Source organism: Vigna radiata, unplaced genomic scaffold (assembly GCF_000741045.1).
Source record: "Vigna radiata var. radiata cultivar VC1973A unplaced genomic scaffold, Vradiata_ver6 scaffold_122, whole genome shotgun sequence".
Classification (NCBI taxonomy): domain Eukaryota; kingdom Viridiplantae; phylum Streptophyta; class Magnoliopsida; order Fabales; family Fabaceae; genus Vigna; species Vigna radiata.
Window position 1 is genome coordinate 1,030,748 of NW_014543108.1, and position 72,089 is coordinate 1,102,836.

A 72,089-nucleotide genomic window follows, 5' to 3' on the forward strand; every position below is an offset into this window, starting at 1 on the left:
GGACCTCGACGATCTTGAAGACGGCGACGACGACGACGAAGAAGCACCACGTGAACCCTTTAAACCGCCTGATTACGATGATGAACAATGGCATATTAGGTGTGTTATTGGCCAAGATTGCACCCTCGATTACGAGGTATATTTACCAAGATTTAAATATATTGAAGAGTCTGTTACTGTAATGCAGTCTTTTATGTTCTAAAGTTTTAATGTATTATGGTAAAGGTTCACATTTTGCTTTGGGTTTTATTGAACAAATTTAGTTGTGTACTATAAATGCAGATCTCTTCTGATGATGGGAGTTCATGTTCTGGGAAAACGTCTGACCAACCATGGGATGAATTTCAAAAGAAAAGTTGCCCCCACATCAAGATTTGGCATGGAAAGAGACTTTCACCTAAGATGGATAATTGAACTGTATTATAGTGAATTTAAAATTTGTTAACTAGTGTACTGCATTATGAGTGAACTAAAAAATAGTTCGGTTCAGTTATTCTGAACTATTTTTTAGTTCAGTGCAGTTTTATTGAAGTAGTTTATAGTTAACTATAAACTTTTATAGTGCAGTATACTATAAGGCAGTTTGTCCACCCCTACTTAGAGGAGGTTGGCTTGTCAAAGTTTGGCTCGTAGGTGTTCGATAAGGAGGAGCTCGACCTTAAGAGGCTCGATTAAAAAGAAGTCAGCCTAGAGGCATTGGCTTGGAAGAGATTTCTCTCTATGACCTCGACTTGCAAGAGGCCAGTTTGCCGAAGCTCAATCTCGAAAAGATCATCTTGGAAAGCTCGATTAAAGGATGTCAACTTGGAGGAGGTCGACATGTTAGATCTCGACGTGTTGGACCATGATACATGGTTGACACCTATTCCAAAAAAGGATATTTTAATTGTTTACATTGTAGACAATTAGTCATTCCCACTACATCCATTTGACTGGTCCAAACACGTCACCTTTGAGTTAAGCTCGACGTGGAGGGAGAGATCGGACTAGAGGAAGGAGCTCAGCCTGAAGGGAGAAGCTCAGCCTCAAGAGCTCGACCTATAGAAGCTCGGTCTGAAAGAGCTCGACCTATAGATCTCGCCATGGAGAGCTCGACCTGGAGAGCTCGATCTAAAGAGCTTGGACTCGAGAGCTCAGCCTGGTAGAGTTCAGCCTAAGAGAGTAAGTTTGACCTGGTGGAATTCGACCTAGGTGAACTCGTCTTGGAAGAGCTCGGCGCAAAGAGCTCATCTTAGGGGGCTCGAAAAAGGAACTCAACTTAGGAAAGCTCAGGTTGGAGGGGCTCGACCTCAAGGAGCTCAAGCTAGGGGAGCTTGGCCTTGAGGAACTCAACCTAAGAGAGCTTGGTCTAGAAGATGTTGATCTAGAAGAGTCCTACCAGAATAGTTCAGCCTAGAGAGTTCAATCTGGACAACTCGTCCTTAATGAGCTCAACCAAAAGAATCTTGACCAAAAAGAACTCGACTTAGAGGAACTCAGATTAAAAAACTCCCTACAAAGATCCACTTTGAAAACTCACCTTAAAAATCTCGCTTATAATAACTCGACTTATAATAACTCAACTTATAAGAACTCAACCTACAATAATTTAGCCTATTGACAAAGAAAAACTTAACTTATAAAGTTTAGTACGAAAAAACTTAATAAAAAAAGTTCAACCTTAAAAAACTCACGATCAAACAAACGTACAATATAATTCTTGATAATAATAATAATTATAACAATACAACTTAATTTTTATAAGGTTTAATACCTATTTTGGTCCCTCTTTTGGGAGGTTTTGTTCAAAGTGGTCCCTCCTTTCCCAAAAAGTTCACTAAAGTCCTAAATTTCATAAAAACTGTTCAATGTGGTCATTTTTGGTTACGGCGTTAAGTTTCTTAACGGCACATGTGCCAGGTGGCTATTAAGTGACTACGTCAGTCCCCTCTGCCAATCCGGTGCTGCCACCTCAGTCTCCTCTGCCACGTCATCACCCTCTTCTCCAGCAGAAACCCTAATTCCCACCAAACCCTAGCCGCCACACCAGATCTGCGCGGTGGTGGAAGACGAATTTGGTTTGATTCTTCGATGGCGTTGCACATGGTGATTTTCTGGATTCTGTGCTTTCTCATTTGCAGATTGTGAATGCGTTCTCTGGTTGGCAGCCATGAGAAGGTCGCGCGAGGATGGTGATGAGCGTTGTGCGCGAGGAGGACGAAGGTGAACGGAGGTTCGAAACTGGACGAACTCGCGTTTTTGCTTCGCGGGTGAAGGTTGCAGATGAGTCGCCCTTGTGTTTTGTTCTTGGGTTTCTATGTGCAGGTTTCGAAATCCCTGGAAGTGCGTCGCGATTCTGAAAGACGCTCAACTTCAGACCATGGAGGTGTTGCGAGATTGAGCGCTTGTTGCGCAATGGTGGCCGGCGGCATGGTAGGGCGACGATTTGCGCGTGGTGGCTGGCGTCCAGGTACAAGGTGGCGGTTGACGGAAAGATTGGTGCGTGGAGATGAGTGTGCATCGCGATCTGGTTCTGGATTTGGCAGCGACGACGACTTTGGGTTTTGGTGGCCACCGGCGGATCTGGTGTGGCGGCTAGGGTTTGGTGGGAATTAGGGGTTCTGTTGAAGAAGACGGTGATGACGTGGCACATGTGCCGTTAAGAAACTTAACGCCGTAACCAAAAAGGACCACATTGAACAGTTTTTGCAAAATTTAGGACTTTAGTGAACTTTTTGGGAAAGGAGGAACCACTTTGAACAAAACCTTCTAAAAGAGGGACCAAAATAAGTATTAAACCTTTTTATAATATTTCGTTATATAATAATTTCGTTACTTTATTATTTTTAGATGAAAACAATTATTTACAAATAAAAAAAAAAAAAAAAAAAACCCGTGCACTCCACTAGTTGTTATTACATAGAAAACTACGCCGATATAGAAAAATGGTGTGGGATAGTACAAACATTTATGGTGATGAGTTCTATGTTTGGTTTTCTTTTTTGTTTAAACATACTTATGACTTTGTAGAAAATATTAAGTTAAAACAAATTACCTTGATGTCATATAATGTATACAATTAATTTTTTTATAATTATGAGTAAATGATATAACAAAAGTATTTCTCAATTATTATTGTGAGTAAATGTAAGATTTTCTTATATAAACGAATGTTAAGGGGTTATCTTATATAAATGTATGAGACGATCATTATTCATTGAAACAATCTCATTAGATTGATGAAATAGAAAGTTGCTAAAATTGTTTATTTTAGATGATAAACATATGAAAATTATTAAAGAAAATATAGTGCAATTTGTAGCGTATAATTAGCATGTGGAAGCAACCAATTAAGTGTAATGTTTCAATGGATGAAAAAGAAAAACAAAGGGGTAAGTTGTTTCTTTAATGGCAAGTTAAACCCTTGACCTTCATCGAGAAATAATAAACACATATAACTTCTACTTAACCATATGGATAATGATTTCTGGATAGCCATCTTAAGCCACATCATTTTTATAAAACAAACATATAACTCTTATTTTTAAATAATAACTAACTTTTACGTTAATTAATAAATTCAATTTATATCATTTAAACCTATTAATTATATTTAAATATTTTTTATCTGAAATTTCTTTTGATTATAAATTGTTATATCAAGTATATGAAGAGGTCATTAAATACAGAATATATATCAATAATTGATAAGATGGTACCATTAAATAGAAAGAAAGTGGTTAAATTTTGTTTATCTTTAATTTCACTAATTTTCTTTGTAGCTTAAAACTGAACCACTAATTTAAGTTCACTAAAATCACAGCTAAATAAAAAAAAAAAAAAACATTTCAAAAATAGACTTGTTAAATGAAGTAAACCTAATTGAAGTTTCCCTATATATTTTGAACCAATATTAAAAAAACATTAGTTTTTATATATTAGACAATATCTAATAAATTATTTTAGACTTCGATTGGAGATTTATATATCTATCATATCTAATACTCTTACTTTTTATCTTTCAATATTTTTTGTAAGAATAAAACCGGAACAAAATGTTTTGTCATTAAATTTCAAGTCATGTGAAATTTAATAGTGTGCATGCAGCTTTATATTTATAATAATGCTTCCAAAGCATGTTATGGAGGCACATTTGGTGTGTATGATTGAATTGAAGGAGAAGAAGGGGCTTTAAATGGCATGTAAATGTAACATGTTTATTTAACATAAACACATGAATTAAAGAAGAAAAAATAAGGCATAATTAAAGAATAACGAATTTAGACAGAGATTATTACTCGGCAAATTATCCTATTTGCTTAGACCATATTGTTCATCACTAAGTTCGTTCAGCCTTATATGGTATGCACCTGCAACTTGCATTAAAAATTGCACATGCTGTGCTTGGTTTCTGGCAGATGAATAAGAACTATATATATAACCAAATCTAGTTAAATGAACATGTATACACAACATTCCTTGGTGGGTATATTCTTCTTCATTATTGCAAATAATCAACATGTTTGGTTTCTTTTTCTTTTCTTTTTAGTTCTTGCTATACAAAAGAATTATATATATATATATATATATATATATATATATATATATATATATATATATATATATATATATATATATATATAACAGCAGTTGTAGTCTTTCACTGATAAAATATAAATCAACACATTAAAAGCTGATACATACTACATTAAAAGTCTAATTTTTTATAGTATAGTCTGCATTTAAACATCAACATAAGTGGTAGTTCGTGATTTTCGTGTGTTGTTTCAGTGTTTGAGACAAGATGTGTTTTGAATATTTATTTTTGTCTTTAAAAAAACCTGCAACAGTTGGTGCTCTGAATGTTTGAAAAGCAAAGGTGCATTTACTATTCTCTCTGAAGAATGAGGAAGAAAAGTCATTGGGCATGTTGAAATTCTACTTCTGGCATGAAATATATATCATAGGTTGCAGCAAACGGACATAACTGCAACTGTGACATCTCATAAATAACTACGTGCTTTTATTAATCACTTCATCACAAATAACTTCTCCAAATTGAAAACCTTGCCTCTTGTATTACGTAAGCATTGGAAAACCATCAAAACAAAACAAAACACAAAACAACATTTTTTTATATTAGAAATAGAATTTTTTATAATTATAATATCAGAATACCGACCTGTTTATAAACATTATTTTTAAAATCAATATTTAAAAATTAAAGTATTATTGTTCAGAAAGGAATAAATTAAATATTTAAACTATTTAAATATTATTAAATAATGTTCCCGTTTTTAAAATATTAAATTATTAATTTACGTAATTAAAAATAGTAATTAATTATATTAAAAAACTTATGAAAAAAATAATAAAAAACAATAATAAAAGAAGTGGCGAATTAAAACTTATGAATTAGATTCAATTCGAAAAATTAATATTTTTTTTTCAAATTCAATAAACTATTCGAAAACTTATGTATTTGAATCGATTTTGGCATCTTTAATAAGCTATTAAGTGATTAAGAATTCTTTTTCAAAAAAAAATGTATTACACAATGAATAAAAATATTTTAATATTTTCTTTCAAATGTTAACTCAGTTTTTTTTTACAATATTTTCACGCAGCACACACACACACACACACATATATATATATATATATATATATATATATATATATATATATAAGTTTAAAATATATTAGTACATTAACAAATAAATGATAAATCAATGAAAAACTAACACATGTGATATATCACAATATCATCCAAAAAAATCTATGTGAAATTTTTTTTTTCTATACTATGTATCAAAATTGTTAATTATTTTTGCGTTTAAGAGTTCGGAAAAGAAGATTTTATAGGAAGAATGAGATAAAATAACAATTAATAGCGTGTAGATTTTTTTCTTTTGTATGGATGTAACGTGTAGAGTTGTTGAATTGAATAGGAATTAGAAAAAAGAAATAGATTTCAATGTATGATGACATTGGAAAAATTTGGATAGGTTATTAGTACCAAAAATATGTACAAATTTTTAACTATGAGCCGCATTAACTAATACGAAAAGTTTACGTTAAAGAAAAAAATAAATAAATGGGAAGAGTCTTAAAAATCATTCAACCCTTTGATATAAGACATTTTTTTAGTGACATAATCAAATACAGTGATATTAAAGTATTGAAGCCAACGTTTGATCCATTTCGACCCACAAAAACACAATAAATCGGGTCGGTTTATTGTTTAAAAACGGATTAAAAATCTAAATTTATTATGTTAAAAAGTGGATTAACGGATTAACAAGCTAACCTATCAATATATATATATATATATATATATATATATATATATATATATATATATATATATATATATATATTTAATTTTAAAATTCAAATTCAGTCCGTCAAATTTGGGTGGAATGATAAACTGTTAATCATTATACTTATTTATATAGGTTGAATTTATATGAGTATATCATTAGAAAAAACATTAGAATTGGACATAGTATTTTCTCAAAGATTAATTTTAGATTTATGAGTATAGAAGGTGGAATTCACTTAGGATAAAATGATAATTATATAGTAAATTATGCAGGCTTTGTTTCATGCATTCAAACAATATATGAATAAGAGTTGAAATAGGAACAAACCATTAAAATAAAAAATGAAATGAACTAATAAAAATATGGATATTGATGTAAAATATAAGAAAAAAATGAGAATAAGTAATTCAAATAAAGAAATCAAAACAGATATAAAATTATGTAAGGGAAGTAGAGACTACTTAAGAACAAATTTAAAATAAGTTTACAAGAGAAATACCTGAATTCATGATATTTTAATGTGAAGTTCATATGCATATATGGACTCAACATTTATGGGTCCTCAAATTGCAGGTTTTAACTATTTGTTAATTGAATGTGTTAGCACAAAGGATATTATATTGTGTTGATTTTATTATTCTTGAGTTACGAGGATACTCATGTTAAATTTATGAACATTTATTATTAGATTTATAGTACAATTCTTTGTATTTAATAGTTGATAATTTTAATTCTAAAAATTAATTGTTAGATGGAATTCATATCACTTGATAAAAGAGTTATACATCAAAACACAATTACTTATATTTAAAAGTATAGTAATTTAAACAATAACAATTCAATTGTGACTTGAACTATTTAACTTACATTATAATATAATTATACAAATATCAATTGTAACTTTTTTTATTAATTTCTCTTAAGGACATTGTTTGTTAATTTTACTCATAGTGTAACGCCCCGGCAACTTACAGGGACCAGTGTGCTTTGTCCTCACTCGCACATTTTCCGGGAAAACTTTCCGGAAGGTCACCCATCCCAGAATTACTCCAGGCTAAGCACGCTTAACCATCCAGTGTGCTTTGTCCTCACTCGCACATTTTCCGGGAAAACTTCCCGGAAGGTCACCCATCCCAGAATTNCTCCAGGCTAAGCACGCTTAACCATGGAGTTCTTAAGGGTTAGGCTACCGAAAAGTAAATGCATTTTGGTGATATGGATAGCCAAATCAATTCCTTTAAGCTATCCTTCAACTGTATAGTCCCATACCTATACAGTCTCCAAATCCCTCTCATTCCGGTGTATGTTCGATTCGTCCATGTGCCCCTTCCACTCGAAGCCTGCCAGGAGCCGCTCCTTGTCTGTGCCCCTACACCATGCCTTTTGCACCGGCGATCACTCCCCACCCTCGTCAGTGCCCGGGTGTCACACATAGTATCATAATTCCAACATTAACACAAAATAAAGATAAATAAGTATGTCTTTGACATTTCTTAATTATATTTTCTAATTATTTTTCCTCAATTATTATTTTATCTAAATTGTTGTCCAGTACAATTTAGTTAAAAAAACTATTTTTCTAATTTAATTCAATTATTATACAGTATAATGGGTTCGATTTTTATAAATATATACTGATAAGATTGTGATTTCTTATCATATGGATATAAGCAAAATCAGAAATTCTTATAAGCAACTAATATAACTTTTATCATTGTTTGAAGAAAAGAAATTATTGACATAGATAAATAACGATATCTTTCAAAGTTTGAATAATATAATTATTTATGTGTATTATAATGTTTATTTACAAGCGTTTTAAATTTTAAATTATATTACTATCTCATTATTTAATTGTACAGATTAGAAATTATTCTAAAACAAATAATATATTAAAAAAATATCATATTTTATTTATCAGATCTCGCTAAATAATGTAAACACGCTTTTAGTATCAATTATATAAAGTATAAATTAAATATATAATATATGGACATAATTAAAATTAAATGTCAAATATTAACTATGTGATGTTAAATAAAACTTTTAACTGTGTCTTTTTTAAATATAGATTCAGTAAGATAAAAATTTCTTCTAATTATAACTTGATCAAGTTTGACGACTACTCTAATTAAATGTCGCGTCAATATAGTTATATTAATATCCCTAACCAATTATATCAAGTCATAGATAGTAGCTATTACAAGAATAGTTTATTTAATAAACGTCTAAAATAATTAATATTTCAAATTTGAATATTTATTTTCTGATATATTACTCGAATAATGGTTAGAGAAACATTAAAATTTCTGATAATACATGCAAGATTTACTCGAACAATGGTTAGAGAAACATTAAAATTTCTGATAATATTTTTTTATGTCTGATTATGGAATATATTTTAAGAACAATATTATTTGGTTAGCAACCATAAATGAATTTGATGGATCTCAATATATATTTGATGTTTTTTGTTATGGTTTTTCTTAACTTCTAAACTAAAAAAATTCACTAATTTGTTGTCTTGAAATCTTGAAGATAGGATGCATATATAAAATTTTCAGAAATTATGGTTTTAAATGATTATCTTAGTTTGATTTATAAAGATTAAATGAAAGATTTTGGAAATAGGTATTGGAGTTCTCAAAAGACTCAAGTAGTGTCTTTTTTACATATAGATTTGAAAAAAAAGAAGTCGGAAAGAACTTCATGTTGATCAAACTTATAATATAAATAATTATTTCTTTAAAACTTAATACATCAATATAAATTGAATAAATTTTTAATTCAAAATAATGTATAATATAATTTGTTATAAATAAATTATGCAAAAACGGAAATATATATATATTTATTTATATATATATTTTTTAAAAAAACTTAACCAATATATTAAATAATCTAAAATTAGATAGTTTTTTTTTTTATATTTGATATATGAGCTAGCATTGAATATGAAAAGTGGGAAAGTTTAACGTAGAATAATGAATTAAAAATTGACATTTTTTGAGAGTAAAGATGAAAAGGAGCATAAAGATTGAAGATGCATGCACATCGAGAATGGTATGAAACATGAAGATATGGGTGAGTGAAGAGGTGAAAGGTGGAATAATAAGGGTATGAGAAGCAGTGGCGGTTGTGAAATTCAAAGCCAAAATTAAGAATGAGTCACTGTCATGGTGGCACTGAAATATAGGAACATATATATATAAAAAGTTGGATAGAATTGGAAGACCCAAAACCCCACATGAGCTTTCACACTCAAAATTCATGACACCTTCTTCAACCTTATGTCTTCACTTTGTTTGTTTGGACGAGAGAGAGAGAGAAAGATTAGGTATGTATAGGAGAAGGAAGGACCACTAAGGTAGTGTGGGTTAGGTGTGGCTATTTGTTTGCATTTATGAATGGCAATTTCATGTTCCAGCACATCTACAACTGTTGTGGTCTGGCTTTCTGTTCAAGGAACCCTTTGCCCAACCACACTACTCATGTTTTTCACTCCTTAATTCTATACATATATACTACCCACCAATACCCTATTGTCAAAATCTTTTTTTCTTTTCTTTTTTCAAATTTTAACTTTTACTCTTTTTAAATACAATATTGTATATTTTTTAATATTATTTGATAGATTTGTTGACTACAATAATAACGATAACGATTAAGAGAGTTATAAAAGATTTTTTCTGTCATTAATAATATATATTTTTTAAACTGGGTTATTAAATTAATGTGCGTGCTTATTATTTTTTTTATTGTTGTTGTTTTAACTTTTGGTTTATCGTATTTTAAACATGTTGAAGCTCAAAATTTTCCCTACGGAATTTCTGGTTGTACTTTTAGACACGGATTAGATACAGATTTAAGTTGTACTAATTTTGATTGTTAACAATATTTATTTTTAAGATAGTTTTGATTGTTTGATGTATAGTTGAATGTAAGAGCTTGGTTCTTTGGTTATTTGTTGTTTTAGATTAGTTTATTAGTTCTAAAAACATTTCATATTATATGTTTTAGTGGTTTATTTGACCTCTTTATTCTAATAACTAAAGATTTGAGTTATTAAGAATAAAATTAAAGAAAATAAGATTTTAATTGTGTTTGACATTGGTGTCTTCCTTACATGTGGTGATGAGTGTATGAGATTGATAGAGTATTCTTCTTAAGTTAGAAGTTGTATTATGCTTTTCAAATATTATGTTTGCTGTCAATTTTGGTTTTGATTGTGATTTTATGGATTTTGAATGATTATACACTTTTACATGCATAACATTGTCCAAATTATTCACATTGCATAAAACATAGTTTTAGTATATATGAGTTTTAGTTTGGTTGTATATATTTTATACATGTATGAACTCTATTATTTTAGTTTAAAATAGAAAAGGCCATTGCATGTTATCAATACCTTTAGCATTCACTTACGAGCATATGATATATATATATATATATATATATATATATATATATATATATATATATATATATATATATACTTTGAATTCAAGTTCCAAAATTCCTATTAGAAAATGAGTGCTTGTATTTAATGAGAGTTTGTGTAACTTGATTTCAAAGTACACATAACATATACTCAAGATCGAATGTTAATGACATTACATAGATATCTTTATGGATATGGAGATTTATGCCTTCTTTTGATAATTGGTAATATACTTAAGATTAAAATATTTAAACCATAAGTTACTCTTTTCATACTCTATTGGAAGAAGATGAGATTGAGTTAATTAGAACTCAACACGAGACAAACTATTGCATTTTTTTACAGGAACATACTATGAACTTGAAATGTCATTCTTATTGGATTTAGGATGTTAAGATATCCAATTCTTCCATGATTGATAAGTGCTCATTTTAACTATAATTCACATGCAATTTAGCACTTATCTTGATTGATTATATTGCAAACAATAAGATTTTATTACTTCCTTTTATCTATTATTCAACAAAAGCATTTAGATATCAAAATGATGGCAAATTAATACATTTTTCCAATGAATTTCTATAGATTTAGAAGAAACAGAGCACAACAACTTGAGTCTCAGAATCATAGACTAAGCACACAAAGGCAGTTTTAAGAATATTCAAATTTTGCATTCATAATAGCTCAAGTAGAGAAAATGGTACCTAAGCCATACAAAGAAAACTCCACCATGAAACAATCTAAACACTACAAAAAAAATGTTATTTAGTGGAGGTTTTTTTTTCCGATTTGTTGAGGCTTTTAACTTCCGCAAAGTAATTACGTGGGTTTTTTCAAACCGCCACAGTTTGAGTAGCCACAACCTATTAGTAGGAGTTTTTTGCGACCCCTGATATCACATTCAATTTGTGGAGGTTTTTCTATGGAGGGTAAAAAGTTCCTCCATTACTAACTATTATTTTGTGGGAGTTTTAACCTCATTTATTTTCAACTATTTGATCACAAAAAATATCTGTATTTTTTACACTATTCTTTGGGATTATTATATGCTATTATAACAATTATACTATAGAAGTTGTAACCTTCCTCATTTATATTATTGAGTTTGAGGTTTATTACTTTATTTTGCTAGCATTATTTGATTTATGTCACCATTTGAGGTTTTTATATTTTTGGGTTAAAAATATTTATTTGTAACAATATTAAAACATATTAATTAACAAAAGACATCACAAATTCATATAATTTCATTGTCAAAATCATCATAGTAACATAAAAGCAGTTTAAAATAACGCTAATCCTAAAACCTAACCATAAACCATAACGCTAACACTAAACCCTAATCCTAACTGATGGCTCCTACTCTAAGCTAGTATACACTAAGCAAGGAGTACAAGTTTTCTGGGTGGGAAAGTTTATGGATGATATGAGCGCATATGGTGAAGGGTGGTGGGTGTTTTGGGTACTCTTAGGCGAGATTAAGTCAACTCAAGTTGTAGGGTGACTAGAGCAAACTAAGAGTGTTCTAGTCTACGTAAATTAAGAGACAAATATGACACAAATTTGACAACATAACTTTATTAATCTCAAAAACTATTTTTACATGGATGGAACACCTCTATTTATAACCAAGGAAACCATAGAGGTGTCTCTAAAAGGAAAAGTAAAAACTTTAATTCTTCTAATTTGTGGAGAAATGTAAAAACCAATAAGAACCTAGCACGTGAGAAAGGAAAAGATACCAAAGAAAAAAAATACGTGATAATATCTTTTTAATTAATACATTATTTATTTTTCATTTTACAAAATTTTTATTCTTATTTCTGTTTGTTTTAAATACATCTTTATTATTTTACTTCAACTAAATAAATTTTACAAATGTTGTTAGATAATAAAAAAATAAATTTAAATAGTTTTAAATATTTATCACTTGAAAAATATATTTTTATATCAACAAAATAAGATATTTAAAGATGTATATTATTTTATATTATATAATTAAATTAATAAACAGATTTAATTATAAATTCACTCAAATCATTAACTTAAACTAATGGTTAAACTTTAACTGTTTATTACGAAATAACATGACAGTTTTAAGAAAATTTTATATCAATTTTATTTACGGTTTTTTTATATTATTATAAAATAAATGTTTAATATTACTAAAGTTGTAAAATATATACTATTTTTATTGTTACATTCTTAAATTTCTAACTTTTTTATAATTTCAGTTGCATTAAAACAATTAAAAAATTAGATCAAAATTGGATTATTGGATAATATATTGTGCTATGCTTTGGACAAGCAAATGACAAAAAAAATAGATATAGAATTCAGTTTCTTAAAAATAGAATTGTTAGCGACAATAGTAAACCATATCATTTTAGTAAGTATCTCCGACAAAATTTTACCACACCATACCATGCAATTAATTATTCTATGTTCTTGTATAATAAAAACTAAAAGTTAAAAAATATTAAATAGTTAGAATTAGTTAAATTGAATTATATATTTCAGTGGTTGTTATGGATAAATTTTTTGACCATATTATTTAAGTATTTTGAAGACTAATGGTAATAAGGATGAAGGCACACGTTTATATTTATTTTTACACATTATAAAAATAAAATAATTATAAAAATATTTTTTATTTTAAAAAAATAAAAATAAAGAAAATAATATTAAATAAATATAAAAAATTTATTTACGTCAAATTATCATTTATGTTTTGAATCTGAATTTTCATTTAATGCATTAGTTAAAACATTTATTTCATATAACTGTTTTGGAGATATAATATCTCATTATAATATACTCATCTTTAGGTCGTTTTGTGCAACTAATGTTAGTTATTTTAGAATTCTGTTTATTCTTGTTAATATTCTTTTTTTTTTATCTTAGTATTTTAGTAAATTGGTAAACATTCGATTTATTAATAATTAAGGTCTCTTTTAAATACTTGTATAATTATTTTAATTAGGATTTTTCTTACAACAATGTATTACTTCTGACTGATTCTGAATTTTAGACTGACTTTATTAGACAAAGAGATACCAATTCAGATTCTTTAATATGCCCTAAAATATTAAAATTAGTGTATATATTGATATATTTTAAAAATATAATATAATAAATAATATCATAAAATGAAGAAATGAAATTCCTGAGATTGCAAGAATCACGGTGTCATGATCAACAAAAAGCAAAGCCGACATTGCTGGAACGATTATGTAGGTTTTGATAAGTCAAATGTTCTTCATTTTAATAAATAATAAAAGTCAATTTTTCAGTGTTTCACATTGCATCAATGGCCAACTTGAAACTCATTTTAATGATATTCAAAACATTAATGCTGTGTTTGGCATATTATAATGGATAATATAAATAAAATTACATTATATCTTATTATTGTACTTGTATTTTTTATTTTTAAGTATCTTTTTGGTCACATATTTTATATGGATGATAATTTTAAATTTTACTGGTATTATATTAAAATGACAGGTATTGTTAAAGATTTAGCTGGAATTTATATTTTATTTAATTAATTAGTTAATCAATCAATTTATTTATTTAATCATTTCTAATACTTCACTATTAACATAAAAATAATAAAGTGTTTCAATCTACAATTTAAAATAGTTAATTATCAAATAAAATTTGAATTCTTTTAATTTTAAAAGAAATACATTCAATAATCATAACTATAATTAATTTTAATTGTATTTTGGATATATTTTGATATAATTAATATTTTCAATAAAGTAAAATTCTTTTTCAAATATACTTTAATTTATATACAGTTTTAATACAATATATTTTTTTTTCATAAAGAAAAAAGTAAATTTGATTAGTATGTTATTTTATTTATTAGTATATTGTAATTTCCGTTGAAGTAAATGTTTTACTAAAATAAAAAACTTGTAATAACTACTTTTGACATTAACATGAATTTACACCAATCATTTGTAATATATATCAAGAAAATCATTCACCTTCAAATACTAGTAAGAATCAAATCTTACTAAAATCCACAATGGTGCTAAAACTCATCATTTAAATCTCTCAAGCTAAGTTAAATTATTAAAGATATCAATTTGATTCACAAAGTTTGTATGCGCAAAAGTTAGTAATAAAGAACAAAATAAACTATTCATTTGTATTTTAAATTGAAATTTAGATCAAAACTAACTTACTTAGCTTAAAACTACTCATTTATATGGAATTTAAAATATATATATATAACTTAAATTTTCTTTATAAGTAAAGAACTAAAGTTGAAGAAGATAATGAAGTTAAAGCATTCAAGAAAACTTTTGAAATTCTAACAATTTAAAATCATAAAATGAAGCTTAAAACCCAAAATTTCCTAATCACTATAAAAGAAAGAAGGAAAAAGAGGAAATGAGAAAAACATAACTAGAGCATAATGATGTTTTACATATCCTTGAAATTAGAAGAAATTTATGAAATTAAGGGGCAAAGGTTTTATGTGATGTTTTATTACATTTCTCAAATGGATAATCCGACTCGACTCGGTCTGGTTCACCAAAGGTTAGTCTGAGTCAATCCAATCTGACTCACTTATTAGCGAGTTGAAAAAAATTCGAATTTGGTGCAACCTACAACATGTTGGTGAGTTAAACGAGTTGTCTCATTGATTCACTTAATTATAAGTTTTTTTTAAATAAAAAAATTATAATTTTTTTTAATTCAAACCTAAATGAATTTCACTCTAAAATAATGTTAAACTCCAAAGACAATTCAAAGTAAATAAAAAAATATCATACCAAAAACACACAAAAGACGGACAAATAAGTTTTTAATATTAATAATTTTTGTATGATTTGACCATTTATAATATTAGAGTCTTGAATAGATAAATCTATAATATTTTTCTCTCTTGAAATGTCTTTTTTTTATCCCCATCTACAATATAATAAAAAAATGCGAACTAATAATATTGAAATATAAAATAATAAATAATTAAATTAGATTAGGTGGGTTGGTGAGCCAACTCGGCTCACCACAGGTTCAATCCAAGTGAGTCGGGTTCAACCCGGGTGAAGCAGGTTCTAAGTAAGCCGAGTTGAAAACTAACCTGCATAAAAAATTACATTTTCTTCAAACCTAACCTGACTCAAACTCGTGATAAACTAGGTTGGCTCGTGGGTTACCGCCCATTTTAAAACATTTTATAAAGAAGAGGAAGAAGAGTTGGAGAATAATAATTGAAAAGCTTTTCAAAATTAGGTTTAATATGATCTTATTTGGAAATTGAGATTACTAATGGCACCCCTCAATTTAATAAGTTCATCATGTTTTGTTTTGATTCTGGTCTAATATCAGTTAACAACCGAAAGGGCCAACTTGCTTTCGCTATATTCAGGACCCCAAATTACTATTAGTACCCATCTATTTAAATATAGTTTGAAAAGGGAGATAAGTTCTTAGCAAAATCAAAATTTGAATTCAGTTATCCTTACAACAAAAGAAAAGAGTAAAGCTTCAATTTTAGACAGATATATGTCGATGATTTATTATGTTTATTATAATACAAACTGATTAAAATATATCATCATAGATAAATTTTTGCATTCACCTAAAAGTATTTAATACATCATTGAAGTATATCAAAATAAAAATAAAAATTGATTTGATTAGCAATTTATCAGTGTCAAAATCTTATATGAATTAATGCAGATACACACAAAGAAGTTATATTCTCAAAATACTAAAACATGTTTGGATTTCGTGTGTGTTGAATGACATTGAAAAGGTAAGGGTCCACGTCGTCGTATAATCTTAATTATTGTTAAACAAATAAATATGTATATATATATATATATATATATATATATATATATATATATATATATATATTGGTTTATAAAAGCTGCTCCAAACAAACTTTACCTAACATGTTGAGGTTACGGGTATCTAATCTCATCGAGTTTATCACTTTATCTAATTTTGATTAAATCATATTAAATATGGGATTAACGTAAATAATTGATCACCTAACCGTTAAAGTATTGCATTAAATTGAATTCATTTGATCATTAAAAGCAATTAACTCAATTTATTTTAAATGAATTTGCAGGGATTATTAGTGTGTTTATCCATTACAATCTCCCCAAGCAATTAAAGAGTTACTTCTCAAATTCATTCATTCAATGTGGCACCGATTTCTATTAATATTTTTCAAAAACTAAATCCCTTTTAAAAATGTAATTTGATTTATACATAAAAAAAAACTATTGTTTATCTGTATTTCTAAAATCTGATTTATTTCATCCATTGAATAAATTGATTTTAGTTTTGAAAAACAATGTTTTAACTTGTAAACTTCTTCTGAAATTAATCTTTCAGATTCATCTGTCTAGGTCTCTATCTTTTGTTTTACCATAATGAACTTATTCCTTGTTTGGTACAAGCTATTCATGACAGAGAAACACTGTTTCAATGTATGATCTTTTCACCAATGTGATTTTTCAGGATAGAAAGAAACCAAAACACTGTGTCAAGAACACCCTCACAAAACTAAAACCAAGGAAAATTTGTTAAATTCAATGCATTAAAACACATGAATGATAAAAATACTCCCAAAATGATTAAATGTTAAATTCAATGCATGAAAAAGTTGACAATAAAGAAGAAGTAAAAGGGAACAGAACAGAGGGTGAAATGTAGCTGAATTATAATCAATGATAATCTGTTTTCAATAAAAAAGAAGTTTTGAATTACATCTCACATCCTTAAAGTTTAGAGAAAATGTAATGAACACTGTATTGCATTCTCCATGCAAAAACTGCACAAGGGTCTTTCCATCTCTTTGAAATCTTACCTGAGTATGTTCTTTGTATGAGAATATTGAGAGTCGGAAAACAGCATCTCTTTGATGCATACCTTCACCCCCCACATGATGGAAAAAGGTAAGTTACCTAAATTACAGAGCTGTGTGAATGGGAAGTGACTTAGAGCTTCCATAAAGTCTTGGTTGCAACTAGAATCTTCTCTCTGCCGTGTGATTCGGGTTCTTTATCATAAATGGTAGGCTTCCACCGCACTGCTCCGGCGATGCGAGCTACTTTGTCGATCACTTCAGGGGCATCCCTTACCACCACAGTTCCCTCAGGCCGCAAAATTCGATCAATTTCTACCATCAAATCAACAAGACTACATCTGCAATCCAAGTGTGAGCTCATTCTTTACTATGCACTACATTTGGCATCTTTACTAGAAATATAGACTTGTTTCAGTTAAGAAGCTTTCAGAAATTCTCAAAAGTACTTTTAGCTTTGTATCCAAAAAGACTTTTGATAACAGGTAATTTAATTTTAATCAATTATTCCAGAGCAGACCAAAGATTTAGAACATTGAATGTCTTTATGCAGGCTACACAAACTCAAACATAACAAAACCTAGTTGCAGAAGTAGATCATTCATTTTCAACATTCTGAAGTTTGAAACATTTAAATGCATTCAATACAATGATATAAATATTCATATTCTTGGGGAAAAAATAATCATACTAAAATTATGTGTCAAAGAAGCTGTGAAGACATAGAAGCAGAGAGAATGAAAACACTGTAAGTCTTATGTAAATCAAGTGGATATAATTGTTTCTCTTGAATATCAAAATACAAACACCAGTTCAGAGGCAAATCAAGCAGTGAAGATATATGCTTCAATACACATCTAACATGTTCATGTGTATAACTCATAACTTAGTTCCCGTAGGAATGTTTCTTTCTAATCACGCTTGCCTTGTTTGTTCTCTTTGTCAACAAATATCTATACGCAATGACCATTAGTTTTCATTTAGGAATTCGATATATTCACCAAGTTCTTGTACAGTCCCTTTGTACAAAAAATTGATATCCCAAATCAATTCGGAAGTGGTGTGACTTCATACAAGAAGTTAAAAATGAAAATACCTGCTTTTACCAGAAGCTGGATCTTTTATAAGGGATTCAATGCTGGCTACGTGGATTAGATCATAGCTACGAGGGTAGGTTGAAAATGGTTCACACCTGGGAACATAACCATAAAACTTAGATCCAATAAAATTCATCCATTATAAATTGAAAAATCATTCAAATATATTAAATAAAAAACTAGACTATCAGAAGCAGGATCTTGATTAAAATTAAGTTAGAGAGCTTATGTGCTTAAGTTTTCATTTTATAATGATATGTAGAAGCCTTTCACTCCTTTTCCATAGAAGATTCGCTACAATCACAAAATATTACCACTGAAGTTTTATTTGAAGAAGCCGTATGATTAATTGAGAAGTTCAACACAAAATTAGCTTGAGACACTTTGAATTTCTTATACAGCCATATCTGCACACAGACAGATCCATAATACAGTAGAGGTCCGTAATTTTCAAGCGTAGTAGGGCGACAAGCATTGCAAACAAGTCGAAATTGGAGAACAAGAAGGAAGCAACTTGCAAACAAAATAAAACCACTGAATACCATGCGGATAATCATTGCAAACCACAAAAATTTTTCACAACATATCCTATTTTCAAATCATATTATCAGTTAAAAAAGAAAGGTTTATTTTCAAAGACAAGTGCCAAAAAGATCAGAGCTCACCAATCATGATAGACTCCAATAAGACCTCTGTCAAAGATAACATCAAGAGTGGGTGGTTTTTCAGCAGGAACTACATTCATCACCCACACAGGATCAGATTTTAAGGCAGCAGCAAAACCCCCAAATAATGCATTCATGTCCATGACATTGCGTACAAATTGAGTGCCCAACTTGATTTTCAGATAATTCTTATAGTGAGCCACCCTCCTTACCCATCTCTTAGTGTCAGCCTCAAACAAATCAACACCATTCTTCAGGAGGGTGGATCTTGGAGGTGTTGCAGTTAACCTCTCCGGCCACTTGGGAATTACCCCTATAGCATAATCTCCTTTTACAGATGTCCTACTGACACATTTCTTCAATTTGAAGTACCTACAAAACAATCAACTTATGTTTGAATTTAAAATAATCCATAAGATCTTTTAACAATGGCAACATACACTCTAGTAGTACCACATACTGATGCTGAACAAAGCAAAACTGCAAAGCACTGAAAATAAGAGCAGAAATAACTTAATCTAGCTAGTCTGCCGGAAATTACCAAGCTTGACTTGGGTCATCTGATTCATCACATAACTGAAGACCAAACTCATTTTCATTAGGAAGACATGTTTCTCCTGCAGGCTTCTTCCAGATCACAGTGTTACCATCTACAGCAATCAGTTCATAACACAAGATTCTTGCCACAGCCTGGAGATCAGACCATTCTTTATCTTGTTTATGCCACTGAACAGGGGGGCCAGAAATAACTAAATATCCACCTGGGCGGAGCAATCTGTCCACTTCAATGAAATAAGAGGCATCTGCAAGGCAGATCTGCTGCATTAGGGAAGTGACAAGCATGTAGAAGATTGGAAGACATACAAGTGAGCTGCAATGAAGAAACTTACTGTAGGCTGTAAATGGGATCAAACACCTAGAGCAATGAACTAAGTCAAATCCAAATGCAGGAAATGGGAGTCTTCTAGTACCAAGCATAGCAACGAAAGCCGGTATTCCTCTTTCCAAAGCAAACTGTATTTGAGCTTTATGAGAATCTCTTGGAGCAAAAGACATGGTCAAAATATTGTGAGATAGCATAAATCCTCCAAAACTAGCAACCTGTAAAGAAATGGGATATGTTTGCATGTTAAGCAAGAATAAATTCTAGCGAATTCTCAAAGGAAAACAGTATAACACCTCTTACCCCACACCCCATGTCAAGTGCAGTCCTCAGAACACCCCCACTTATTGGAATGTACTGACCAAGTTTTTCAATATATTGCTCTGCTCCATCTGGAAACATTGTACCACCACCAGGGAATATAAAGTGTTGACCTTCTAGTTTCATCCATCCCTGGTGACCTTTCCTGTCAGCAATCTTGTTGTATGGCATGTTGCTGTGCCATATCTGCACAGAATATATCATCAATGTTTTGGATAGACAAATCATGAGTGATAAATTCTATCATCATTCTAAACTACAGTATAGGACATCTTGAAGATGTCCCTCGTTAAATGTGAAAGAGAAAAAAGTGGAAAATATAGAAAGAAAACTACCATCTACCATCCATCCTCTTAAAAATATTTTTAAGATTAGAGTAATTAAAATTAGAACCTTCTATACAGAAAGCAACCAGGGGAATATCAATTGATCAGGTGTCCATAGACACAACACAACTACTTAAACATATTGTCCATAGATCAGGAATTACAAATTTACTCTAGAACAATTGGCTTCAGATCGACTAAGGAAGTATTAGAAATAAACTCATCACTCACATGAATATAATTTAATCCTTTTTTTCTCTTTTCTGTCCTTTTTCTCTGTACCATCTCGTTCTCAATTTCATCACACTATATAGCAAATTTTATTTTGACTGCCAGCCTAACATCATGATCAAGATAAAGTGACGCCATCACCAAAGAGACCTCTTCCTACGTATTTGAATTCCTATTCTGAAAGGAATTCTCTTTGTCCTAGGGGATTCTAGAAATAAATACGATGTGGCCATAGTAGCCACAATTTCACCACTGAAAACGTGAGCACATTCTTTAAACCCACAAGAATTCTAAATTAGAGACAGCCATAAGGGGGACTCTGTTAGATCAATAAGAACTCTAAATAGAGACACCCACCACGGCACCTTCCTTCAAAAACATCGTACTAACATCTAATCACGAATTGATCTTGGTCTGGACCATTAAAATATGAACTCTTCCGCAGCAAACAGCACAGTTGCTTTATTATTTCAATCACAAAGACGCATCAACAACAAGAATCATACTGGCAACAAGGTCCAAGATCCAAAAGCCGCTGAAAATGCAAGTTTCTTCCAAAACACAAAAATGGACAATGAACACTACCGATTTAAACACCCACCAAAGCCCCGTCCCATTCCAAACTCCAAATCCACAAAACTAGCTCCTTGGTCCTTCCTCTAAGTCAACATAGAGAATAACTAAACACCGGAATTAAAAAAAGGATTCATTTTGATACACAATAAATGTGAACATTCACAATTACTCTATAAATGACTTCTAAATAATTATTACAAACGTCAAGGTAAGGGTGGGTCTGTTAAGAATGGATTATTTATAAGTTGCTTGAACTAAGATTCTGACAAATATTTAATCGTTTTTTTTTATTTATACGAATTAAACACGTACAAGGGAGTATACAACTCACACCCCTACTGAGTATACAACTCACACCCCTACTGAAAGACTCCCTTGAAAGCTTATGAAAATGATAGGTCTGTTGATTAAATGGCCTTAATTAGTTAGTTAGGGGTCAATCAGTGGGTTACTCGGTTAAAATCAACTTTGGGAGAAGCCATAAGAGAACTTTTACAATCCAGCTTAAGTATAAACTAAGTTGATCTCAAGGAAGAAGCTTAGCTTGTTTGCTTAAAAGTATTCCTTGAGAAATCTATCCAAACCTTAATCAATAACTTCATAACTAAGTTGTTTATCCACATGGACCCTAAATTCATTAACAAACCATAAATAAGACAAACATTCACCATCTCTCCAAAGTACCCTCAGCTCAAAAACGCAACACACACCTTGTGCAAGCTCTCCGGCCACGGCACCGGCACCCGGTAACCCTTCGGCGGCGGAATCAAGCAGAGTGGCGACTCTTCCGGCCTGGGACAATGCCTCTCCCTGTAGTAGTTCATCTCCCTGCTCAGCTGGCTGTTCAGCCTCGGATCCTCGCACGGCATGTAATCAGCAGTATCGGCGGGGCACGCCTCCACGCTCCGCCCAGCTGTCTCGACCGCCTCCACTAGCTGGTGGCGGTGACGGGAGTCAGCACCGGAGAGGAGCAGCGTCTGGCGGCCAGAGGCGGCGAGCGAATCGCCCAACGGGGTAAAGACCATGACGAAGAAGAGCACTACAAGGAAGAAGAACACGCCGATGACGAGGTCCAGGAGCCGCCACTGCCGCGCGTGGCCGCGCTTGGATGGCGACGAAGAATTGGAGTGACCCATTTGAGGAAAATGACGGATCGAATCAAATCTTCATCTGGGTCTCGGGTTTCGGCGGTAAAAATGGGTGCTTTAAGTTGGAATCGTGATGGGTTGCTTGGCTTGCTTAATGGGGTGCTTTTATTTTCTTTCTCAGGTTTTGCTCTCTGATGGAATGAAGAGAGTGAAGAGTTTACAGAAAAGTGAAGTAACTTCCTTTGCTCCTTGTTGCTTTTATGAGAAAGTGGTGGTAGAAACAAGTTGAACGAGTGAGAAAGAGTGTTGAAGGAAAGAAGAAGGATCAGATGTGATATTGTTCAGCTTCTCTGGTTTTTTAACCATTTAGTTTTCTAGCACGCAGAAGCTAAACAAATATCACCATAAAAGTATACAAATAATAAAATAAATCTTACTTAAAAAGAATGCCCTCCTTCGTATAAAAAATTATTTATATTCTTTCAAAAATAATTAATATTATTTATCAGGATCAATATTATTCAGAAATATTTTGTAAATTAGGAATAATTTTAAGGTTTAATCATTTAGATTAAAACGTCTCAATTTAGTCTCTATTTTTGTAAAATTGAATTAATTAAAGACTTACCGTTAACTTTCATAGACGGCGTTAAAATTGGATATGTGTGACGATATGACTTGGCTGATGTGGCAATCTGAGTTGGTTTTGTATCATTTTAGAATTAAATTTTATTGAAATTAAATCATACAAAAAAAATTTCCTCTCTCTCCTCTAACACCACTTTTTCTCTTTTCTCTCATCTCTCTGTTCTTGCTCTTCTTTCTCCCCTTTACCGCAACAGAGAAAAACAAAATTCGTCTTCTCTGCCATCAAATTTCAGGAAGGAGAAGGTTGTCGCGCCATTTCTCCTCAGAGTGTTCCTCCCTGCACCTCCCCTGCATCTTCCTGCACCTCCAAATTTACTTTTTTACTTTTCATTAATTTGTCAAACATAATTAATGAATAATAAATATATTTTAACCCGTAACCGTTAACAACCTAAGATTTCTTTGATAAATCCTACACCTCCTCACTCCTTTCTGGTTTCACGAGCAGAGCATTTCACGAACAAGTTTTACTCTTTTATTGTTTTAGTGAAGTGTAAGGAGAACTGGTTGAATAGGTTTTATTAAGCAAATTAATTTTGTGTGTTTCACTTGTGATTGTGTGGGTGGTAGTGATGTTTGTTGGTGGTTTGGAAGATTGGAAGAACGAGAAGAAGAAGAGGAAGGAGAGCTCCCCAGCTTAGTTCTCTTTTTTTCTTCGCCGCACATCGAGTTGCGGCAGCGCCATTTGAGTTGCGGTTATGGAGAACGCATTTCAAAATGCGTTTGTTGTTTGTCGCCATATACTATATCACTTTAGCCATAAAAAACTGTTCTTTTTTTACATATATAGGAAAACTGAAATCAAGGTATTGTTATATAAATATAAAATATTAACAAAAAATATATATATATATATAAAATACTAACAAAAAATTAAAATACTGCAGGAAAAATAAAACAGAAAAAAGAAATAGAAAAACCCAGTTACAACTTCGATCAGCAACCCTCTGCACCTCCCAAATGCGGTGATCCTCAACCGCACTTCCAAGTGCGGCTCATCTAACTGCCCCAACAATAACCGCAACTCGTTCCAAGTGCGGCGAACCTCATCCGCAACTCCAACTGCGGCAACCCTCTTAACCGCACTTCCCAGTACGTGAACGCCTTATCCGTAGTTCCAAGAGCGGTGAACGCCTTATCCGCAATTCCAAGAGCGGTTAAGGCCTCCCTCCTTCCCCTCAGATCCAACACCCCCAACCCCAGATCAAGCATTCCCAACCCCAGACCAAGCATTCCCAACCCGCACATTAACCACAAAGACAATATTTACAACAAATAAATCATTTTATTACACTACAACCACGAGGAGGGGAAGAGGGGAGGAAGGAGCAGGAGAAGAGGGGAGGAACTCTGCGAGAACACCTTAAAAATAAAGGGTGAAAAGGAAGCAGAAGATGACTGCTAGAAGAAGAGAGGAGAAAAAGAAAGGGGGGTGTAGGGTTTGTGAAATGCGGCACAGTAGAGGAATGGTTGCTTATTTTTTTTATCATTAAATGAGTAATAGGTCAACTTTATTTTTAAATTAAAATAATTCTAAAGGGTTATAATTGGTTATATAAATTTGAAAGAAAATTAAAAGGAGGTGCAGGGAGAACCAAGCGAGGTGCAGGGAGAACGACTCTTCTCCTCATTTCTACCAAAATCCCCTCATTTCTCACATTTCCTGAGACTGAGAGTCTCCTTCGAAGAAAACGAAAACCCTTGCATCGCAGCCATCGACACCGCTACCAAGCGTGTCTCCTTCGCGCAACACAAAAACCTGGGTTCTGATTGGGGTTTTCTCACAAGGAAGGAGAGACGAGTTTCAAGGGGCTCAAGCATGAAGTTTCGCAATGCGAGAATCTCGCCCTCTAGCGTCTTCGCGGCAAAGAGAGAACGTTTTGGGCTTGCGATTTGGGGGTTCTTTTTGCTTTCGTTTCTGTAGACTGGAACGCGAATTAGAGTTCTTCTTTTGCAACATTGGGGTTAGGGTTTCTGAAATTGTGAATTTGGGGTTTTGGATCCTGTGATTTAGGATTTTGTCTGTTCTATGATTTGGGGGTTTCAAATTGGAATCTGAGTTTGAGTTATGGGTTCTTCCTTTCAAATTGGAATCTGAGTTTGAGTTATGGGTTCTTGTGTTCTTGATGTTTTGTTTTGGATTCTTCCTTTCTGCATTGTTTTTGTTTTTGCGTTGATGATCCTTTCTCGCTGTTCTGGTTCCCGTGGTGGTTGAGGATGGTTGTTCTGGGTTCCCGCGGTGGTTGATGATGGTTGTGCGAGTGGCATTGACGCCAGAGGTGTTGCATTGGATTAGTTGGGCAATAAAATCCATAGACATATTTGAAATTTGTAACGATGCGTTTTGATTTTTTAAATATGTAAATAAAAGAATTCAAAATTAGTAATATCATCCTGCCATGTCAGTAAAACTTAGTAACATGGTAACATGGTATAACATTTTTTAATGCCGTTTACCTAAATTAACGACAAGTCCTTAATTGGTTCAATTTTGTAAAAATAGGGACTAAATTGAGACGTTTTAAAATACTGAGACCTAATTGAGAAAATCCAACATAAATAGAGACCATTTAAATGATTAAACTTAATTTTAATAAATATTCGAATTGTTATATTTAAGAATTAGTAATTATGAATTTTTTATATTTGACAGCGGAAGATATGAAATATCTTAAATTGTATATTTTAAATTTAGTAGATAAATAGTATCACAATTTTAAGATAAAATATATTGATAAATAGATTTGAATTGTTAAGATAATAATTATAGAATTGTTTTAAATTAATATTTTGTATAATGTTTAAGATGAAAATAGTAAATTGGGAGGAGTGTAAAAAGCATAAAAGTAAAACCATATGACAAATATATTTAAGGATTAAATATCTTTTTGTTTCCTGTATTATTATTGATGAAAGGAACGAAACACATCATATGATCGTTACACATTTTAACATATTGGAAGTTCCCCACATCGATTAGAGATAAGACTAATTTATAATATATAAGTGGGGTGCAGACCTCACCTTACAAGCTGGTTTTGTGGGGTTGCGTTAGCCCTAAAACTCACTTCTAACATGGTATCAGAGCTATGGTAGAGCTTATCCTAGCGATATTTGTTGGGCATATTGTTCCACTTGTTATTGATCCGTTATCGGACCATCCATTAATATCTAGTCTCAGGCTCGAGATGTATATACCTCGGCGTGAGGGGGTGTGTTGGAAGTTTCACATCGACTAGAGATAAGACCAATTTATAATATATAAGTGGGGTGCAAACCTTACCTTACAAGCCGGTTTTGTGGAGTTGAGTTAAGCCTAAAATCCACTTCTAACCATTATTATTATGTAAAATTGGAAATGGTCAATATATTAAATTTTGAAGTATTTTAATTCTCATTTTTTTAAAATAATGGTTTTAATATTTAGTTTTGAACAATGTTAAAATTTCATCACGTGCAAAATGACATTTCAGTTACAATATGGCATAGACATGTAGAAGTGTTTCCTTAAAACTCCGTGGAGGTTGTATGTGGTGAAACCTAGAAGATTAAAGAAAAGGAATAATTAGTGAAAAAGTAGCTACACATCACAAATTGAAAGAAAAATAAGTAACAACTTTCATTCATATAGAAAAGTGTGTTTCGATACCTATAAAAGAAGAAAAAGAAAACCTACCTTAAATAAGCTATAAAACAAAACTCATTACTTGAAAAATATAAAATCCCTTAACACAATAGTCTCCCTTGGATGATGAATATTCATTAATCCTAACTTGGAAATGTTATATTTGAATTAGGTCCGATTAAAGAATTTTGTAAAATCATCTGCAACTTGTTTGTTTGTTTGAATGGATAAAAGATGTAAGAGATTTGATTGAATTTTTTCACGAACCATATGACAATCAATGGCTATGTGTTCCATATGTTCGTGAAAGCTTAGGTTGTGAGTTATGTGATGAGTCGATTGGTTGTTGTAGTACAACAGAGTGAGAGTAGAAGGATGCAAATCGTGAAGAAGAAATGGGAGCCATTGAAGTTCACATATGACAATAGCCAAAGCACGATATTTTGCCTCTATGGAGGTTTTGGATACTATGTTTTGTATTTTGGTTTTGGTTCAAGTCTGTAGAGAACCGATTTCTTCTCCCCTCTTTCGGGTTTTGTTTCGCATTAGGAGGATGTTGATCTCTTCTTTTTTTTGGTTCTGGCTCGGTCTTTGCAGGGGAGGAGATGATGGGTCAGATAGGTGAGACGTTTCTGCGACATCTGGGTTCGCTCTCCGACGACGAAGGTCTCTATTATTTGGCATTCTCGTGACGACACATGGCATTGCACTAGGGTTTCGTTTTGGGAATTTTGGGGTTTCTGATTTTGTGTTTTGGGTTGAATCCGAAGAAGAAGAGCTGTCTTGCTTTCTGGATTTTGTTTTGATTGAATTGAAAAATAAATAAAAGGAAAAAAATACAAGGCAGATCAACTTTTAAAATGAAAAGTAATCAAAAGGAAATAAATACGTAAGACAACTTTTAAAATGAAAAGGAATAAAAAAAAAATCCACCCAAGACACTAAACTCTGCCACATAATTGAACTTTGCTTAGTTACCAAATCACAAATAAATTTTTTTAACCTCGTCCACCAAACTTAAGAATAAGATGTAATTTGATTTAATTTTTCACAATAAAATACTTAATCAAAAACATTTAAAATGGACGAACCTATTTAAAACGATCTTGCAAAAATAGGAATATCGAAAATGATTAAACTTAAAATATATAAATATAAATAACTAGTAAATATTTATAAACATATCATAATATATTAAAATGAATAATTAAAATGAAATTACTCAAATATTTAACAGAAAGTAAATTTAATATTTTATTATATGTTTTATATTAAAAAGACTACATGATTAAAATAAAAAAAAATATAAAAAGTAATAAATAAAACAAAATAATTAATTTAAACTTTGATGATTTATTTTAATATATTTTATTCTAAAATATAATTTTTATTAATAAACTTATATGATTTTTTATTTATTTTAACTCTGGTTAACGTTTTACTTTTTATACATTAAATTATTTTTGAATCTTATTTTATAAATATATGAAAATACACATCAATTAAATTATTAAAATCTTTCATCAACAAAGTTAGATAACCACCAAATTCATACACTCTTTTTTTAATTCAATTAAAAAAGCTTAACACGCCCGGTGGGACTCGAACCCACAATCGCCTGATTAGAAGTCAGGCGCCTTATCCATTAGGCCACAGGCGCTTGATATACTATATAAATAAACAATATTTTATTCATAGATTATAATCAAGTTAAATTCTCTGATGGTTTACAGTTCATGCAATGATAAAGTCAATATAACTATAGTTATTGAGACTTCAGACCCAATGGCTGCAGTTAGATTTTCTAGGCCGAACTCAAATATTTATCGTCACCTTTTTTCATATCCATCTTTTCGCCAACATTTCTTACAGACATTCCTTGCAAAAACAGGTTTATCACCATGATTGTGACATGGTGACAAATTTGTCTACAATGTTACGTGACTCAATAGTATTGCAGCACTTTCAAAAATCTTACTTTTATGTGTTTTCTGCATTAGTTCGAGGTGTTCAAATGCGTTTTTATTTTTTTAATTTTTTGAGTTTCAAATAGTTTTTTAATTTTCTTTTTTCAATTATTTAATAAATCACGTAATGAAAGTAAATTTTCCTTTCATCCATTTCAAGATGTTTATGATCTCTTCTCGAACTAAACATGAATCTTTCGATTCATTGGACTCTCAGACTCAATTACTTATCGAAAATTTACCAATTTTTTTATGTAACGAGCCTATCCTTTGATGAAAAAACTCTTCTATCAAAAGAGTTTGTCACTCAATTATTTGTCAAAAATTTACCAATTTTTTTATGTAATGAACCTATCCTTTGATAAAGAAACTCTTCCATCAAAATCCGAAACAACACTTGAAAAATTAAAGATCGAAAATAAACTATTGATGTTGTTAAAAAATAAATATTAACACAAAGTTTATATAAATTTGCTAATTTACATATGCAATAAACTTTAAATTTATGAGTGTTAATTTACTAAATATACACTTTTGAAAAAACGACTCTAATAAATTTAGTCAACATTATTTCATTACTAAGTTTTAAGTTTATTTTTAATCTAGACCGTACCTAATGTTATGATATAGTGCATGTTAAATATAATATAGAATGATATTGAACTGATAATAAATATAACTTCTAGTAAGAGAAAAACATCTCCTTCTTGGCGGTAGAAGAGTTTCCACATACAATTTTGTGATATTTATATTTGATTGTTTTTATTACAAAAGTATTTGCAATCTCAATACAAAAAAAATATCAAATACCCTAAATTTCACTTCTTTTCTTTTCCTGAAAACAACAAATCGCGAACTATGTTTGAAAGATTAGAGAAAGGAGTTGCCTTCTTAATCTATTACATTTTTCATAAATAGATATATTAAATCTTAATTAATTCTCAATTTTATCACAGTAAAAAGAAATGGATATGATGAAATTTAGTTTTATTCAAATATTCTTTTCGATGAAATTTAGTTTTATTCAAATTTAGTTTCACAAAAAATTGAATTATTGTTTTCGAGAAAGCTGCTTTAATCATTATTAACCGTTTCAATATTTTAATTTCAATAAAAAAAAGTAGCAAAGCTACATTATTTTTGAAAAAAATGTTGTCATCCAACAATACAATAGCATTATTAAAAAATAACTTACGCGTTATTAAATTTGTTAAATACATATTAATGTATTAAGTAACAGTCAGTAAACAAAATAAAACGCGTTATGAGCTGCCAACTGGATTCCTTACATAACCGATAATTGCAGGTACGTTTTACATTCCCAATCTTTATAAGGAAATTGTGATATTAATATGTTTAAATTTCATTTTACAGTTTTACCTTTTAATAATAATTAAAATTTAATTCTTATAAAATTGTCGATAATCGTGTTTTTTATATTGTAATAAGGAGACAAACATCTTATGTACATCCTGATGTCTGGTAAAAACATTATAATTGGTTCCTCTCCACACGGATCTTCGTTTATAGTTATTTTTAACAATTTTTTTTGACAATAAAACACGTCTTATTATTTTATTAATTTATTTAAATTTATATTTAAAAATTATTTAAATTAAGTGAATTACAAACTATCACATAAACGTTGTTAAAGAAAATTATAAAAAATAATAGTTGTTAAAATAACTTTTTCGTTTGCACACTCATTTGATTGATAGATAAGTTACTGAAAAACTTAAGAAAACATAATTGGTGTAATGAAAAAAAATCCACTTTGCACACCACCCATAGAAGCGGGGGTTGGAAAAGAATAGAATTCTGAAAAAAATTGTAAACATGAAATAAAAAATTACAGATGTGATAAGCCAGAAAGAAGAGGAATATAGAGTTTTCTATGTTGATTTTTGTTCTGGAGCTGGAGCAGTCCAGTATTGCTTGACAGCAAAGAATATCTTTTCTCTCTGGTGAGGCCCCTTTTCATGGTCTGCAATTCTGGAATCCCATTGCATTGCATCTGCAAATTTCTTCACCTTCAACAACACATCCACGTCATCACGCAGGATCACACTGCCCTGTGGCCGCAAAATTCTATCCATCTCAAGAACAATCTCCTCCATTTTACACCTGTCACATGTTAAGACTATTATTTAATACAATTTTTAAATTATTCAAGTAGCTATCTGTCAGTTTTCAAGTCTATCAATCAACTTTTGAAATAGTACTTAGTCAACTTCGAAAGTAAATTGAGAAATACCTGTTTTGGTATAGGCTGAAAACTGAGTCACCGTGTATGAAGTCGTAAGTTCTTGGGTATGTGGACATTGCTTCACACCTGTAAGCAAAAGTAGTTAGTGTTGAAAAGTGTAAAGACAAAGATTTGGTTTTTAAATCATTGATAATAATAGATTGAAAACAAGTGTATCTGTATAACAGTGCCCTGTCTATTGTAAAGGACAAAAGTTGGTACCACTTTAGTTGTGTTTAAGCATTTAGCAGAGATAAACATAAATTAAGCTAATCTAATTAGTCGATGAGAAAAGCTACTTTCTACCCAACTATGTTCTACTTTTCCTAGAATTAGTCCCTCTACTGATTTACTATTATGGAAGAAAGACATACCAGTTTTGGTAGGTTCCAATCAATCCACGTTCATATATGACACCAAGGGTGTTGAATTCGGCCTCAACAGGGACAGTGTTCATGACCCACACAGGATCATCAATCAGTGCAGCTGCAAAGCCTCCCAAGAAAGCATTCATATCAAGCAGATTACGGTATCTACCACGCTCTGCTAGCTGATAGTCCAAGCTCTTGTAGTATGCTACTCTCTTCTTCCATAACTCAGTGTTTTCTTTAAACATGTCAGCCGTAATTCCCTTCAAGCTTCCACTACTAATCCTTGGTGGCACTGCTGTTAATCTCTCGGGCCAATTTGATAATTTGCCACCACTAACTTCACTGACGTCATTCACCTCTGGCAGTGGTGTCAAGCAGGTCTCCATTTTTGTGTACCTGACAAGGAAACAAAATGTTAAAAGTGAAAAGGTCGCCAAAAGCATGTAAACAAAATATTTAACATTAGGGGCCAGACAGAATCTTCTCCTTTTGGCTGATCAGCTAGATTCGGGAAGGTAAGGGAATGGAGTGAGAAACAAGATGGAAAAAGCGACATAGATTATGGTTGCACTGACTACTGACTAGTCACTTTAAAAGCTTTATCTTCCAAGTGGTTTTGGTATCACTACTAAACTCTCATTGGCAGCAAGCATAATATGCTTTTTATCCTTAGAAAAGAGAAAATAGAAAAGCTATAGGCTCAAAAGCAAAATCAATAGCACACGGAACTAACAGTGACAGTGATTGTAAGTCGATCTATCTGCAATACTGCAAACCTAAAGCTTCATTATCCGAGAATTATCTTCATCTAAGACGTATTTTAGGTCTCTCAACTTTCAGCCATAAGGGTCTATTCTCATCCTAAATCTACCACCAATGATATAAGTTTTTAAAACCATGGAACTAGAATCAATTTTGCTAAAACACATTTTAGCCAGCTTAAGATTGGTACTGCCGTTACCATGCTGTGTCTGGATCCTTTGCCATACAAAAGGGTCTATTCTTGAAGACTTTTCTTGTTATTTTGCAATGTATATGATTGGTGGGCTTCTGCCATATGGCAAGGTCACCCTTTTGCACCAATTTTTTCCAGCATAAGCTTTTTGCCACTTTCTCTATTGTATCTTGTTCCTCATTGAGACTCTCACGAGTCCTCTCCCAACCCTTCCAGTGGCTCTGCCAGTTTATCGGTGGCCCCGAAAGAATCCAGTAACCACCAGGACGCAGCACTCGATCAACTTCTGTCAAATAAATTCCCTCTGCCAACATCACCATTGAAAACCAGAAAAAAGAAAAATTAGTCCACACAAAAAGAGCTTCCTAAAAATGTGCACAAGAAACAAGTTTTGATGAATTTATTATATGTACCTCTCTGGCCCCAGGGAATGAGGCAACGTGAGCAGTGTGCCATGTCAAAGGCCCTTGAAGGGTAAGGAAGCCTAATAGAGGCAAGAACTCCAATCAATGCAGGAACCCCTCGTTCAAGAGCAAATTGAACTTGAGCTTCGTGTGTATCTCTTGGTGCAAATGACACTGCTAAAATGTCTCGTGACAGAAGATATGCTCCCCAACTTGCAACCTGAATGGTATAAACAAATCATTAAATTAGGCCAAATGGAAATTTGTGACACACAAAAATGAACTTCTTCTGGTAATTAACCATATCAATAGTAATAGGCTTATAATGTGTTCCAAAATTTTAATGTTTCAAAACCATGAGCAATAAGCTTGAGGGGTCCAACAAAATGTCTTCATCTAATAATGAAGTTTGATGAAGTAAATTGCAAATCAGATGAAGAAAGCATAATTGCGATGGTTGGTTAGGGATCAACATCTAACTCCATAATCAAGATTGTCCTTTCCACAAATTCTTCAACGAACAACATAAATTCCAATAATATTATCACAATGATTAGCACCGATTGAATTGAAAAATATATTTAGTATGTTTGGCCAATTGCGTAGTACTTTATTGTCATAGTCAAGATCGGCCTTTACTTCGATCTGAAGAATTAAGTAGATTGTTTTGTAAACTAGTTCTATGTGATTCCCATTTCACTTTCCTCCCTTCACAACTGGACAAATTCCTAGTTCCAATTTTCACGTCTCTAATATCATCACTCAAATCCTTATCTATTAACTTCCATTCATGGCATTCACAAACAAGGGCCATTATCACATGTTATAAAAAATAGGAAAACATTAAAAATATATTTTAAAAAATTGGAAGAACATGCTGAGACAAAATTTGCGGGATTTAATTTTGATCAATTTTCGACCTTTTTTTTTCTTCTTTCACCCACATGATCACTCAAATAAGATATTCCATTCCATAAAAAATAACATTTTTTTAAAGCATAGAAGGAAAGAATACGCAGCATTTACAATCCCGATTCATCCTCATTCTCTTTTCCAAACATTCCAAATAAGACAAAATTTCCCATTATTATTAATACCAGAAAAAGAGTTTATCTTTTCCGGAAAAACCCAATTGGTCAAGGGTGGACCCATTATTCTATAGTTGTTAAACCACCAATGGAAAAGAGGCGAACCACCCGGTTCACCTGAAACCAAACACAAACAAAAAGCTTCTACAGAAAAATAAAATAAAATAATCAAAAGTAAACACAAATCCATGGAAAGGTGGTGACCCGCCCGGTTCAACTAAAACTTAAAAACATTAGTAAAACAAAATAAAATAAAGTACGAAATGAGATTCAGGCCTCTCAATTTTCAATCAGAAATTGACTGTAATTCGTATATAGAATAAAAGAATATGATATTCAGAATTTTTATTTTCAAAATAAAAGAATATAGAAAAATTTTAATCGAAAATTGAAGATCTGAAAACAAACAAGTGTTACAGTCAAATTAAACAAGATAACAGTGTTGTATGAAAGAATGAAACTCTTAAACCGAACCGGTTCAAAGAAAGTACGTACCCCACAGCCAGTGTCTAAGGCGGTTCGGATGGACCCATCTTTTAGATTAATGAGTTTTCCGATGTCATCAATGTACGCACCTGCGCCACGTGGAAACATGGTCCCACCCCCAGGAAACCTGAACCGGTCTCCCTCGAACCGGACCCAGTTCTGGTTCTTCTTCTCCACGGTCAGCTCCTTGTGCGGCACGTTCGCGAACCACGCGGCATCGCGGCTCTCCGGCCACCGCAGCGGCACACGGTATCCGAACGGCGCCGGAATCCGACACCGCAGCACCTCAGCCTCCACGGGACAGTGCCGCTCGCGGTAGATCAAGTCCTCGCGAGGGAACAACAGCGACCGTTGCACGTCCTCGCAGGGAGTGTACTCCGAAAGCGTCGGATCACACGGCGGCGCGTGGAACCCACGCGCCGACTCCTCGGGATCGGGAGCGAGATGGGTAGCGGAAAAATCCAAAGTTGAATTGGAAATGGAATTGGAGAGGAGTTTTGATGTTGAGTCGGGGCAGTTGCGGGCGTCAGAGAGGTGTGTGCCGGCTGAAACGGCGGCTAGTGAGGGCGGAGAATGGTGCCAGAGGCCTAGGAGGTAGAAAAGGGTGCAGAGGAAGGTGGTGAAGGTGAGAAAGTAGAGTCTTGTGAGTTGTTTGTTTTGCTTCTTGGAAACGCAATTCTGAACTAGGGCTGCCCAGTTGGCCATTGTTTGAGCGATGAATCAGAAAGAAACCGATATCGAAACTGAAGGGCTTGTGCTGGCGTTTGACGTGAAAGGTGTTGCTGTCGTTATATAATGGTGTTATGCGTCTTCATGGGGAGTTGTGAGAGCATGACGGAAGAGAAAGACGCGTTATTATTTAAACGACACACACACCCATGGAGAAAGAGTCGATGAGAAGAAGAAGAAGAAGAAGAAGAAGAAGAAGAAGAAGAAGAAAAGAGAGAGAGAAAAGAGGGTGGCGGTGGAATCAGGTTCTTCTCTTTGGTTCTTGCTTTGCTTGGACTGTGTGTTTGTGTGAAATGAATGGACGATGAGTGGACTGTTTGTTTCTGCTCAATTGAATTGAATTGAATGAATGAATAAGTATAATATGAATAAGCACTCTCTGTTACTATACGTTGCTTTTTTTCTACGAGATTAATTAAATTTAACAAAATTATTGCAAGGGACAAAATATTTAATCACTAATTTAATGCTCTTAATTATTTATTCAAATTTTAATTACTTTATTTAAGTTGGAGTTGCATGCTGCTAGTTGTTCTCTACACGTTCAGTTTTATTACAATATATTCATGAATTGAAAATTCTTGTTCAACCATTTATTAATTTTTATAAAATTTATTTAAAGGTTATATTAAATAAATCATTTTTAATTGATTAATAACAATACCCAGTTGTTTAATCATAATTAAAAGCTGGAAACATGTTAATACCATAAATGAATTGTTTCGGTTAACAACATCTTTTCTTTTATTTTAAACATTTTAATTTGATTACGATTTTACTCATTTCATTTAGATCAACATGAGAATTGATATAATCAAAATCTCATATTTAATAATTGTCTCATTAAAATATGTTTTTCTTTTATTATGGCAAGTTGTTTATCTTGGATGGAAAGTTGTATAAAAAGTTGACTAATTCTTGGTACTCAAAATTTAGTGTCATGATTTCACCCGGATTTGACCTTCATCTATATATATTTACATGATATAAACCAAAGTTCCCTATTCAATAATTTTCACATTAAAAGTCTATAGTCAATTATAGTTTTTCTTATCTACAATTTTTTTAAATTCATTACAAATTATTTATTTAAGTTGGTGCATGATAAAAAATGCCGTGCTAAAATAAAATCTCATTAAAATTTATGAATGAAGAGTGTTATATTTTTCAAACTAAAGAAAATAATCGTTAATGAAAATTAAATTGCCAGATCAATTTGAAACCATACATTAATAAATAATTAATACAAATAAATTATATCAGTGTATATGTATAAATAAATAATGCATTAGTAGAAAACAAGTGTCATGAAAAAGGAATGGTGGTATTTATTACAAAGAGAAAAGGATAATGTCGAGGAATAATTTATTTCCAGAAGAACATGGAATATTAAGATTAGTAGTGTACTAAACTTTTTTCTATTTTAAAAGAAATACTATTTATAAGTTTATTGACATTCAAAATAATTATTCTAAAATTGTATATTCAATGGAAGTTATTATAATTTTTGGTATTTGGAAAGAAGTAATGAATACTAATTTTGTTAAACTGACAAATTCAGAGAGATGAAAGGGGAAATGAAAACTGAGGTTTTTCTTCCAAAGGATGGAAAACGTAACGTGAATTGCAAATTTCATTTTAAGAGATGAAACTGAAAACAAGCCACAAAACGGAAAGACGTATAATTTTTTTTATACTTATTATAAGCTGTTCCCCAGCTCACAGAATCATCAACATGATGTTGACCTTAATGAAAACGTAAATGTTTAGGATTGAGAACATGGGGGATTTAAAATTTCGCATTAAATGTTTTTTTTTTTGAAAATATAAGAATAATTAATTTGTTATTTAAGGATGATATATTTGTATTTTACATTATAAAAGTATTTGTGAGAATATGATATTTGTCATGGTTGATAGAAGATTAGCAGTTAGGAATGTATGTAAAAATAGTAATTTGAAATAATTCATATTTTCTTTTTTTTTTCTTTTTAAAAACAAATACTTTTGTGTATTTCATGAATATTATTCAGTTTTAATAAAGAAATAGATAAATTTATTTATTTTTAAATATATGTATGATTAGTTTATGTTATATTTTCAAAACATTAAAGTTATACTAATTTAGAATAATTTAATTTTAGATATTATAAGAATATAATAGTTTATTCTTTATAATAGTTTATACTAAAAGTATGTTCTCATATTTAAATTAAATATAATTGAATCAAGAATATAATGCAAAAATAATCAACTCAATTGAGTAATTGTGTAAAAGTTTATAGTTCAAACAAACAACATAGGTCAAAGTTATCAACAACCTAAACAACATGAATATTAAGCGAATAAAAAAGTTATAATTACATATTTCTAATCAAATATCCGAAGAGTCAAAACTAAAAACAATTATGTCTAAGATCAGTTGTCAAAACTTTAGCTCAGACGGTTAACAAAGTGAGAAATCTATTTTTTTTCCATGATAACTCTAACTAGAGAAATAGGGTGGTACGACACTCGGAAAGTGACGCTCGACAATATATCATAATACGAAACTCTCTATTTAAGCTTTGTTTGAGTAAAGTAATTTAACACCTATAAGTGAAACCCCACTTAAAAACCTCTTAATACTTAAAAGATTCAAGGTCCTGCTGAGACATTCCTAAAACAATAAAAAATGATGTTTTCATGCTTCCCTCAACTTAATTGCATATAAGTTACAAATTTAAACATCATTCTTCACTAAAAGATCAATTTTGCCATCTTAGATCACCAAGCATACCATACACCATTTATCAACTTTGATATATGACATATATATTATAATATTAGGCTTAACAAATTTAATATATCATTCAATCAACACAAATCAAAATAATCAATATTCACAAACTCAATATCACACATCATTTTATTCATAACAAACAATTAGTACAAAACTCAACATGTAAAAGTTAAAATTAACTTCCTTCACTTGGTAAGACAAATTAAAACTACTTTCTAAACTATCTTCAAACTTATAAATACTCTACACATAACAACACCACAAAAATTATTATATCATACCACTATGATCATTGGTCAACAAAGACTCACATTGACGACTCTAACGACACATGTAGAGAAATAAAGCGTACATACAAGAAGAAAAACAAACGTACATACAAGAAGAAAAACAAATTAAACCGAGAAAATCACTTACTTAAAAAGAGAAACTAATCAATTATCCTTATAGAACTCAATGTCATAATCACAATCTTTGATTGTTAAATAGATGAGTGAGAAGATCATAAACTTATAAAGAAGACAAAAAACTGTTGAAAAATAATTTATAGAGAAATAGGCATTTTAATATTATATTGTTCTTATTTATAAAATCAAATTTATAATTTAAAAAAAAATTAAATATTATTTAATGTGATAGAAAAAAGACATTAATTTCATGATTTATTTTAGCCAATATAAGTTATCACTTCACAACGTTTTTCATGCCAAAAAAAAAAAATACACTTTACAATTATGCTTTTTAATCAAAATTCAAATTCTTTATATAGATCTTTAAACTTCTTTTTTGGTCTCTCTTAGATCAACATGCCAAAGTGCCACTAATATTCCCACCCTAAAATGTACATTTTAAATATGATTTCATATACTTTTGATTTTGTCTTAATTTCCGTGTAATTTTTATATTTTTCAGTTTTAATCTTCCCACTCATCCTGCCAATTTTCATTCTTAACAAGTTTCTGCATTCAATTTTTATTAAATACTTAATAATTTTATGATTAAAATAAAATTCTAGTCACTAAAAAATAGTTTCCCATAAATTATTTTATATAAATTTTATTTTTAAATTTATGTATAAATTAGTCTATTTTTAAAAAAAATTAAAAAATTTCTTACTAGCATAAGATCACATAATATAATCATATACGAATAAAAAATAGTTATATTTATGTAATATATGTTCATATAATTTTCCTCTAATTTTAGTCAGGATGTATAATTCTCAGTGAATTTATTATTATTATTTATATCTTTCTCTTATAACGTTCTCCTATCTTGATATATATCAACTATCATCAAACTTTTCTCTAATTTTGCATGTCAAAAGGACCAATCATTGAAATATTAAATTATTATTGGATAGAGACTACACTTGGTCGTGCCATTTGCCATCTTCCACTTTCTCGAATTTTATGCTACGTATAGACCTACCATGGTGTTTTCTGACAGTAATGTTTTAAAATTAGATGCAATTATATTCTGGAAAATGATATTTTAATATTAATTTTTTAATTTTTATACTGTACACATGTTAAAATATGATTGAACAATTGTAAATTAAAAAAAATTGAAACAAGAACATATTTAAAGGAGAAAAACCAAAATTTTTTTAATTTAAAATTGTCTAACCACGTCTTAACACGTGTGCAGTATGAAAATGATATAAAAAATTAATGTTAAAATATATTTTTCTTATATTCCAATATTCCAATCTTCGTGACATGTTTACGAACAAGAGTAGGCAACGTGACTGGGTTATTATATTAATTTTTCCTTATCCTGTTTTCAACGATGTTGAGTATAGACGTACAACATAGAAGGTCCCATCATACACATAAATTATAAATGCTTATGAAATTATTGCATAATTCAAATACCGTTGACGCTTTTTTGTTGCTAGAGATGTGATAGCCTAAAGTGTTTGGTTAATTAAATTTCAAAGTTTCTGATCAAGCATGGCCCTATGCATGTATCTAGTTGGCTCTAATTAATTAATGTTACTAAAGATGATTGTAACCAAAATGAATGTTAAAAGTTTGAAGCTTTATTTAATATATAAATTAGTTTTCATTTTATAAATTTCATTATTTCTAAATCTCTTAATGTTGACTTCATTTTTAATATTTTCTCCAATTACAAATTATCTTGTAAAAGATGATGAAGATTTGGACAAATTGATCAAATTATGTTTTATAATAAATTTTCATTTTCTTTAGATCTCTTTTTTTTTTTTCATTGCGTGTTTTGCATGAGGTGGGTATATATTTAACACGTGAAATCTGAATAAATTTGATCAATATTTAGTCTAGATGGTATTATTGTTTTGTTTGTGAATTACTTTCTATAAGAGCAAATCAAAACTTTCCTTACTTAACTTATATTTGAAATCTTTTATTGACGAACTTTGGAAAAGACTTAAGGGGGTTAATTTGATTAATTTCAAGTTGGCTTAAAATGGTGGTGTTAGTTAAAATAAAAAAATAAAAATTGAATAGATATAAATAGTTGGTTGATTTTCTTTTTTCGTAATTTTGATTAAAATGTTGAATTGGTTTATATGATTGAATTGTTTTTATTTATGAGGTGAGTACTTGCTCATCAAGTTGATATATAGTAAAAATTACTAGTGACATTCAAATTATTGAATTGATGTTGACTTTGGGAAAGTAGAAATGGATAAACTTAATAAATTAGCAAAACTATCAATGAATTAATATGTTGGTTTTGTGGATTGAGCTAATTTTTTTTTTATGATATTATCTCCAAAACAAGTTTATATGCATCATTTTTATTGATGTTAAATTGGTGAAATATCTTTTAAGATGTTTTTATATTTTGAATAATGTTTTTAGTTGTTTTTGTATTTTAAATCTTTGATATTTTCTCTCTCATTTAAGAGATTCTTTTCTCAAGGGAAGAAATTTCCTCAAGTAAAAATATAATGAGGTAAGTCATTTCTCTTAAATTATTTTTTAGTTTATGAATTTGATAAGAAAAATATGTTTTTAGAATCGTAGAAATGGTATGCAGTGATTGTATGATATTCATAAAAATGAATGTTTTAAGTAAGCTTTTTAAATTCGAGAGTTTACGTTTCGTGACTCGACTCTAAAATTCGATTAGTAAACTCGACTTGTAAATTAGTAAGAGTTTACTTTAAATAAAAAAAATCATATAAATAATATCTTAATTCAAATAAGTTTACAAAATTATATAATTTGAAATAAATAAAATTTATGAATATATTTTTCATAAAAATATGGTAAAACATAAATACTTGAATTAGTATAATTAATTTTGATGCATTTCGAGACATAATGCTATAAGTTTTTTCATTAAAAAAGCTTGCTAAATCGCTCCAAACTCACGATTCTACACGATCTTATTAATTTCACAGTCGATTCCACCGGGTTTACTTAGAAAACGGGTTTACTTTCGAATTAACTCGGAAGCCAGGTCTGGAAACGTAAACTCGTCTGAGTTAACTCGAGAGTTTGATAACCATGGTTTTAAATGATACCTTGTGAGACTCTTTGATTATTTATTACTATGTTGTCTCTTTACAGTATAACGAGATACTTGAGATAATATTTGTAATATTTAGCACAAAACCCATTAAGAAAAAGAGATGGATGATTTAATCACACAAGGTGGTGAGAATTCAAACCATGTTATTTTGTTACTATTTTTTATAATTATTTTAGTACATTCAATAGTTTCATATCATTTAAGAGTTGAGACTAAAATAAGTTTAATACATCTTTATCTTTAAACCATTTGAGATATCCTTTAAGAAAAAAAAAATCATGATAAGATTTCAGGCTAGTGAAAAATACATTGAATGCGATAATTGATCATAACAATGTTATTTTAACAAAGTTGAGTCAAAATTATAACAAATGAAAGTAATCATCTTAACATAAAATCTTGAGTTTGATTTTTATGATGAAGATTCTAATAAATTAAATGTTATGTTCTATTAAAACATAATAATGTGAGTCTTTCAGAAGGTGTTGAGTATGATAAGTTGCTTTCAATCAATGATATGTAGTTGATGATAGTCTTGCATATTGGTTATAAGTTATTCAATAATTATTTGTATGTTTCTTATTCACAATGACTATGACATTTGGTATGAGATGTGAAGGATGTTAATGTAGTAATGTTTTATTTATCTTAATATGTTGTGTTGTTTGCACTACAAAAAATTTTAAAATCATCGGTGAAATTGTATTGATGAAAATGAATTCATCTGTAAATTTGAATTATTGATAGATTTTACATATGAATTTTATTTTACTTATTATTGATGAATTTTTTCGACAAATTTATTTATGTTGGTAATACAAATTTCAATTACCGATAAATTTTTTCTTCAGTAAAATCTGTTAGTAATTACATATCTTAAAATTCAATTGTAATTTAAATTTTTTATTATTGACGAATTATTCTATTGATAAATCTGTGAATAGATAGAACAAAATTTTTTTCCCAAATATGATGAGAAATACATGATAAATTAAGTAGGTGAGTGAGAAGAAGAAAAATTAAAAAGAGAATAAGGAGAAGAAGGAGATGTGAGAGACGTGATGGTGGCATGGTGGTGGAGGAAGAGAAAGAGAATAGGCAAAGCATAGAAGGAAAAGTGAGAGAAGGAGGAGGAATAAGAGAAGCAAGAGGAGGAAAAGAAGGAGATGACAGTGGTGACAAATGAAAACAACAGAGACATTAACAACGTTGACAGTGAAGGAATAAGAGGAATGTGGGAGGTAGAAGAAAATTGGAAAGTTAAAAGGAAGAAGAAGAAGGAGGGAGGAGGAAGAATGTGGACTATATCTTAATTCTAATAGTGAATTTTATTCATGAATTTCCTAATGTGTTTATAAAATATACTGATGAAAATTTTACTAATAGTTTTTTTATCATTGATAATTTTAATTTACCAACAAATTTTAAGTATTATCGAAAAATTTTAGTCTTTGGATAATATCAATTTTTTTTTTTGTAATGTTAGTATTGATATTATTTAAGATAGTTTATTCTAGTGTATAATAGTGAGATATATACTCCAATGATTGAGTATAAATAATACCATAGAAATAAGACAAAAATACATTGTTTTGCTTTTTTTTTGGGACTATTTTAGTAATCACCCACCTAGTTTTAAGAAAATAAACTAATCCTCTACTTTAATATTCTTAAAATTATTATAGATAAAAGTTGACTTGCAAAACATATGCTATTAAACTTTTAAAAATTGTTGGAGAGGTTAATGTGAGAGTTTTCAAGTGATGTGTTGTACAACTTAAAAGTAGCTAACAAACTAGTAACTAACCTCTCATTTATTACTATACTTCTCATGTTCACTTTATGCCTATCTAATGTGATGTACGTAATTGTTAGGGCAAAAGCTTTTTAGGAGGTTGGACTTCGAAATTTATATATATATATATATATATATATATATATATATATATATATATATATATATATATATATTCTTGAAATTTGGTGTATATAATTAGTTTTTGGCTTTGGTTTTCAGAGAGACGCACTTCTAAGAAATAAAATGCTCTCACCGTTGTCATTAGAAAATCTACAAGTAAGAATCGTGATAAAATGAAATGAATATATAATAAAAATAAAAATTAATTACAAATTTAACTAATAACCTTTTTAATTAATCAAAGTGGTACTTTGTGTTTTAAAGAGTGTAATTCCTAAAAAAAGTTTTTTTTTTTTCTAATGACTAAATATGAGCACTTATAAAATTAAAGAAGCTGAAACAGCAGATAGATTAACACACACAGATTAACAATGCAGTCAGTTTAATAAAATGATCATATTAAGAATGTAAAAATATATATTTAATTGTTCAAAAGTGAAGCTAATGATAAGCAAATATAAATAATGAGGTCCGTTTTATCATGAAGAAAAGACAAAAGATATATCGAACAGCAGTGCCATAGGTGTGGCGTGGCTTATGTATATATATAGAGAGAGAGAGAATAAAAGAAGAATATAGAGTATAGCTGGTACGTGTAAAAAGTTTATAAATAATAGACCTTAGCTTGAAGAAAGCATGCATGGTTTTGGTTGAGATCACTGTTTTGAATGTGACAACTTCAATGTATAGCAGAGAAGAAAGGGACCAGAAATCACTGTTGCTGATTTGTTTTTCTGAGGTTCAACTCTCATGTCGTTTCATGCTCCTGTCAAAAGGGTTTCCATGGAACCTCTTGTTTCAAACAAAGAAGTTAAAGAGCAAGATCAGAGTGAAAAACCTCCCAATTTCTGAACCTACAAAACGACATCATAACAAAGAAAACACCAACTTCATCGGTGCAATTTCTCTTCATCTGTAGTTTATTTTCAGTAATTACTCTTTATCTCTATTTTCTATTCTCAGAAAGATTATTACATATTGATTAAGATTAATATCTTTTTTAATATGATACCAAAGTGTATCCTGACAAAAATTGAAGGGTCTATCAACTAGGTTATTTTCAAGTGTAGTTAATATCCAAACTTATGTACAAAATGTTTCCGCATAAAATAATATTAAGAAAAAATTAATTTATAATATATAAATAGAGATAATTTTTAATTTAAATTATAAAGTTAAATAAGTTTGTAATTTTTATAATTAGATATGAAATTAAAATTCATTTATCTTTTAAGTTTTGATGTATTTTGTTTTCTAAACTATAAAATTGAATTGATATAATTATTTCAATTTAATTATATTAATTTTTTTTATATAAAACAATATTTTAAACCGATGTTTGAATTATTAAATCTTATAAATAATTTAAACGTTAATATTAAATGTTGACATCTCAAAAAATCTTTAAAAAGATTATATCTATTAAATTTTAGAACTTAAAAATTAAATTATATTAAAGTGTAGTACATGAATAAATTTTCAATTTCATTACATAACGTAAGAATTAAAAACATATTTAATTTATAATTATACGTCGATGGTTATGTAAAGAAGATTTTTACACGGTAATTATTCTAAACCTAACGTATACTGTTCATAGTTTTAGGTATGGTAATGCTTTCCTAATAATTCAATATATTATTATTTTGAAGAAATTAATTAGAATCTCAAAATTTTCATATTCAGAGTTGCGTTCATGTTAATTTCAGTAATTGAGTTCTTTTATATTTCTTTGAAACGGGTATTGAGAAATAGTTAAAGGACTTATATATTTTCGAGAAAGTTGTGTAATTATATAAAATAGTAGAAATAGTAAGAGAATTTTGAAAAATATTTTCAAGTCATAAATATTCTTATAATAAGTAATAATTATTTCATTTTCTTATAATGAATCGGGATAGTTTATAAAATGATGAAAATAGACGCTAGAGAAAACTAAATGGAGGGTTTTATGGTAAACCATATTTTGAAAATTTTACTAAGTCTAATTTGATCAAAAGCATTTTATTTGAGAGTAGGAATTTAAATAATCCATTTTATTATTGTTTAATAAAAAATTGATTCATTAGGTAATTAATTAAAGATTTTTTATAGATTTCTCAATATTAATTAAATGGTGGTTAATTATATCATAAAAGTTGGCTGGTATAAAAAGTAAAAATTGATTGAACATTCATTATTGTGTATTCCATCAAATTTCTTCGTCCACCGACAAAAGATGGAAGGGTTTTGCTTTCTCCACCACCACCTTTACTCCTTTCACCTCTCCAACTTTTTACAAAAAATTTTTAATTACAAAAATAACATTCTTTTATCATTTTTTTTACTTGTAACTCTATTTAATTACTTTAATATAAAACTCTAAATTTCAATCATTTTCCGACCCCCCAACTTTCCTTCTCTCTTTCCAAATTTTCACCCTAACTTTCACATCCGTTTAGTTTTCTTCTAACTCTTATTTTTCTTCTCCATAATTGTTTCCTTTCATTCGCGCAGCCCATCCCAACTCTTACTTTAGTTTCGTACTCAACACTTACTTTGTTGAGGAACTCGACTTTAAGCTTCTCTCTCACAGTGAAAGCGTTCAAGGGAAGAGATGTGAGGGGGAGAAAATAATTGAAGTTGGAAGACAAAGAAAAAGAAGAGGATGAAGATAAAGGGAAATTTGAGTTTCTGTAATTGTAATAGACGTGATAAAGACGTAGCAAATCTCATCTCATCTAATCGAGAAGGTCGTGGTTCATTCGCTCGTGCTTCTTAGCATCATTAACAACTACAATAGAGTCTTCAAGGACACGCGCAAGCGCATCGTCGGCGTTTTGCAAAGCTCATCTTTCAAAGGCACCATCGACGGTACCAACAGCTACGCTGGTTCGGATATGTTCTTTTCTCTTTCCATTACGACATTCCTTTACTAAATAATTGTTGGAGTTGTTGCCAGGATTTTTGCCCACCCAAATCTAACTTCCCCAACACCACCACTACTATCTTCCTTCAGTCACAGATGAGAGCAGAGTGTCTTGTCCTATCTATTTATAAACCTTCTACCACACTTCTCATTGTGCCCTCAATCTAACTCTCTTTCACAAAAACCCAACATAACTCAAATGGATCGAAAAAGCTTCCGCTCTCTTGCACTCATCACCGTTGTTGTCGCAGCTGTTGTCGCAGCCGTCAAAGGCCAGTCTCCATCAGCGACGCCCATCACGACCCCTCCTATCGCCACCACCATTCCCTCTGCATCCCTAGTCACCACCCCTTCTAAGCCTAAATCACTGACGCCGATTGTTTCTCCCACGTCATCTCTGCCATCTTTCTCCCCCAATGCTACAACTGCAACCCCCGCATCATCTCCCACTACTTCGCCTCCATCTAAAATCGCTTCAGCAGCTCCAGCGACCAACCCCCCGACCACCACACCACCGGTTGCTAGAACTCCTACAGCCATACCCCCGGTTGCTACACCTCCTGCAACCACACCCCCAGTTGCTACACCTCCTGCAACCACACCTCCTGTAGCCACACCTCCACTAGCCGTGGTGAGAGAACTTGTCGTGGGAAGAGAGAAGTTTGGCGTATTTAAGAAGGCTGTCGTGGTGTTCGACTCTGGGACCGATGGTGAAGACAACGAGGAGAACGAAAGGGAGCTTCTCTGTGTTCATGGCTTGAACCTCGAACGTGTAGTTCATAGGAGAGAGGTCGAAGACGCGGCATGACTGGCTTGGGAGAATCCATGGTTTTTTTGCAAGCTTTATGCCTATGATTCGTTAAAAAAATAACGAAATAGTGGTTTATTTCCAGCATTATTAAAGGAAATAATGTCCAACTGTAAACAAAATGACGTGTTGGCAAAGCCTCAATCCCTTTATTATTATTATTTTTCTTTTATCTTTTAAACCAACCAAAGAATGTCATCGAACTGTTTTATCAATTTGATGTTTTTTTGCCAGATTTTTTTTTTTGTTTTAAACCAACGAATATAACTCCACAAAAAGAAGAACACATAATAAAACAGAACAAAATAAGGACATCACAACTTAGTACTATGACTCTAAGACCCTATTATGATTTAGATGTCTTCCTAGAATCTTCTTCAGTAGACTCTTCATTAGAATCCTCTATTTTTGGATTGTTATTAATCTCCTTCTAATAGAGCACATATTTGATGGGAAGAAGAATTTGAACAACAGAAATTTGGAGGAATGAAAAATATTAAGAAGATAAGTGCTTTTTCAAAATCTATGGAACTCTTGGAGGGCCAGAACTGCTTTTATAACTTGAAGTTTCTTGATTATATGATTCAATTTTTAAGTTTCATGAAGTTGTTTTCTACCGAAATATAGTGGATCTGATTTAGAGAAAACAACTTAATGAAACTTTAAAAAATGAATCATTCAAAAACGATCAAACTGTGCAATTGTATAGAGTTAAGCATTATATTTATAGAGTCAATTCAAAACTTCTGGTAACAACACAAAATTAATGTTCACAACCACTTTAATGTCTTTCACGTCGAAGTCTCCTAAAATTAGACGTTTTATTAGAATTTAAAAAGTGAAAAAAAACGAAGAATAATACTTGAGATACTTTCTCCATAAAATTAATTAAACTTCAGTGTCAATAATAGTCAACACTGTTTTCTGAAACGATATCCACTTTCTTCCAACACGACACTCTTTAAAATACTTTTCAGATTTTTCAAACTCGTTTTAAGATCTTTCACTACCAAAGATTCCTTCTGTCAATTGCTTCAAAATAGAAATTATAATTTTGTTGGATAAGAAAATAGATATATTAGGCACAATTTTAATACAAAGTTTGATGAGGCACTTGTTACGTATCATAAGTTGGATGATAAAACTTATTGAGATAAATCTTTAGAAAAAAACTTAGTTTGGTATTAAGACGAAGTTTATAAACACATCATTAATCACTTTACAAATTAATTCTTTTAATGTTCCCTGAGTACATTACATTAAGCTAAACGGATTGTGACATCATATAATTATGAGAGTTAAATATGTGAGTTATTAAACATTCTGAAGTATGACATATCTATGTACTCTTTCCAACTAAATCCAGAAAAATTTTTGGCAAGTGGTGGGAGAAGATTCCATATAACTGCTTTTGGTTGGCTGATTAATCATTTATATGATATGATGTTGCAAAACCATGATAATGTTTAAAGAATTGAACGTATAGTTATATTTTACTAGGATTTTTTAGTATGAATTTATGAATAGTCGGGATTTTAAGTATGAATTTTAAAATATATGCTAAAAGAAAATTTATCTATAAAATATTTAAATCAGGTTTATTATTTAAGGGTGGAGATCTATCTTCCAAAAACTTAAGTCATTATGATAGTTTGTGATCTTTTAGAATTGTATTTATAGGATCATGAACCTATATTCTTATTGAAATAATTAATCTTAAACATATAATAACATAATAATATTTCATCATAAATAATAATCATAATATCATACCAATGAGATTAATTATAATATATAGATATTATTGCAATTGATATAAGTTTGGATTGTTTTATAGTAAAAAAAACTCTAATGGACTTTATTAGATTTTGGTTTTTAGTGTGTTTATTGAATCGTATAAAAATACTATGTATCATTTAAAAAAAATAAGAATACGTGTAAACGTTAGAAATTTTATTTGAATATAAACAATATATTAAAATGAGATATACTTCTCATCTTATATAATAGTTGCGTTGAATTATATGTGCTTTTCGCACTAAGATAAGGATGGTGTTGTGAGAATGTTCCAAAGTCACAACTTGTTGATTACTCTTTATTTTTGTTAATGGATTTTACTTTTGTATTTTTCAAAATAAAATTTGTAAAGAATTAAGTTGGACGTGAAAATTTTAAATTTTAAGATAAAAAGCATTTATAAGAAAACACATCACAAATAAGTATATATTTATAAAATTTTATATTGCCGTTTAAGTGAAAATTTTATACAAAGATCAAGTCGATTGGATTTAGTAGATCAACTTTTTCTTTTATGATTGACTGAATGTAGAAGAATAAAGCTTGTTATAAGATAGTTGGATTGATGGTGATATCTATATATTTGTAAGGGAGAGGTGACTTGGATTGAGTTCCTAATTATGTGTTTAATCACACTTATTTTTCTCTCCCTTAACCTGAGTGGAGAGAAATTTTTTAGATTGATATTTTCATAGTTTTTTAAAAAGAAAAATTGAAAAAATTATTGATATATTCATTGGCACACCTTAGTAATATTGTGATTTGTGTTTTGTTCACTCTTAGATGGAACTCAAATTTTAATATATTTAAATTATTACGATTATCAATCAAAAGGGCTATAACTAGATAAACCAGTTTAGTATTATTGTTTTACTTTTAGATTTTAATTACTTTGTTTTTCATATTTGAAAACTTTATTACTCTATGTAATAGTGGATTGTAGGTACTTATTTGTGTTTGTGATTTAAGTATCTTGTAATCATATATCTGAAACCTGGTTGATTAACTTATATAAATAACTTTTAGCTGTTATATTGAAAGGATTATTCTATGTTAAAAATATTAATAATTTTTTTATAATTATTATCGTCATTTTTTTATTGTTATTGATCATTGTAAATTATTATGAATTTGAAAAAAATTATTTTTTCCATATATTTTGGTATTATTGGTTCATAGTGTTGTTATTTTCTCCATCAAACATTGGTGTCATTGTTATTTTTTACTTTTTCACATTTGTGGTTACATCAGGGTTTTTTTAGTATTTATGTGATAATTAAATTAAGAACTATTTCAAAATACTTTTAATTGTATGAAATAATTATCTAAATACAGTTTTCTTTTTGTATATACAATTTTTTTTCCAATGTTATCTTTTAATTATAATAGAATTATTAATCGATTTTTTAAAAAATATATTTAATAACAGATTTTTTATAAATAACATTTATTTTAAAATTATCACAAATGATATTTTTCTTTATTATAAATATATTATCATGTATAATTTTTATATAAAAGAGAGTATTATTTGTATATTTAATTTTAGTTCCTTTTAACAATTTACAATTACAAAAAATAATATATATATATATATATATATATATATATATATATATATATATATATATATATATATATATATATTCGTTATTCTTTACATAAGAATTTAGTTTTTGTACGAAATTAAGCAAATTTAAAGGATAAATTATTGTTTAGGCAAAAAATTTCAAATTAAAAAATGAATATGTAGTTGGAGACTAGACGAGTTCAACTCAAGAAATCGTATCCTTCCTATACAACTTTACCAGTAGCATTGATCAGAGGTGAAGTCGTGCATCCAAAAATGATTTTAGGCTTTTTTTATTATAAATTAAAAAGGAAATTGAAGTGGTAAGGAGGGTTGACGAGTCTTGCACCTTCCACACGTTTTCACTTTTTTTTATTTAAATGTATTAAAAATTTTATATTTCATTATAATTTATTATTTTGAATTTTTATTATTATATTATATTTTTTAACTAATTATAATTAATTAAAAACAATTTTTACATTATAAATTATTTAAAATAATAAAAACATTAAATAAATGAAATTGTTTAAGAGGTTGACAATTGAAGTTGTGCATCCCCACTCACTCTTACTTTTTTTTTAATTTTTTATTTAAAATAATTTATAAATTTTAAAAAATGCATTTAAAAGTATATATAATATTTTAAATTAAATATAATTAATAATTAAAGTTTTTAATATTATTAAATAAATAAACTTCATTGGTTTTAATTATTTTTATTATTTTTTTCAAAAATAATTTATAAACTTTATTTAATGTATTTAAATGTATATAAAATATTTTAAATTATATATACTTAAAAATTAAAGATTTTAAATATTATTAAATAAATAAACTTAATTGGTTTTAATTATTTTTGTAATTAAATTAATTTTTTTTTAAAATTTATTTTAAGTTTATTTTATTTTTAAATTTACTTTGAAATTATTTTATTTTTAAACTATAATAATTATAAAAAATAATTTCTTCATAAATTTATTTTATTTTTAAATTAATTATATTAGAAAATAATTTATAATAAAATAAAATAATTTTATGCATTTTTATTTATTTAGTTACAATAATAATAGTTGAAAATTATTTAACTGAAATCACTTTTATAAATAATTTAATTTAATTACAAAAATAATTAAATCCAATTAATTTTATTTTTTAATAATATTTAAAAGCTTTAATTATTAATTATATATAATTCAAAATATTTTATATACATTTAAATACATTATTAAAAATTTATAAATTATTTTAAACAAAAAAAAAATACAAAAATAATTAAAATCAATGAATTTTTTTATTTAATAATATTAAAAAACTTTAATTATTAATTACATATAATTTAAAATATTTTATATACTTTTAAATGCATTATTTAAAATTTATAAATTATTTTAAATAAAAAGTTAAAAAAAAAGTAAAAGTGGGTGGGGTGCACGACTTCAAAAAAAAAAGTCGTCAACCCACACAATTTCATTTATTTAATGTTTTTATTACTTTAAATAATTTAATATGTGAAATTGTTTTTAATTTGTTTGCCTAATTTATCTCATGACTTATCCAATTTCATTTCTTTTTCCTACGTCAGTAATTTATCTTTTAAATTTGTACAAAAATCTAAGAATTTTCTTTCTAAAATTCTTTGTAGTTGGCGAGCGCCGCGAAGATCATGTGCTGAGTTTGCGAGCGACACGAAGAGGTAAGTCATCTTTTCACAGCCTTGTTAGCTTTGATTTGACTTGAAAATGTTAACGGTCCTATAATCTGCGTTGAAGATTTTCAATGGTGAAGGGAACTGTTCTACATTTTTTTATTTTAGACGTTGAAGTGCAAGATTATTTGGTGGAGATCGTCTTAGCTTTTGCCATCTTTCTCATCAAGAACAATTTTAAAATCATCTTTCCAAAACTTAAGTTAACTTTGATTATTAATCTTATGCGTTGAAGGTCTTCGGTGATGAACACTGTCCAGAGGTTAGTTTTTGCCATTTTCTCATTTGTATACATTGCATTAAGTTATGCAATTGCTTCATGGTCATGCCTTTATTGATCCGTGATTCTAAAACCCAACATCTATTAAATTGATGTTGGTGGTTGTACTGTTTAAGGAGGTAAAATGTAATATCTCTGTTAAGTGGTGCGATGAACCTGTTACTGGGATAAATTTGCAGCCTCCAGCAATCAAGTATCCTGGAGTTTGTAGAAGGGTTAAGGGTAAAAAGACAGATGGGGTTTTAAAGTACTATTTTACTACTGCAACTGCCACTACGTATTTGTTTCCTTTGACAAAACTAGTGAATTGGTGTTTGGACAGAACAAACCAAGTCACAACACTTTAGTGGTATAGGGTTTTTTTTCTTGGTTACTGAAGTGTGTTTGAAGATGTGGGAGGAGTCAACTTTTATATCTATGCAAGGGTGGATTGAAAATGGGTACGTGAGTAGCATGTGCATCACCCATTGCCATGTGAGTTTGGTGACATATTTTAGAAGACCATCTCTACCTCCCTTAACTAATTCATTTATTTTTTAATTGACTATGATATTTTATCTCTTGTGTGCAACTTGGTTGTGGAATGGAATGTATGAATTATTCTCCTATATTTCACTTTTTTTTTTCCAAAAAGTGATGACTTAACTTTTTTTTCTTGATAATTTTTTGGCAAGTATACTAAATCGTTACAATTAATGTAATGGATAACTAAAATATCCTTCTCTCAAGGGATTTGTGCGACACATGACAATTTTTCCTTTTATAACTCAATTAGACATCAAAATGCACAAAACGACACAAGAAACTCTTTTTAGTATTTTATCAAACAGTTGGGGTGTCAAAAATTTATATTTAAAAGAAACTTCGTTGGAATTGGGTTTCATGAGTCATATGAATATAAACTCTGTTCAATATTTCATTATTTCATTCAAACATTCACATCAAGGCATACTAGTCTTAATCCCTTAGCAAGTAGTTCTAAATTAATATATCAAACTGCTCATCCCTTAAGTCAATTTAACATACAATTTGCATTAAGTATGATGTTAATAATGACTTAGTTATTGAGTCTATCCCTAGATCCCAAATAACTTAGTTACTTTATCTATGTCCATGTTCAAAGTTACTTTCCAATAATCAGAGACATTCAAATTACATTATAATTTCATACAATGATAGTAAATTCAAGAAAGAACATATGAACGAACAATGATATATTGAACAGGAAAATTACGCTACATCCAATCCCAACTGATGGGTGTCGCACCCTATGCAAAATTTAATGTGCAATTTAAGAAATGCAGTATAGCTAGGAAGTGACTCCTAGGTCGTCTCTCAAGGACCAAATGTATAGAGAGGGGGGTTTGAAAGTGTTTTTGCGAAGAAAATTAAATTAAATCAAAACTAGAAATTAAATGCAACCAAACATAATTGAAAACATTAAAATAAAAGAGGATGCTAAACCTAACACTGCAAAAGACAAATATTCAAACATAATTAAAACTATTAAAATGCAACACTATATTAAAAAGATAAAAAGCGACTCAAGATACTTTGTAAAATAATTTTAAGCTAAAGAAACAAACAACATAATTTTTTTTCTACCAATTCACATGACACATGCACCTATTAAAGAAATTAAAATTGTAAATGGACTAAAATTAATCACTGGACCGTGACTTCCCCTTGCAACAAAACCATTTCATTTTCTTCAATTTGAATCCCAAATTTTTGAAGCCAAAAATTGGTGCAGCCGTGACCTTCCTTTACTCCCATGAAATCAAAAGAAATGCTAAATAAAAAAAAACCATTTAAGATGCAATGTTGACCTAAGCATTTAAATGCAACAAAGAAATAAGGCAGCATTTCCTGTGACTGAGAATTAAGAATGAAATCATATGACGTGGCAGCTGCACCTCTTTTTTTTTCAATTGAAATAAGTGTGCTATTGCTATTCTCTTTCAGGCCGTGGCAGCTGCTTCAAAACAAAAGAACCGTGCAGCATCACAAAAGCTAATCTATAAGCTTATGCAATTTACAATTGAAAATTCATGAAATTTCATGTCATCCCTTCAATTCAAGACCGTGATTCAATGTTGGATGTGACTATTGTCACTTTTACTAAATAAAAGAAACTTGAAAATGCTCTTCAAATAAAAGGAAATGACAGTGTACTTCCTTCGTTCATTCATTGAAATCAACGTGAATACTATTTTTTTTTTCGAAAACCGTGAACAAAATTCTCTGCTTCACGAAAACTTTCTAGCTCTAAAAAAATAACATTCAAAAGACTTTTCTCCCAGTCAAGAAATGTGCCGCCCCTCTCAAATGTTCCAGCAAAGAAAATAAAATGAGAGTGCTAAATAAAAAATGATGAGATCAACGTAATTAAGAAATAAGCAAAAGAAAAATGTGTGCCCCTCTTTTATCACATCACTGTAATTGCAATAGATAAATGGCTTGGAGGTCTCCCAAATGTTGAAAGAAAAGGTATAGGCAAGAAGCATATGACTGGAAGGAAAAAATCTCTTTAACAACTCTTTTTTGACAACTTTTTTATAACGCATACGTGATAATCTATGATTGGTCCATTTCAAATATTTTTTTAAACATAAATTCAAGCAGACCAATAAAATAGTGACACGTGTCCGGTTGTAAAAAAGTTGTTAAAAAAGAGTTGTCAAAATATCATTGCCCGACTGGAAGTATTTCCCACTCTACTCAAAATCTAGCACCGTCCCATCATCTAGCGTCCTACCTAATCTACTTTTCATCATTCAACGCAAAAGCAAAATAAATGCTAGCAATTCTTGCAACAGAACGGAATGAAAACAAAGATATTCAAGGATAGAAGAAAAAAAGGTTCAAGATATAAGGGTGGCGGCTGCTCATTTACATTCAACCAAAATCTAAAATTGCAATTAATTGCTCCATGAAAAACGTTACAAGCTTAAAAACAATGGCAGCAGCTCCAAAAAAAATACGAGAGAGTCAGCCCCCAGGTAAAGTGACGGCTGCAGGTTTTCTAGCACCATGTGTCCTCAAAAATTAGGGTGGGATCCATTTTAAAACCCTAGGGTTTTGTGCCAATTGTCTAATAAAATTGGACCCAACAACATTTTTTCAAAATTGACCCAAGATGTAAAGAGTTTGTCTAAAAAGTTGTCTAAATGGAAAGTCTTGAATTTATTTGGTGTCCTCCAAATGTCCCAAATTGTGTTTCCAAGATTTTCCCTGAAAATAATAATGCAAATAATTAGCTCAGAAAATTCAAATTAATTAAAATTAGAATTTCCGGTCAAATTGAGCATAATTAAGAAAAACGAGAAAATACCAGACAATTAATCACAATTCCCTGATTAATTTTAGCACAATAAACTAAGTGAAATCAATAAAATATCGACTCATCACCAATGAAAGAGAAATTTAACCACTCCTAGTCATCTAGAAGTACACATTTGAAGCAATCCCTTACAAAAATGGTGTCTTGATAACTTAAGTAGTCTCCTGAAGTTCCTGAGATGTTTCAGTTTCTTTCTTTTGTCCGAAACTTCTAATAGAGTTGCTGAGATGTTTTAGTTTCTTTCTTTTGTCCGGAACTTCTATTAGGGTTTTTTTTCTTTCTATTTGTCTCGAACTTAAAAGCCAATTCTTATTTAATTAATTTGCTTAGCGCATAACTACCATGTGTTGAACGAATAATCAACTGCATAACTTTTAACTGTCCATAATTTGCTCAGCAAATTATTTCGCATCTTTTTAGCTGAGCGATTAAATGTTGGCTTCGCGAGAAACATCTGACAACACTCCACTTTGATGTATAAATTCCTATACAATTTATTACACAACTTTTCAACGAGAAAAACACATTATTTCATGAATAATTACAAATTTGAGCTAATTTATAAGTGTAAAATCATGTATTTTTCACACTTATCATTTCTCAAACCATGTATTTGGCTCTTAATGCTTGACTAGTTCAATGTAAATGATGAAACTGCCTTTCATGTATTCTATAAAAAAAAATGGTAAAACAAACTTTAAGAACATTTTTGTCATTTTCTCATCTTTTGTATACACATTTTTAGAAGTTTTAAATTGTTCATTGCATTAGGTAACAAACTACACGCAACATGGAAGAAACCAGTCTCGGTGATACTTTCGATAACAATATGATTAGTGAAATTTTTTCTTGGTTTTCGTAAAATCCCTCATGCTATTCACTTGCGTGAGCAGGGATTCAGCGTTTGATATTAGACTGGACTTTTATCAAACTTCATTTTCAGAAAACAAGCCAACAGTCCAATTTTCTAATAATCTCCAAAGAGGATGATGATAAACTTTGGGTAATTGCTTGTTCTTTGTTCTGTTTGTTGCACAACAACCACGACCGCGGTCGACACTAGGTTCCAGAAGGGGTTTTCAAAAGATATGAAGATCTAAATTCTTGCCATGGATTGGTGTGCATGGAGTTTGACAATATATCACTCACTGAGTCTTCCTCTAAACATATTTGTCGTTTTCAAATATGGACCCCCGTCACACAAAGAACATCTCGAGTTCCAAAATTTACCTTTCGAAATATTGAAGAAAAAAAACTTTTCTTTGAATTTGGATACGACGAAAACAGTAATAGATACAAGATAGTGATCGTAATTTCTTATTTGAATTCCAAATCTGTGAAATGCAATGATGTCAAAGATTTACTCCATAAACAACAACATTGGTTAGAAAAGTATGGAAGAAAAATTTCTTACTCATATTTACTCCATGCATGATTATGAAATATATAATTTTGTTTTAACAGAATTTTTTTATAACAAATTATATTATACATTAATTTTAATTAAAAAATTAATTCAATTTATGATGATGTATTACATTTTAAAGAAATAATTATTAACATTATAAGTTTGATTCTACTGTACTTTAAAAGAAATTAAATATATATATATATATATATATATATATATATATATATATATATATAATATTTCGTGTGTTTTGCAGAATTTATTTATAACAAATTATATTATACAGTATTTTTAATTAAAAAAATTAATTGAATTTATAATGATGTATTAAGCTTTTACAAATAGTTATTTATATTATAAGTTTGATTCCACTGTACTTTAAAAGAATTTAAATAAAATTTTGTTAATTAAAAATGATAATTATTTATTACATTTAAGCTTTCTGTATTTTATTATTTTGTTACAATAACAAGTTTATTGCTATTTTAATAAAATAGAAGTATAATTAAAAAGCTAATTATAATTACTCACCTATAAAAATTAATTATTTAATAAAAAATTAAAAAACCCTTAACGAAGCAGTTCTTTTTAGAAAAAAAAATTATATGAGCTTTTTTTGGTGTGTTGAAAAGAAGAAACTCTTCATATACCTTAATCAAATCTTGATTCTTGTTCTTCTTTATATAAGAATTCGATTTTTGTACGAATTTGATTTTTGTACGAAACTAGACAAATTTAAAGGATAAATTACTGATGCAAGGAAAAATAATTTCAAATTACGAAAATTGGTATGTTATGGAAGACACAAACGAGTTCAAATAAAGAAGTTGTATTTCTTTGTACCACTTCATCTTGTAACATTTACCGGTGAAGTTATATATCACAAAAACGATTTTAGATTTTTTTATTATAAATTAAAAAAAAAAAGTTGAAGTCGTACGGAGAGTTGACTAGTCGTGGATCCCCATATTTCTTGAAATAGTCTCTCGAAGTTCCTGAGATGTTTCAGTTTCTTTCTTTTAAGAAACCAGTCTTAGTGACACTTTTGATAATGATATGATTAGTGAAATTTTTTCTTGGCTTCCCGTAAAATCCCTCCAGCGATTCACTTGCGTGAGCAGGGATTCAGCGTTTGATATCAGACCATACTTTTATCAAACTTCATTTTCAGAAAGCCAATAGTCCAATTTTATAATAATCTCCAAAGAGGATGATGATAAACTCTGGCTAAATGCTTATTCTTTGTTTTGCTTGTTGCACAAAAACCACAACCACAGTCAACACTAGGTTTCAGTAGGGGTTTTGAAAAGATATGAAGGTCTAAGTTCTTACCATGGATTGGTGTGTGGAGTTTTACAATATATTGGTCACTGAGTCTTCTTCTATACATATTTGTGGTTTTCATATATAGATCCTCGTTACACAAAGAACATCTCGAATTCCAAAATTTACCTTCCGAAATATTGAAGAACAAGAACTTTTCTTTGGGTTTGGATACGAAGAAAGCAGTAATAGATACAAGATAGTGATCGTAATTTCCTATTTGAACTTCAAATGTGTGAAATGCAATGAAGTCAAGATTGACTCCATAAGCAACAACCTGGTTGGAGAAATTTCGTGCTCTTATTTACTCCATGCGTGACTATGGAATATATTTTAAAAGCAATATTATTTGGTTAACAACCCATAAATGAATTGGAGTGGCCTGATTCTTCATTTACATTTGATGCTTTTGTCGTAGTTTGCCTTGACCTTCAAAATGAAAAGTTCAGCACCGTGTTGCTGCCTCCAAATGATATGGATATAAAGTTTCCAGAAATTGTGGTTCTAGGTAATTATCTTAGTTTGGCTTATGAAAATTTTACTACAAACATGGTTGTTGTACGACAAATGAAAAGTTTTAGAAACATAGATTCTTGGACCCTATTGATAAAGATAGATATTAAAATTCTTGAGACAGAACCCTGACTTTTGTGAAACCTTTATGCATACATGTTCCTTGTGTTCTATTTTATCAAATGCATATAGTTTTGTATGATTTGAAAAGGAGAGAAGTAGTACAGAGGACAACTTGTACAAAAAATATTTTCTGTATGGATTGAAGATTACTTTCCAAGATTGATGGGACTGAATGCATGGAGAAGAATTTTGGTGAGTCGTGGTGTTTTTTTACTGGAAATACTGAAGTTGTTTCCAGCATTTGCTAGTTGTAGCTCTGTAAAGCAGTTCTTTTTTGAAAAAAAAAGAAATTATATGAGTTTTTTTGGGTGTGTTGAAAAGAAAAACTCTTCATATACCTTAATCAAATCTTGATTTTTCATTCTTCTTTATATAAGAATTCGATTTTTGTACAAATTTAATTTTTGTACAAATTTGATTTTTGTACGAAATTAGACAAATTTAAAGGATAAATTACTGATGCAAGCAAAAAAATTTCAAATTACGAAAATTGGTATGTCATGGAAGACACAGACGAGTTGAAATAAAGAAGTTGTACCTCGGTGTACGACTTCACCTTATAACATTGACCAGAGGTGAAGTTATATATCATAAAAACGATTTTAGATTTTTTTTTTATTACAAATTAAGAAAAAAAGTTGAAGTCGTAAGGAGAGTTGACTAGTCGTGGATCCTCACATTTTCTGAGAACTTGAAATAGTTTCTTGAAGTTCTTGAGATGTTTCGGTTTCTTTCTTTTAAGAAACACGGAGTAAACCAGTCTTAGTGACACTTTTGATAATGATATGATTAATGAAATTTTTTCTTCGCTTCCCGTAAAATCCCTCCTACGATTCACTTGCATGAGCAGGGATTCAGCGTTTGATATCAGACCAGACTTTTATCAAACTTCATTTTCAGAAAGCCAATCGTCCAATTTTATAATAATCTCCAAAGAGGATGATGATAAACTCTGCCTAAATGCTTATTCTTTGTTTTGCTTGTTGCACAAAAACCATAACCACAGTCAACACTAGGTTTCAGAAGGGGTTTTGAAAAGATATGAAGGTCTAAGTTCTTACCATGGATTGGTGTGTGGAGTTTTATAATATATCGGTCACTGAGTCTTCTTCTAAACATATTTGTGGTTTTCATATATAGATCCTCGCCACACAAAGAACATCTCGAATTCCAAAATTTACCTTCCGAAATATTGAAGAAGAAGAACTTTTCTTTGGGTTTGGATACGAAGAAAGCAGTAATAGATACATGATCGTAATTTCCTATTTGAACTTCAAATGTGTGAAATGCAATGAAGTCAAGATTGACTCCATAAGCAACAACCCTGGTTGGAGAAATTTCGTGCTCTTATTTACTCCATGATTATGGAATATATTTTAAAAAACAATATTATTTGGTTAACAACCCATAAATGAATTGGAGTGACCTGATTCTTCATTTACATTTGATGCTTTTGTCGTAGTTTGTCTTGACCTTCAAACTGAAAAGTTCAGCACCGTGTTGCTGCCTCCAAATGATATGGATATAAAATTTCCAGAAATTATGGTTTTAGGTGATTATCTTAGCTTGGTTTATGAAAATTTTACTACAAACATGGTTATTGTACGACAAATGAAAAATTTTAGAAACATGGATTCTTGAACCCTATTGACAAAGATAGATATTAAAATTCTTGAGACAGAGGCCTGGCTTTTGTGAAACCTTTATGCATACATGTTCCTTGTGTTCTATCTTATCAAATGCATATTATCAAATGCATATAATTTTTTTGTATGATTTGAAAAGGAGAGAAGTAGTACAGAGGACAACTTGTACAAAAATATTTTCTGTATGGATTGAAGATTATTTCCAAGATTGATGAGACTGAATGCATGGAGAAGAATTTTGGTGAATCGTGGTGGTTTTTACTGGAAATACTGAAGCTGTTTCCAGCATTTGCTAGTTGTAAACTTTCCTTTCATCACACTGCTGTATCGTCCTAGTTACTATGATATCTCCATCCGAACTGATAATGACATTTTGGGTAAAAGACCATTTGTTACTTTTTTGCCTGTGCTTGGAGCCGAAAAAGCTGTGTTCTATTCGGTAAAGACACGTGTGGTCTGTACCTCGTTAATGTTGAATGTTAAATTTTCTTGAACTTTATCTGTTTGGAAGAGATGCACTGACAATTAAAACTCAACTCCTTACTTTGTATTATATGTTGTCATTGATTTCACTTTTCTTAATATCTCCACGTAGGAATTATCTATTGACTAGTGTGATAGGGCTGCTCCGTGTCACTATGCGGTTTCGCGGTTTCTGCTTTGCACGTGTGCGCATTTGTGCAATGGTATGGCATAAATAGCCATTTTTATCATTGATGTGTGTTATTGCATAAATAACCCTCCTATTCTTCTATCTTTATATTTTTTTTTAAATGTTAAATATGTCAAAGGAAAGACTTGGAATGATTTTCATAGTTATTTTTAACACACACCTTTGTCTTAAATGTTACTTTTTTTTCATGATTCAAAATGTGAATAAACTTCATTATTGTCAAGTTTTTAATTTAAAATTAAATAAAAAGATATAGATTACAAATTTAATTATTTTACTTACTCTTTAATTAAATAAATCCCTTCTTTAACTAAAAATATATACTAACACAAAAGATTTCAAGTTTAGTATATATTTCTAAAAATAGCTATTTTAGTGACACATCATATTATAATTGATTTACATTTTTTAACAACATAAATAATTAATAATTTTTTTGTACTATTTTTTATGTAACTATTACTTTTTCAAAATATAAAATACAAAGGATCTCTTTTCACTTATTAAAGTGATAATAATTTTCATTTTTATCTTTTATTTAATTCAAATAATTTTACATTTCCTCTTTGGCCTCTTCTTTATTTCAGTCCTTCATATTCAAATGTTCAAATTTTAAAAGCGTCCCAAAATATTTAAATTGATTTAAATTTTAAATATTTCTTCTTTTCTTTGTATATAATTTTAATTTTATTCAGTTTACAAAGCTTAATATAATTTTGTGTATATGTTGCTGTAAATCAAATAGAAGTTTGTATAGGACACAAAAAATCCACTCTAATATTATTTGTGTTATTTATGGAAACTGTGAAGAGAACTATCTTAGTTTTACTATCTTTATATATACATATATAAGCACTAAATTTCACACAGCTGTATTAAATTTTACAATTTTTTTAATTTTTTAAATGTTCTTTTCATAAAAATGCGCATATTGTTAATATGGTATATATAAATGTGATTTTGTTTTTATAAATAAAAACAATACATTTTTTGTCCTTTTGTTTTTGTTAGTGTATTAATGATATTATAATATTTTAAAACCTTACGGTGAAAAGTGAAGAATGATACTATTACATCTACAACATTTGATAAGACAGATATTCTTTATTAGGAATAGCATACTTATTGTTTATAAAGATTTGATAAAATGATATACTTCTTTTCTTTGTATATAATTTTAATCTTATTCCGTTTACAAAGCTTAATATAATTTTGTGTATATGTTGCTGTAAATCAAAAAAGTTTGTATAGGACACAAAAAAAGCCAACTGCAATTAAAATAAACGGAAAAACGAGAAAATTGGATGTTATATAATCTTTATATCTTTTTAATAATCAAATGTTTATAAATAATTTTAATTTAAACTATTAAAGTAGAAGAGAAAGAAAAAAATGAGAAAAATATATAATAAAATAAAATGGATAAAAAGAAAAGTGGCATTTTATAAAAATTATTTACTCCATCCTTGAAAGGTTCCTCATTTAAATTTGTATTCAATCAATAATTTAAAGGTTACACCTTAAATTATTAAGTAATAAATGTGTGCATAACCATTTTATATATGGCACATTACAATTACAGTTAATATATATAATTACTTTTAACTCAATAATTACAATTAAACTTTAATTACATTTAAACTTACCATTGTTTTGAACTAAAATTGATACATGTAACGTTGTGATCGGTCATCTAAACCTCTTTTCTATATTCATCCACAAAAATCTTCTATCCATCACTACAAAAACATATAGACAAAACTTTACTAATAAAAAAATTCTATTGATAAAATATAATTTATTGACGTATTTTCAAATTCTAATTACTACACAAAATTATCAATTGATAGTGAATTTATTGATAAAATTTGTTGGTAAATTAGAAATTTTATTACCATTAAAATATCAAATTGTTAATGGATTGGTTAATAAAATTCCTTGATAACTTAAAACTTTTATGATGAATATTTTTTTTTATAAAATTTGTCATTAAATTAAACATTAGGATTTTTCTTTGGACTATAACTATTTTGTGGTAAAATTTATTGCTAATTAAATATTTTTAAAATTCGTTAATAAATTTGTTGATATATTGTGAATTATGATTTTCTTTTCAAAATACTTTTTTGTCTAATTTTAAAGTCATCTTTATCTTTGATCAGTCACAAATCACTATTTTTTTTATAAATTTTAACTTTAAATGGTAAAAACTTTATTCAAAGTGTTTACTAATAGATAAAAATGTTTTTGATAATTGTCTGACAAAATCTAGTTGGTAATGTTTTGTAGGAGATTTTTTTTTCTTTTTCTTCCTCCCTCCTTCTCTTTCGTTGTCGTGTTTATTGTTGTTGTCATTGTATTTATGGTCACTGTTAATTTTGATTTCTCTTTCTTCATCATCATTTTTTATCTTTATTAAACAGGTGATTAGATGAATTGTTAAGTGAATTTGGGTGTTTGGAGTCATATTAGAGGAACTAAGGTAGTCAAATTTAGAATTTGGTATTTCAGGTTGTTTTTGGAAGTTTAGATAGTTTAGACAGGTCAATTGAGACCTAATTCGATCCCTAAAATGGTCAAAATTAGACTTAAAGTGGTGGAATCATATTTAGGTCCACAGGTTGAGAGCTTTTCAGTTTTTACATGGAAATCAATGTGTAAACACTTTATAACGAGGTTAGAAAGGGGTTAAAGTCAATTAGGTAAGTCTAATTCAACATAAACTTCGATTTAGGAGTGTTAGAAGTTCACCAAAATGATTGGAATTGGTAGTGGAGGTTGAAGTTGCTTAACTATGCAGGTTTTGAGTGCTGCAAATTCTGCAGACTCGCTGTGCGAATTTACTCGCACAACGAGCTACCTTGGAGAGTTGCTCTCTGCCAAGCATTCACATAGCGACTCTATGCGCTATGCGAATCATTGCAGGGGGTTCTCCTCTGTTTGGTGAGTCGCCTTGCGAAATTGGCCGCTTTGTTACTGGTATGGGTCTGGGAAATTATCTAAATAATTAGAATAACGTTGGAAGTGCGCTTTGCGAGATTGAGAGGCCTGAAGCCTCTGTGATTTAATTCACACTACGATATAATTCGCTATTCAAATTAACTAGGAAGGGTACCTTTGTAGGAGGGCTCACATAGTGCAAGTGGGTGCGCTATGCGAAAAGCTCTGGTCTGGCCTTGCGACTTGGTGCGCGGAGCGACCAACCTCGTCTTAGTTTATTCCTTTCTTCTTCTTTGCTTGAATGATTTATGATGTGTGATGCCTATATGGATTGGTATGATAATGTATATGATTATACAAATAGAAGATAATATGTTGATAATTCAAAAGAAATACAATGTGATTAAAATGGTGAGATTTAATATTAAAGTAAGATCTCTTGGTAAGATCAATGTAGTATTTAGAATGAATATAGGAGCTTAGTCTTGGGGGTTATCCTAACACTCTAATGAATTTTATTCTCATTTAGAGAAGATTGATGCATGTGGTGATAGTAGTAGGAGGTCCTAGTGTAGGCGCTTATTGGAGCCCTATTGTGTGGTAACGGACTTACCTTGTGTGTGGTAGGGTGAAACCCATTGACAATGACTTTGCAAAGCAGTAGAGATCACCACAAGTGCATAATCCGCCATAGTTCGATATTCATTCTAAGTCCCGACGAGTCTAGTTGGTGTTATAATAATATAAGAAGTTGTCTTTGTTTACTTGTATGATTATGCTTTTACTTTTAAAATGCTTTAAGATAACATGCATGTTTTTTAACCTAGCTTATCCTTGCTGTTTGTTCTTGTCTTGTATGCTTGTGTTTTTCCTTTTGCAATGATTATCCACTTAGATGTGAGAAGAGATAGATGAAGTGCCTCTGAAGCAAGTTTTGGAAAGTAATGATCCTACAGTGTAGTAAATGACATTCTAGAGCGATATAGTCTTAGATAGTAAATCTGCCTAGTATTGCTTATATTTTTGAAATACTCTTTTATACATTTTATGTTATATATTTTGTAAACTAAAATTTGAATTTATGATCTCTTTTGGAATGACTGGAAAGCTGTACTTCATTTTACAGCACTGGCTTGATATATTATATCTGTTGAATTATATTATATTATATTATATTATATTATATTATATTATATTATATTATATTATATTATATTATATTATATTATATTATATTATATTATATTATNTATATTATATTATATTATATTATATTATATTATATTATATTATATTATATTATATTATATTATATTATATTATATTATATTATATTATATTATATGTTTTATATAATATTTGGATGTTACAAAATATGTAATATAAAAATATATGGTTATCAATATACTTATATATTTAGAAATAAATGTTATCCTATCACACGAGCTAAACTATTACTAGCAGATGGCAATAAAAAAAGAGTTTAAAATATAGAAATTTATGAATTATCGCGCTGAATTCCGTTACTTACTAACACCCGAATAATAATAATAATAATAAACGATATTTTAGCTGAAAAAGATTAAAAAAAAGTAAAACAAACGTTTTATTGAGCTTGGGCAGAAATTTCAGAAAATAAATCCTCAGAAAAGGAACACCGAACTCGTACCAGAGAAGTTGGCTGTAAGAGGATCTGTGATTTCTCTGAAGTGATTCAATGGTTACCAGCAGCAGTAGCCAGTTCCACTTGTGCTTTCAATGGGATTTCTATGAAGTGATTCATTCAATGGTTCCTGTGGGAAATGAAATCCGACATTTTGGATTCAAATTTGGGTTCGGGTGATAAATTGGGGTTGTGCGTTCAAAAGTGTAGCTATTGGTGTGGCTGTGATTGGAATGAGAAGGCTGCTTTGCATGCCCCATTTATTCTTGTGGTGCTTCGAAGCGGGATTTCATTACGGAGAAAATGTTACAGAATGCGTGTTGTTGATGAAATCAAATTTATCCCAAAATGCTTGATATTCGTTTCACAGCGGACACTTCCACGACTGGGATGGATGATTGAACTTTGAAGATATTGGAATCTCCTATTTGAACCCAGAAGTCAAGGTGAGATTTTCGCCACTAAAATCATGTTACTCTTCCTAACGATATAACTTGGTTTGTCTTTCTTGTGATAGCTCTATGATTTCTGCACATTGTGTTCACTGATATGTATTCATCTTTATGCCTCAAAATATGCAAGTCTATGATTCAGCTTTAGTTTTTATGTGATTTTGTTTTGTAGATATCACGCCTTAGGAAAACAACAACTAATAGCATGCTTGAAGGAGTGATGAGCGTTGAAACACTGAAATCGGGATGTCACAAGTGAAAAAGAATCCTGCTCGGTTATGTGAAGTTAAAATCTAGTTTGAGTAGAAGTGGAAAAAAAATGCAGCTTTTGGGATCAGGTGAGAATTTGACTTCAGACTTACTTTTTAGACAAAAGGTATCCAAATATTGCACTTCAAACACAAATTTAACCAAGATCAAATTTATAAATTCATGACCATCCAATGTAAAGTTTGCATCTTCTCAGCCAAACACATTGATTTGTCTCTCAAGTGCATAACTCAAGGTTGAAGTATATTGCGGTCTTAGCCAACTAAGGGTGGCACTTTCACTTGGACTCTTTAAAGAATAGCTCAATTGCGAGGGACCTCATTCGAATTAGGTACACTCTGTTACTCTCTCACTTTCTCTTATATATGTTATGTGTGCCGTTTGAATGGTTGGTACTCCTCATATCTTTTTTTAGTAAGGTTACCTGATACTAAATCTGATACATATATCTGATGTTGGAAGAATCCATAGACTTTGTTCAAAAAGTTAATTCTAAACAATCTTGTTAAGAAGGGTTTCATGTTAAAAAATTTAGTCTTTAACCTAACTAAATGACATTGTATGATTCATATAACCTCCTACCTCACTTTGTGTGATAAGGCTTTTGTTGTTGTTGTTGTGATCTCTTCATGTAACATTTGCATGAACTTTTGATGTCTTTATTCATGGCCTGATGAATATATCCTCTCCAGGTCTCTTAAAAGTGTAGTTTATTTTGGGTTTTTCCCACCTTGACATACATAATCTGATATCTACTAGGACACATCAACTAAAGATTCATCAATTTTGGTTATATGTTTGTGTTTATTTTGGCACCTTGTTTGCAACTAATTTGAACCAAACCTTTTTGTGGCAATGTTGTGAATCTCTGCTGTTATGAGAGTAGAGTTCAAACATTGGAGTTTAAATTAATCGATAATGTAAGGAATTCTTTAGTTGGATTTTTTGCATTAGACTCGGTCTATTTTCTATCCTCTTCCAGATACCGTGTTACACTAATCTTAATCCGCTACTATTCCACACATTTCACAAGATTTCCTTTTCTGCTAATCTTTTGTGAACTTTGTTTAAACCTTTCATACTTTTACAGCTTCTAAGTTTTCTCAAGTATAACAATTCAGTTTCTCAACCTTGTCTATATAGCCAATCACCATATCTGCAGTGAATTGAATGTTGGTTGACCTTACATTTATGGTCCAAAAAAATGGTTTTAAGTTTTGTTCGCTTAGTATCTTTAGAGGAAAATCAATAAGGGATAAAAAGGCCAGATTATAATTCACTTTGACACAAACAAAAATAAGATGTTCTTAGAAAATAATTACTAGTTGGTACTATGGTAATGGTTTATGGCTATTTACAAACAACATTTTGATGAGGATACTTTCCGTTTTCGCCTTTGATAATGTTTTTTTTTTTTTTTTAAAAAAAGGTGTCTCATAACGATATCATTGGTATGTAACTAAAAACCTCGGATTAAACTTTTACATTCTTTTTCAATAAAGATCCTATCTTCAAAGATGTAGGCTTGCTGAAATTTTGTTTCTTGGGCAGTTGAAGAATCTTTATCGGGTGAATTTGGCTATTTCTTGAAGAGCATAATAGTTTAGAAATAGAAGCTTTACAAGAGCACATACATATATGTTTTTCCTTAAAATTGACTTTCAATTTAAAAAGGTAAAACACTGAAGTCCTAAGCTGTTGAATGTGATCGCTTGGATAAAAACTACTCGTGAACTTATGCTTAGAAAAAGTCCATTTATTTATTAGGGATGGAAAAAAAATTTGTAACATGTGATTCGTCCAGAAGTAATCTCCATTATAAATATATATTGAAATAATTAATAGTTAATGAAATCTAATCCTTTTAGTTTTATGGATGATTAATAATTCGTCTTTTGTTTAAAAAAATCAAATGGTCTCCATTAATATTTAGCAGATTAACATTAATTTAACTATTTTTATATTTAAATCTTTCTTGAATTTATCTTTTTAATTTTTTTTGAGAAATATATTTTTAAATTTGTTTTACAAATTGTTTTTTGATTTTCTATTAAAGGTGCACTTTTAATAATTTGTTTTTAATTTTTTTAAAAAGGAGTTTTTTATGAATGTATTGTATATCCATTCGATAAAAAAAATGTTAATGGATGAATCAAATTGGATATTATTAAATAGATACTTTTTTAATAGATTAAAATGGATTAATGAATTTTTTTATCCAATGTATGTAACTCAATAAAAGTTAACTGATTGTTTGCCACCCTTTTGAATGATATTAGATTCCGAATTTGAACTCAACCTCACTTTATCACCAAACCCAAATTTGAATACAAAAAAAGTGATTGATTTCCCACATGAAATCGGAATCACTTGAGAGAAAATGGAGTTTTTTCCACGGTGGAAGTCCCATTGAACCACTAAAATGATACTCGAGACATTTCTTTTGGCAAATTCAAAAGTTCAAATTGAAACTATTCGATAATACATAAATCTATTCTCAATTGTCCAATTTAAAGTTTGCAAAACTATTCTGAATTATTTAATCTAATAACGTATTACCAAATATGTAATTCAAAAATGTATTACAAATTGAACAAATTGAAATACATTTCTAAATTTGAAAATTTATTTTGAATTATGAAATATATTCTGGATTATATAATTTGAGATACACTTTTAGATTTCATAACTTAGAAATATATGTTGGATTATGCAATGTATATTCATTCAGATTTCAAAATCTACCTATATATTTCAGATTCCGCATGGTAAAATTGAAAGTATATTTTTGGATTGTGTAACTTGGAAATGTATTTTACATTGGATTATGAAATCCAGAAATACGTTCCAGATTGGAATGCATTTTCAGATCCAAAACATGTTTCTAAATTTTGCAATCAAGAAATGTAAAGCATTATTATTTTAGAAATTTCCAACACTCAGAAACATGAAGAAACCTCGGCGGTGCAAAAAGTAATTATTAGAGCTGGCAAAATGTTTAGCCTGGCCCAATAAATAAAGTGAGTTTTGGTTATCCAATGGACCATTTTGGCCCAATTTAAAGAAAATAACAAATAATTCTAAATCTTAAAAAATAGAATCCTGTATTTTTAAATTTTAGGTTACATAAATAAAATTATTTTCAATTTTTAAATGTAGTCATTCGAAATATAAATTCTAAAACATGTATGAGTTTTAATGAAGTAATATTATCTTTAATTTTTTAAAATTATAAATATTATATTTGAAAATGAGGACCGTGGACTAAATAGGCAATTGGTTAATCTACTGTCTATTTTCTCAGTTCTACTTATATTTCATGCTGATTCCGATTTAATCGCTGCAAAATATAAGAGAAATGACAGTTTTTTCATAAAAAAATAGTTTTTTAAAAAAATTATATTTTAAATTTATGATAAATAATTTACATTATGATGCAACCATAATCAAATTTACATTATATACTCAAATATTATGTAACTATTTTTCTCCTTTACAAAAGTTGATTCGAATAAAGAAAACTAAAAACTACGTTCTCTCTAACTACTGCACATTCAACTAGAGTTTGGTTTTGCTTGTTAATAAATAGTTTGTAATTTCAGCTTGAGGGCAATTAAACAAGTTTATGTGGAGCTCATTTGAGATTGTGAAACTGATTAATAACCTTGATCTTCACTTAAGTGTTTCTTTATTACAAATTATTCAGGAAGATCAATCTCATCACAAACAAGGTTCTTATTGCATACGGGTTTAATAATCTATTCATCCAAATCCGTCTTTGCTAATTGAAAAAGTAATTAAGCATCTCATGATCTTAAAGGTTTCATTAGCCTGTTGTTTTATTGATATCTTTTCAATTAATGAAAGACTAAGAATTAATCCTTTTCTTTTCACAACATTCATTCTCGCTCTGGTAAGGCAAGGAATTTCCCCTTCATTTTCCTCATCATAAAAATTCTCGAAAAGTCTATATGTAGGTTAAGATCACTGTTTGTTGACACAAAGGCAACAGTGAATTCAAACCTTTGCCTCAGAAATTGATTAGCTATTTTCTTAAAAATTCATTTCCCACTTTGTTATTTAACTTTGTTTTTCTGAATTTGTCTTTTGGCTAGATCTGGTGTAAAAACGAAAAAAGTATTATTTTCTGCATTTTATGTTGTAGTGTTTTAAATTTGTTATTTGATTGAACAAATTTAAAAATAAATAAATCAAGAACCAAAATTAAACTGTTTTTTTACCTGTTTATTGTTGTTCTGGTTTGTTCTCTATCATTTGTGTTTTCTAAATTTATTGTGTTCTGCAAAATTGTTTGAAGCCAAAAGAGAAGGAAAAATATTTGATCTTTTCTGTTTATTACGTTCCCGTTTGGACTGTTTATCCTTTGTATTTTTGTTATATGCTTAAAAAAAATTAAAATTAAAAAAAAAGAAGCTCCTACTACAACCTTGTTGAATATGACCTTGCTAAATTCCATAGTAAAGTGAAACTGAATAGCTGTTCCGAAAGCAGGAGGAGGAAAACAAATTCTTTCAAGTGAAACTGAATAACTGCAGCAAAACAGGAAGAACTCCATTGGTATGTAATACAAATAAGCTGTTCCATAAAATTGCACTCTTATGTTGTTTCTTAATTTACTCTTTTTATTTCTATAAGATTCTTTTTACCGGCCTTCCATTACATTCCAGCATTATATATTTGTTTCAATTATATTTTGATTAGGCGGGATTAACATTACAAGTTATATAAGTTTAGAAATATTAAATTTCTTTATCTTTGACAAATTTAAAGTGAAAGCTCAATAACATATCATCTACTTGTAGTACGTATGTTGCTTTGGGATATGTTAGCATTTTTATTATTTATATTTTATATCATTTAAACAATAGTTTTGCTTGCTTTCCTCCTCTAGCAAGGAGCTCAGAGGCATAGCAAAGTGGTAAGACAATAATTTTATGAATATTGTCATTTATTTCCTTTCTCATATGTGAATGAGTTATTTGCTACATAGAATTAAGGAATTGTGTGTCCTTAGAGCACACAAAGGGATGATGACAATGCAGATTTGACTGTACTTGTTCTTGTTTCTGAAGTAAAAATCCATCTTCATCCTTACCCGTCTTTGATATTTG

At 29.8% G+C, this 72,089-nt stretch overlaps 3 protein-coding genes, 1 long non-coding RNA gene and 1 other non-coding gene across 6 annotated transcripts; 2 read left to right on the forward strand and 3 right to left on the reverse strand.

Moving 5' to 3' along the window:
- Positions 1-17,418: 17,418 nt before the first annotated feature.
- LOC106753012 (probable methyltransferase PMT13) lies at positions 17,419-23,173 on the reverse strand. Its single transcript, XM_014634793.2, has 7 exons — positions 22,406-23,173; positions 20,545-20,748; positions 20,249-20,459; positions 19,900-20,161; positions 19,359-19,730; positions 18,693-18,788; positions 17,419-17,937 (listed from the first exon to the last, which is right to left on the reverse strand). The coding sequence occupies exons 1-7, from the start codon at positions 22,829-22,831 to the stop codon at positions 17,730-17,732; spliced, it is 1,779 nt and encodes a 592-aa protein (XP_014490279.1). The 5' UTR covers positions 22,832-23,173; the 3' UTR covers positions 17,419-17,729.
- Positions 23,174-28,643: 5,470 nt separating this feature from the next.
- On the reverse strand, positions 28,644-28,716 carry TRNAR-UCU. The gene has a single exon. It is a non-coding gene; the product is annotated as a tRNA-Arg (tRNA).
- A 2,006-nt stretch (positions 28,717-30,722) lies between these two features.
- On the reverse strand, positions 30,723-35,637 carry LOC106752965 (probable methyltransferase PMT15). Its single transcript, XM_014634750.2, has 6 exons — positions 34,582-35,637; positions 33,008-33,218; positions 32,601-32,898; positions 31,643-32,035; positions 31,278-31,355; positions 30,723-31,147 (listed from the first exon to the last, which is right to left on the reverse strand). Exons 1-6 carry the CDS (start codon positions 35,275-35,277, stop codon positions 30,916-30,918), a joined length of 1,908 nt encoding a protein of 635 aa, XP_014490236.1. The 5' UTR covers positions 35,278-35,637; the 3' UTR covers positions 30,723-30,915.
- Positions 35,638-46,636: 10,999 nt separating this feature from the next.
- Positions 46,637-47,245, forward strand: LOC106752984 (salivary glue protein Sgs-3-like). The gene has a single exon (XM_014634765.1). The coding sequence runs from the start codon at positions 46,637-46,639 to the stop codon at positions 47,243-47,245; it is 609 nt and encodes a 202-aa protein (XP_014490251.1).
- An 18,933-nt stretch (positions 47,246-66,178) lies between these two features.
- On the forward strand, positions 66,179-71,678 carry LOC106753003. 2 transcript variants are annotated; one of them, XR_002666712.1, is made up of 4 exons: positions 66,179-66,681; positions 66,860-67,025; positions 67,154-67,288; positions 71,470-71,678. It is a non-coding gene; the product is annotated as an uncharacterized LOC106753003 (long non-coding RNA). The 2 variants fall into 2 exon arrangements; XR_002666713.1 differs by lacking the exon at positions 71,470-71,678 and adding an exon at positions 68,509-68,750.
- Positions 71,679-72,089: the final 411 nt, after the last annotated feature.

What these genes read in the sequence shown, in the direction of transcription:
- LOC106753012 (XM_014634793.2), bottom strand. Translation starts at nt 22,831, where the DNA reads ATGGGTCACTCCAATTCTTCGTCGCCATCCAAGCGCGGCCACGCGCGG. An exon ending in CACTTGACATGGGGTGTGGG is followed by an intron (nt 20,460 to 20,544) that starts GTAAGAGGTGTT and finishes ATTTCTTTACAG; the next exon opens with GTTGCTAGTTTTGGAGGATT. An exon ending in CCAGCTTCTGGTAAAAGCAG is followed by an intron (nt 17,938 to 18,692) that starts GTATTTTCATTT and finishes CTTGGATTGCAG; the next exon opens with ATGTAGTCTTGTTGATTTGA.
- LOC106752965 (XM_014634750.2), bottom strand. Translation starts at nt 35,277, where the DNA reads ATGGCCAACTGGGCAGCCCTAGTTCAGAATTGCGTTTCCAAGAAGCAA. An exon ending in CCTTAGACACTGGCTGTGGG is followed by an intron (nt 33,219 to 34,581) that starts GTACGTACTTTC and finishes TATACCATTCAG; the next exon opens with GTTGCAAGTTGGGGAGCATA. An exon ending in TTCAGCCTATACCAAAACAG is followed by an intron (nt 31,148 to 31,277) that starts GTATTTCTCAAT and finishes AACATGTGACAG; the next exon opens with GTGTAAAATGGAGGAGATTG.
- LOC106752984 (XM_014634765.1), top strand. Translation starts at nt 46,637, where the DNA reads ATGGATCGAAAAAGCTTCCGCTCTCTTGCACTCATCACCGTTGTTGTC.